Source organism: Notamacropus eugenii, chromosome 3, assembly GCF_028372415.1.
Source record: "Notamacropus eugenii isolate mMacEug1 chromosome 3, mMacEug1.pri_v2, whole genome shotgun sequence".
NCBI classification, from domain to species: Eukaryota; Metazoa; Chordata; class Mammalia; order Diprotodontia; family Macropodidae; genus Notamacropus; species Notamacropus eugenii.
The window spans coordinates 415,014,757-415,086,845 of NC_092874.1; the positions used below are offsets into that span (position 1 = coordinate 415,014,757).

A 72,089-nucleotide genomic window follows, 5' to 3' on the forward strand; every position below is an offset into this window, starting at 1 on the left:
TTTATAATGATTTGATCCATGTTAAAACAAACAAAAAACATCACTTGTGGAGTGTAAGAAACTTTGCTTTAAATGAAGTTGGATTAGTGGGAGAAAAAAATGCCTTGATTTTCTCAGTGACAATTTGGTATCAGTGACTGAAACTGAGAAGATCATGGAGATCAGAAAGAAGCAATGGTGCTTTGCTTATAACACTTTCCAGGACAAACTTGGGAATTTGAATCTTGCTTCTAGGCCATTTTTATTCTCTCTCTTATATTGCTTTTATAGTCATTGATGTATCTGTGTTATACTTGCTTTGGTAATCATTGATGTGTCTATTAATATTGACATTTCTGTTTGCAGTCTAGAGCAGTTCCCCTAAACAGTCCTCCCTGAGCCATTGCAGAAAACCCTGATCTTAAAGATCTTGAAATTATACAATTAGAGCTGGATGGAACCTCAGGTCATATAGCTCAACTTGCTCATGATTAAACTAAATTTACCAAAGAAGTTAAGTTATTTATTTGGTATTATACAAGTAATGAGTGTCAGAGCCAGGATTTGAATCCAGTTGTTAACAGTGTGAATATCCTCCTCTTTTTGTTATACCATTAATAGTCTGTGTCATTTATCTCTTCAATTATCTTCAATACCTGTCTGGTGTTGATCGCTATTTTTGTTGCGTTCCTAATTAGACTGTAAATTTTTGGTCAGTTAGGAGTTAATCCTGCATTTCTCTTGGACAATTCATTCAGAATCTATAGAAGAAGTATATGTTGTAATGGGTAGTGATGGGAAAAAGAAAGGACACTTTTCCTGTGCACTTTCTTAGACCAAGTTTCTTTTTTGTGTGTATACATAATTTCTATTATGTTTCTTTAAAGGAAATTTAAATATATATTAGTAAACACTACCCAAGAAACCATATTCAAAATGCATTTTACATGTTTGTGAGTCGATTCAGTGATTAGCATTGCTAGAGATATTCATCATGTCTGTTTTCGGAAGAAATGGCTAAAACTGGCTTATATCTTGCCATTCTGTAAAACACAGTGTATTCATTTTTTGAACACAAAATGTCTAACCATGGATGCTAAGTGTGTCCCCTGCTGTGTTCCAACCTCTTTCTTTTCTAACAGAATGCTCCTTTGGAGATATTATCATTATTTACCTACAGAATTGTACTTTGCTTTATGCACAGCTACATTTCCAGAAAAGTTGAATTGACTGGAAATCGGGTGCTGTATTGCAAGTCCCCCAACACCTTGACTTGGAAAGTGCTCTTCAGAAAGATGACAAAGCCAGTAGCTATGTATGGGTCAGTTTCAGTATTATTTGTCCTGAAGAAGGATTTCTGTTATGAATGTAAGTCTCAGAATTAATTCTCTGATTCTCTGCATGTTTTTAACAATTCTTTAACTTTTAAATCCCTTCTTTGTCATCTTTTTTCTCATTATTAAAGGCCTAGTAATTTGTAAATTTGTTATTTTTTTTCTACCATACTAAAATTATTCAGTGATAACTTACTTTTTCAGGAAGGTCTATACTTCTATCTGAGAATTCCTCAGCTTTGAGATCACAAATAATACAAAACAAACAAACCGGTTTTCCTTTATATGTAATTTTTTTCAGTTTGATGCTTGACGTTTTGAGTTTACTTTTTAAATGGAATACCTAAAGAAATTGTGATTTCCTAAGCATAGGGAATATTAGGATCTCTCTTTTGCAATATAGATCGAATCAAAAGGAATTTTGATAAATCCTGGGGAACTTCCTGAGGCATGTTGAGCTTAAGTGACTGGTCCAGAGTCATAAAGCTACCGAGAATCAGAAGCAGGATACCTTAATCCTGCTTCTATCTTTAAAAGGAGAATTCTTATTTTAAACAGCTTTCCATCTCCTGTCAGAGCTGCCAAAAGAACTCAGACTGAGCAACACTACTATGTGATCATCTGGACTGATCAATGTTATTTCCAATAAAATAACTTCTACTTTACAATGATAAAATATTTTTGAACAATTTTTGGCACATAGTAGGTTCACAACAAATACTGCTGTCCTGACAACTAATGATGATTTCCTGGTACCCCAGTATACCCTTATTTTGCTTCTGATTCATGCTCTTGTAGAGTGCTTATTTCATTAGGATAGCATACTCCTTTCTTTTGAAAATTATTTTGATGACTTGTGTTGTTATATTTTATTAATTTGCCAAAATATTAAATGGAAAGAAGTAATGCAAAACCAATAAAGTGTCCACGTCAGAGAGTATCTGCACCATTCCATCCCAATACATTTTGACACTGAGAGTAGAGAAATAGATTACATCATCCCACCATAAGTGTTTTTGATTATGCTTAAAAGGGAATGAGTATGAGAAAATATTCCTAACTCTTCCTTACATTATAGCAAAACATATTCTCAAGTATAAATAAACCAAAGGTCAGGGAGATTTTTTCATTATATAACATGAACATGACTGCTGAGAGGAACTTTGTGATAAAGACATTGTCCTTTTGTTTCATTTGCCTTTCAAATCTCTGGCAACTTTTATGAGCTAAAAGAGTGTAACTGAGCAGTTCCATATTATTCCTCACCAGAGTGATGCCAGGCACATCTCTCTTTCGGTTTGATTGTAATGTGATAGAACTTCTGTACTGAGATACTGCATTAATAGATGATAAGAACATAATGTAAAGCTCAGTTATTTTTAACTTTCTCTTGACAAGTCTTTCAGCAGGAGAGAATATATTAAGAAATCATGACTCCAAATGAAGTCCCTTGGGAAATTCATTAAAGTGCTTTCCTTTTCTTAGTGATATATACAATTTAGTATTATGACACCATGATAAAGTGGGTGTGCTGGCAGGAAATAGCAAATGAAAAGTGAATAAATGTGGAGGGAAAATGACTAATGGTAGACTAAGGAAATGCATCTGGCCTGAATTTAAAGAAAAAAATAAGAAATCCTAGTTAACTTTGTCAACATCTTTAGGATCAACCACATACAAACCTGACATTGCATTGTAATCATCTGAGATACAATGTGTGATAATATATTTGGATGTGTCCTTACTATACAAAGTTCTCATTGTTTTTCTCTTGTTTGCTGCTCTGTTGGTTGTTTGTTTATACGGTCATGTCTGACTCTTCATGACTCTGTGAACCATTGCACACCAATACTATCTATGGGGTTTTCTTGTCAAGGATATTGGAGTGGTAACCACCTACCACTCTACTCTCACCCATGGGTTCAAGGAGCTGTGGCATGCACAGTGGCCACATTCTGGTAAAACTGTCCCTGAAAATGGACCAAACCATGATGAGAATAATTAATAAGGCTCAAACCCTTTGGTGAGTCAGGAGGATATCTACCCTAAGCCTGTGAAGATTTCCCCTGACAGAATGGGTGGATGAGAACAGTTTGTTCAAATGGTCATGCAAGTGAGTGAGGCAGATGTTGTGGAGTGCTTAGAGCTTGGTGAGACACTGAAAACACCAAGATCATCCACTGTATCCCAGGCTATCATCAGTTATCTTGACTTCAGTCTTGCCACGGAACTTTGACTCTGGAAGAGAGAGTGAAGCTGAAGACTGAGCAACTCTGCCTCATTTAAATTCCATTAAAGAACAATTCAAGACAGGACCTCACGATGTGCTATTGACCTTGTGCTCCATTGGTCCTTTTTGAAAATGAAAGACATACAAAAGCAACTGCGGTGGTTTGCTATTTCCTTCTCTAGCAGATTAAGACAAACAGAGGATACATGACTTGCCTGGGGTCACACAGCAAGCATCTGAGGCTGGATCTGAACTCTGCTCTTCTTGATTCCAAGCCCAGAGCTCTAACCTGTAAGCCACCAACCTTTCCACTGCTGTGTTTCATAACATATAATCAAATCCAGGAGGTGGAGCATGGCAGAGAAGAGAGAGGATCGTCTTTCTGGCCAGAAAAGTCTGGGTTCAATTCCCTGTTACTGATACATACTGACTGTATGACCATGAGTAAAACCTCTCAGATTTTTTTTGAGATCTGTTTTGGAAGAGGAAGTTTGGAACTTTCCACAGCAGCATTCCCTTCACTGATGAAATCACACACAAGTAAAAATATTCTTTCTCAAGAAAAAAATAAATTAAACCACGTCATCTTCCATGGCAATCTCCCCTACTTCAAGTAAGGTAGTACCTTTATCAAGTTAGTATAAAATGTGATTTGACATGGGACAATGAAGGGCTCTTGGTCCTAAGATATTTACCAAACCATAAAGTCATACTTGAAATTCTACAATTCGTTTTCAATAAATATATTATTACCTTAATGAGTTCTCACTAAAAAATGAATATCAAGTTTATAATTTAAGGTCTTAATATCAAAACTCTTAAGAATTAGAGATTTATTGAACTTCAAGTACCTTAAATACCACCTTATCTGTACCACCATTCCTCAGTTGTTGGTCATGTTTTGAGGTCAATAAAATCAGTTTGTATTATTCTTGTTATTAGCCTGAATGTATATTTTATAGTCTCTAGGTTAAGAATCAGCAAACTTTTTAAATAAAAGACCAGATGCTAAAGATTTTAAGCTTTTGTGTCAAGAGTCAATTCAAGGCTATTATATAGATACGTGTAACGTTAGAGAGGGGGAAAATAAGGGGAAGGTAAAGCAAGACAAGGAACGGAAAGGAAAGGGGGAGAGAAGGGGAGTGAGGGGAGTAAAAAGGAAAAGAAGAGAAGGGAACAGAAAAATCATGGAGGAAGGCAGTGAGGGAGAGGGAAGGGAAGGAGGAAAGCAGGAACATAAGGAAGCCCCGCCCCCAACACACACACACCTTGTCCTGTATCTTATTTATTTCAAATTACTATTATTATTATTATAACTAATAATAATGAATCTCTTTTTCCAATATGACTGCTAATGTGAAGAGGAGTCTTGTTTTTCTTTTTTTTTAGATAAAATCTTCCTAATTGGAGATTAAAATTCTTGTTCATCATCAAAATCAACTGCAAATGTTCTTCTGTTAATCCCAACTTGAAATGAAATTTCACATATTTAATCTTTGAAATTATCTTTTCACACAGAGAGGTACTTTCAAATCCTGATATCAATCCAAGAGCATGATTTTAATTGAACTTATTTACCATTTGGAAAGCATTTATACAATTTTATTAGATTCTTCAGTTAATATTTGCCTTTTAGCATTTCATTATATTACAGAGGAATAATTTCCAATTGAAGGTTAAATAGAAACTATAAAATTATAGACAGTTCGATGGATTTTAAAATACTTACGTTTCTCTTGCATTTACATCAAGATCTAAAAAGTTTCTGCTGGAACTGTAGTTTGAGCTCAGAAAATATATCCACCAAAATTGTGTGTGTAAATGTAGATTGTGCTTCTTATTTTAACATTTGACAGCCTGAGAAGTATATAAAGCATTTTGACATATTAGCTATCATAGAACTGATGTTACTGCGGTGTCATTTTGCATGCCATCACTGCTTTGCTTTGTAATTTTAGCCTGAATTAATTATTAAGTCTGCATTGAAAACTCATTTTTGAAGTCATTTAGTCTTTGATATTAATGGCTGAGGGCAAATCTTTTCAGAAAAATTTCAACCTTGACTCACCCCCATTCCTCTTCTTGGTTTGAAATAATAGGCAAGCACTGACAATTTAGAAACAATTAAATAAAACATTAGGGTATAACATTATACATATAATATTACACATGAAAAATTGTCACTGTAGAGATAGAATTGCCTCTCTATATTCGCTAAGCAGCATTACAAAAAGCAGCTGCAGTCCCAACTACTCAAATCTGCTGCTATAGTACTAAAGGAATTGTAAATAACTTGTAGATGGATGGGCATGTGTGATTTCTAATAAAATTTTATTAATGGATAATAAAATTTGAATTTCACATAATTTTCAAGTGTCATGAAATACTTTTCTTCTTGTGGTACTTTTTCAACCATGTACAAAATTTCAAAACCATTTTTAACTCCCGAGCTATATACTCAGAACTCTAGCTAGATTTGACCTGTAGGCATTAGTTTGCCAACTGCTGCTCTAGGTTATCATCCCAACAGTCCCTCAAAAAGTTTTTATCAGGCATGTAGTAAGCACCTGCTCATACATGCTCAAACCTGTGTTGTGGCCTCTTTTTCACCCCATTCCATTATCATTCCATAACCCTTAGAAAATTCAAATACACACTTTGATAACCTAAACACTATTCTCATTCTCTCTGTCTCTGTCTCTATCTCTGTCTCTCTGTCTCTTTCTCTCTCTGCCTCTCATATTGTAACAAAGAAAAAGAAAATTGCAAATGAAACTACAGATCTCTGTTACATACAACTTAGTTTTCTTATAACTGATATAAATTTAACCTATCTATTTTAAAGCTATCTATCCTGCTTGTTTGTGATTCTTTCTAAGATGACTTCTCTGAATTAAGAAAATAGATACCAAAATGACCCTTTTTCTTTTATTTTTCTTCCCTCCCTCCCTTCCGTCTATCCTATATTGATCCATACTTGCCCTCCCAATCCTCCATGATGGGGGCTAAGCCCTTGTAATAAATGCATTGCAAAAAAATAAAATAAGCTTCCAGTGTCTGAAAATATGTGTCCAATTCTACATCTTGAGTCATCAATAATCAGTCAATAAATATTTATTAAGTGCCTACTGTATACCAGTCACTGTGTTAAGTATTGGGGTTGGAAGTAAGAAAAAGAAAGTCTCTGCTGTCAAGGAGCCAAGGATTTTGCAGTCCAATGAATGAGGAAAATACACAATAGGAAGCTGAAATGTGCATGTTTGGGAAAGAAACACAGAGGGTGACCGGGTGGAGTCACAGTGTGACTCTGGGCAAGTCATTTAACTCTGTTTTCCTGTTTCTTTATCTGCAAAATGAGCTGGCAAAGGCAACGGCAAAACACTCCAGTATCTTTGCTAAGAAAACCTTAAATGTAGCCATGAAGAGTCAGACATGACCACAGCTATTTCTGCATCCGATCCAAGAACCACTTTCTACATCTCATCCTTTGTCTCAATACCCCTTATTCTTGGTCTAATGTCTTAGATTATTGTTCAGCTCACTTGACACCTTTGGACTCTTTAAAAGCAGCAAACTTTGGATCAGACTTTCTTTACTCTCTACCAAGGATAATTCAACCTGTAATAGAAAGTCCCCTAATCATTAAAAGATCCTGTAATTTGTTGTAGGCTGAGAAAAAGCAGTGCAATATATGGTTTCCAATACTGACAAAAGGACCATGCCCTTAAACAGGTGTTAAATGTCTCCTTTCCCAGAGAGAATGCATTTCTAAATTACATTATTTGGAATTCATCTTTTTAAAAGCAGTGTGATGATAAAAGTTTACATAGAGATATGGTCTTGACCTTTCATAGGGAACTCCAAAATGAGGAAACTTCCTCTAATAATCCATAGCAGCATCTTTTCTGCCACTTAAATTCTCAAGAGAGAGTCCTAATGCACAGAGAGTTTAAATAATTTCCTAAGGGTCACATGGCCAGGATGTCAGAGACAAAACAAATCCCAATCTTCCTGGCTTCAAGGGCAGTTCTTTAACCATTATACTATATGGTCTCTCTAGGCTACTATAAAAATAAAATTAGAATAAGAATATCATATATATGCTAGTTTGTTCTGATGCTATTAATTTTGTGGGCTGGGTAAAGTCACTTTAGCTCTCTAGGTCTCAGATTGTTTAGCAGTCAAATGAGGGGTTTAGAGATTCAGTTCAATTCAACAATAATTTCTTAAATATATAGTACAGAGAAGGACCTATGGTAGGCCCTGGGGATGCAGAGATGAAAATGAAATATACCCTGCTGTCAAGGAACTTACTTGCTACTGGGGATGTGCTCCCTATGGTCTTAGTCATCTCTAAAAATCTTGTGTTCCTATGATTGCTAACATTGTTTTCAGATTGAAATTCTATGGTCCTATGAATTTCATATACAAAGCAGTTTAAAGAATGAATCACTACTGAAATTGAATTTCCCCATTCATTTCTAATCCATCCACCAAAAACATATCAGTTTTCATGGCTTGAAATTGTTCTGACTATATCACTTCATCATTGTGAGTTCCATTGAATAGCTATCAGAAAGAGCTCCTCTATTCATACAGAAACTTTGAGTAGGGGAACTCACAAACATCCTAAGAAGTACAGGAATCTTTCATATGTCCTTTGAGCCAAGATCACCTGTGGTCCATGACAAAGTCACAGACCCAAAGGATTTTTTGTTACATTACCCTCCCTTCATCCAAACTCTTCAATCCAGTGCCATTGGGGTCCTGGATGTTTCTCTAACATGACATACCATCTTGAGTCTGGATAATTTCATTGACTGTTCCCCATGCCAGAAACAAAGAAGGTCTCTCTCTATCTCTCTGTCTCTCTCTGTCTCTCTCTGTCTCTGTCTGTCTGTCTGTCTCTCTCTCTCTTCGTATCTGCCTCTAGTTTCCCTGGTTTCCTTCAAGTCCAACTAAAATCCCATCTTCTATAGGAAGGCTTTCCTAAATCCTTAATTTTAGTGTCTTCCTTAGGTTGATTATTTTCTTTTTATCCAGTATATAATGTACATACTTGTTTGCAAATTGTCTCCCTCATTATATTGTGAGTTCTTCTAGGACAACAGCTATATTTTGCTTTTCTTTGTATTCCCAGGGCTACCAAAGTGCCTTGTAGATAGTAGGTACTTAATAAACACTTAATGACTAACTGAAAGGGAGAAGAGACCTTGGAGACCTTTGAGATATGATGGAAGACTTATTTACCAATCTTGGTATGAAAATGTTTTCAGAACAGTCATTAAGACCATTCAATATCTTCTACAGGAGTACCAAAGGGACATTGACCATAGATGTTTTCAATTAAATGTAAGCAATTTACTTTTACATAGATGCTACTATCATGGCAATGGGGCAAAAAAAAACCAAAAAACAAAAAAAAAACAAAAAAAAAAAGAACAACTAGATGAGGACATGGGATGAGTGAGCTAAAAACACCCTTAAGTCCAAGAATACAAAGGCAATTAACATCTTAGGCCACTACCCTGGTAGCCTAAAGGAGATGCATTTTAAAAAAAATTTCTGCTAAAGATTAAAGTTTTGCTAGAATCCAGCAGGAAGTGGGCTGACTGCAAAATATACCGTAATAACCTAAAGATCACTGGGTATGTGATGAAGAGAACTTTGGGGAGGGATGGTGAAGGTAAAGATAGGATTTCATGATGTCTGTGAGCCTAAAAGTAAAAGAGAGTATAAGGAGTTCTGCATTATCTCTAGAGAGCTGAGTTTTGTTGTGAGCCTGCAGTACTCCCTGTTCCTATGACTCAACTAAATAATATAGGCCAACTTAAATTTTGTAGGTGTGTTTTGAAAGTCTCTCCTGTCCTCTCCTTTTCTTCTCCTCTACTCTTTTCTATCTCCCTGTATCTTTCTCTCTCTCTCTGTCTCTGTCTCTCTCTGTTTCTGTTTCTCTCTGTCTCTTTCTGCCTCAGTCTCTCTGTCTCTCTCTCTCTGTCTCTTTGTCTCTTTGTCTCTGTTTGTCTGTCTCTGTCTCTGTCTCTGTCTCTGTCTCTGTCTCTGTCTCTGTCTCTGTCTCTGTCTCTCTCTCTCTCTCTCTCTCTCTCTCTCTCTCTCTCTCTCTCTCTCTCTCTCTCTCTCTCTCTCTCTGTCTCCCTCCTCTTTCAACCCTAGGTCTCTAAAACACATTAAAGAGAAAGGCTATGAATGTAATAGCATTTTCTGAGCTACTCAGTTGAAAGAAATGACTGCAAGTTGGAAGTAGAGCCTGGACATTTCTCTCTTGGAGATACTGAGAGGATTTTTCTGCTTCAATTAAGGTGTGGACTCCCCAGACTGAGGTATGACTCAGTATTTTTATCTTTCTATTCCAATACAGATTTTAGGAATTAGATTATTTTACCTCAGAAACCAAGAGAAGCAGAAAGTCTAATAAGCAGACATTTGTTTTATGTCTTTAACCAAACATTGAAAAGTTAGTACCTAAATAATCCTGTACTGTGCTTGGATTTGAAGGTAGAATACCAAGTAGGATTTGAATATATAATCTTAATTTCATCTCTCTATCTCATTCTCTCATTTCTTCCATCCTCCTTATTTTCTTTTCTTTCTTCTCTCCTCTCTCCCTTAAAAGCAAAGTCCCCAATATTTTTTTTTGATAGTCCACGAACATCATTCACATTTGTTTATGTTTCAAAAAAGCAATACATAACCGTGTGACCCACATTGCTTACTTCTTCCCAGCCTTCTTTCTTCTTCCCTCTCGGCCTTCCTCCTTTCATTTCTTACTCCTCCCCTCCCCTTCTCTTTCCCTTCCCTTCCTACTTCTTTTTTTTTAAACACCGTGTGATTGAGAGAGAACTTCCAGCACATCTGTTCATGTTATCCAGCGTATGCTTCAAAAAGCAACATGAAATAATATGAGGGGCAACTGTAGCTATTCAGAGGAGGAAGCAACGTTAGACAAGTTGACAGATGGAAGTTGGCATCATTTGGGGGTGTTAGTGGCTTTGCATTTTGTCAGTCCACATCCTTGTTTTTATTCCTCATATCACAAAGATCCTGCAACCTCAGTAAATATATTTTAATATGTAAACTCTAATAAAGAGAAATGGCTTTAGAGAGATTTAATGATATTTAAACTAATTATTTAGAAGTGCAAATTTCCACATTTATCCAAGATCATCAAGCCTCCAGGAATGACTGATTGGGCTACTCCATGTGGAATATCATTTAAAGGTAATAACTTGCAAATATTCAATAAAGTATGGCCTTATTCCATTGCAATCTATGATTAAAATGCCAATTTTATCTCAGCAATCTATGTAAATTTACATTTAGAATGAACAAATTAAGTTTTTATTATTGCCCGGAGTATTTATTGTTCTCTTTTAAGTATGGGCATTTTTATGGGAACAAGGGAAAGAATGTTAAACTGGAAATGGGTAATAAACACCACTGGTGCAATTTGGCATTAATAGTCCATGTTTGGGGAGGGGACCTCAGGTGACCGGCAGATATTCATCAAACTCACTATAACCCAATCTTCAGGATAGTTGGTTTAACCAAATGAGTGCCAGTGGTATGATGCATACCTTTAAAATATATGGATCTGTCATTATGGTGTAATAAAATCGCAATCATAGAAATGATGTTTGTATGAAGTCCAGATCAGCAGGGAGAGGATAAAAAAAATCAGCTGAAAGACCCCCTGAGGACCTCTATCTTCTTACTTATGGATACTCTGCTAGTGGCACCAGCTGGGACAACTCATTAAGCTCCCATGATGGAGCATAGCTTCACTGTTATTATCAGGCTTGTGATAAAGCCCCCTTCATTACATAAAAGAGCTGCTAAAGAAAAGATTTCATGCCCCATTCTTTGTGTGTATTCTATTGCAATCATAAATCTGGCTGCAGAACACAAGATGAGTTTTTCAAACTCAAACCATTCATCCTTTTTATACTGTGCATGGTTTGAGAGCAGGCTTTCAATATTTAAATTGTCTTTCCCCCCTCTCATTCCTCTTCTCTTGAAAGAATAATAGTTCCAGATTATATACAACTTTACAGCTTGCAGAGCATTCTCCTCACACACTCAAGAGGTTGATAGTAGAAGGACAGTATTTTAATCTCCATTTTATAGATGAGGAAACTGAGGTTCAAAGACCTACAGCAATTTGCAAAGGATAACACTGCCACAAGGATTTAAACTTTTGACTCTAAGTACTATGAAACTTTCCCATTACCATGCTGCTTCTCATGCTAAGGTGAGGACTGGGTTCCTGATGTAACATAGTCTCTTCTATTTAAAAAATGGGTTTTTTTTTGTGGTTGCTAAAAAATAAAAACAGAAATTAAAAACAAAACAAAAACCAAGTAATAAAAATGCAAAATGAGGACTCCACTGATTAGGAACTGCTTGAAAAAATTGTGGAATATGAATGCAATAGAGTATTATAGCTTTGTAAGAAACAATATTATCTGAGAAACTGAGTAGGAACAGGAGAAAACTTCCTCTACCAGTGGAATTCATTACTTTCTCTGCAGTCTTCTGGGCTTGCATTAGAACACTGAGAGGTTAATAGAATTACCTAAAATGACACAGGGAAATTTAAAATAATGTTAATGGAAAGTATGTTAAAAGAAAACCGGTCTCAATTTACATATAATGACTAGTTCTAGTCCTAGAGAACACTTAAAATATTTAACCTCCTTATCATGGAAGGCTGGTGGGTTACCACTGTGAAATCATCCATATTTTGTCAGATACAGGTGTTTTGTTGCATTGTTTTGCTTAATAGGTTTTCTTTATTATAAGAAAGATTCATTGAGGAGTAAGGAGAGCTTTTGAGTGAGTTGACTATGGTTTAAAAACAAAGAGCATTAATAAAAAGCAACATAATAATAGTCATAGCTAGCATTTATATAGCACCCTAAGTTTTACAATGCAGTTTGTTTTATTAATATATTTTTACTTATTTCATTCCAATGACATGTAAAGATAACAATGACATGTAAAGATAACAATCAAAAAATGAATTTCCAAATTGTCATCCTTCCTCTTTTTCCTCTATTATTGATTATAAATGTGAAGTCATGAAAACTTATTTCTTTATTAGCCATGTTACAAAGGAAAACAGAGCAAAACACACACACAAGAAAAGGTGTGCTCCAATCTACATTCAGAGTTCATTGGTTGTCCTTTTGGAAGTAGATAGCACTTTTCATTGTGAGTCCTTTGGTATTGTTTTGGATCATTATCTGTTCACTGTCTTTCACTATTAATTGTGATTACAAAGCTACTATAATTGTATATAATATACACCTGGTTCTACTCACTATACTTTGCATGAAGTCATATGAGTCATCCCAGGTTTTTCTGAACCATCCTGCTTGAGAATTCTTATAGTACCATACTAATCCATCACAATCATCCATAATTGTTCATCCATTCCCCAACTGATGTGCTTCCCCTTGATTTCTTATTTTTTGTCATCACAAAAGGAGGTGCCATAAATGTTTTTTTTTTTTTATATAGATTGGTCCTTTTCCCTTTTTTTCTGATCTCTTTTGGCTACAGACCTAGTAGTATTATTGATGCAGTTTTATAGTCTTTTGGGCATACTTCAAATTGTTTTCCAAATTGTTTGAAATAGTTCACAACTCCACTAAAATTACATTAGTGAACTTATTTTTCCACTTCCCCTCCAGTACTTGTCATTTTCCTTTTCTGTCATGTTAGCCAATCTGATATGTTTAAGTGGCAGCTCAAAGTTGTTTTACTTTGCATCAGTAATGACTTACAGTATGTTTTCATGAAAATATTGATAGTTTTGACTTCCTCTTTTGACAACTACATGTTCATATTGTTTGGTCATTTGTCAACCAAGGAAAGGCTCTTAGTTTTATATATTTGGCTCAGTTCCATTTATATATATGCGATATGAGACCTTTATCAGAGAAACTTGAAATGAAAAATTACTACCAGTTTCCTGTTTTCAATCTAATTTTGTCTGCAGTAGGTTTGTTTAAATGTTTTTTGATTTCTTATAATCAAAATTATCTCTTTTACTTCCTGGGATCATCTCTATCCCTTGTTTGCTCATGAACTCTTACTTTATTCATAGATCTTATAGGTACATTTTTCCATTTTATCTTAATTTACTTATGGTACTACCATTTATGTCTAGATTATGTATCCATTTTTCCCTTATCTTGGTATATGGTGTGAGAAGTTGGTCTATGCCTACTTTGTGCTAAACTGCTTTCTGATTCTCCCAGCAATTATTGTCAGATGATGAGTTCTTGCCCCAATAGCTTGGATTTCTGGGTTTATCAAACACTAGATTATTATGGTCATTTATTAAAGTATACTATGTACTTAATTTATTCCACTGATCCGTCACTCTATTTCTCAGTCAGTGCCAGATTGTTTGGATGATTATTGCTTTTAAATATAATTTCAGGTCTGGTACAGCTTTGCTACCTTCCTTCACTTTTTTTTTTCCTTTAGATTTCCTTGATATTCTTGACCTTGTGGTTTGATTCAATAGGAATACTTAGTTCCTACTGACTTGTGTGCTTGTGTTTTGTTTGATTTTTGGTGCTTCTCTTAATAGTGTACACGTCCCTTGATTAATAGTGTTTACCTTGTGCACATAGGTACTTTTTCTTTTTCTTTGCTCTCTAGTAGAGAGTAGAAGTATTGTTGGGTCAAAAGGTATGCACAGGTTTATTCCCCTTTGGACATAGTTCCAAATTGTTCTCCAGAGTAGCTGTACCAGTTCACAACTCTACCAGTAGTGCATTAGTGTTTATATTTTCTAATCCCTTCTATCATTTGTCCTTTTTCTTTTTCAGATGGTAGCCATTCTGTTAGGTGAGGTCATATCTCAGAGTTGTTTTCATTTGCATTTTTTTAATTTCTTAATGAGTTGGAGCATTTTATATGATTTGTGAAAATTTTTTTCTGAAAATTTCTGTTTATATCCTTCCATTATCAATAGGTGAGTGGCTCTTACTTTCATAAATTCAACTCAGTTTTCTATGCACTTATAAAATGACCTTTATCAGAGAAATTTAATGTAATTTCTCTCCCACCTAGCCTTGTTTCCTCTTTTCCTTTTAATTTTGGCTGCAGGTGTTTTTGTTTTGGCAAAATATTTTTAATTTCATGTAATCAAAATGATTCATTTTCCCTTCTGTAATCCTTTCTATCTCTTGTTTGTTCCCTTATCCATAGATCTGACTGGCAAAATTTTCTATGTTCCACTGATTTGCTTATATCAGCCTTTATGTCTAAATCATCTGCCCATTTTAAATTTACTTTAGTATTCAGTGATATTGTCATCTGTGCCTCATTTCTGACAGATTGATTTCCAATTTTCCCAGCAATTTTTTTTAATGTTGAGTTCTTGTGCCAACACTTACACATTTGTGTTTATCAAGTTTAGATCTCTATGGTTATTTACTATTGTATGTTTTATACCTAACCTATTCCACTGATGAATTTTTCTATTAATATTCAGTACCAGATTATTTTGGTGATTACTATTTTGTAATATAGTTTGAAATCTGGTCCTGCTATACCATCTTCCTTCACTTTTCTTTTCATTGATTCCCATGATTTGTTAACCTTTTGTTTTTCAGATGAATTCTCTTTTTTTCTAGATGTATAAAATAACTTTCTGATAGTTTATTAGGATGACATTCCATGTTTTATTCTTAACTTCAGGTATTTATCATCATAGCCTCATTGTTTCCACATCTCCTTTTCCCTTCCCTGCTACATTTCTAAATCCTCTAAAGTATAGCTAAGGGAATACTTTGATTACTGATCATTGAGTTTCAAATGATCAACAAACTTTTATAAGTGCCTCCTTTGTGTCAGGAATTCCTCAGTACTGGGGATATGAATACAAAAAATGAAACAACTGCTCACAAGAAGCTGAAGTTCTAATGAAGCAGAAAAATACATTCAAACCTACCAAATAAATGCAAAGACAATAAATTCAAATATACAAAGTTTTGTTAAATACATAGCAGTTTTGAAGGGAGGGTACCACCAAATATGTGAAGTCTTTCCTGTTTTCCTTAGCTGCTAGTACCCTCTCTCCAAATATCTGATATAGCCAGTAAATTCTGTGAGAGTTCAGAGAATGTATATTACAATGGAAATTCATTGGTTTATATGCACCTTGAAATAAGTGTGATATTCTTAATCTCACCCTTCACAGATTCATGGAATTTTAGATTTAAAAGTGACCTTAGAAGTCATCCAGTCAAATCTATTCCTCCAAAGAATGTTCATTGTAATATACCTTCTTTGAACTCCCACAGAATTTATTAATTATCTCATTTACCTCTGGCATATCATCATATATTGCCATTTTTATTTAATTAGTTCACGTCTGTCCCTGGATTCAGTACCCTCCTAGATTTTTTGAAGGTTGCTATTAAATACCTATCCAATGATGTTGATTCTGAAATAACATATGTTATTTTATGCATTTTTCACCATTTGAAATAAGACCTAATCCATAAAGTTAAAACTTTAGTTCTCTGTTTTCTTAGGGAATTATTCCTTGGGTATTTCTATAACCCAGGTTATAGAAACCACAGGTGCTAGTGCTCCTTGAACACTCCATACATACCTGGCACATGGCTGGTAACTTCATAGTATTTGGAGTTTCCTTCATTTGCTTATGACAAATAAGCAAATAAATAAATTGATTTCCCTGAGTCAAGTTCTGAAATCCAGTGCCAGCAGAAGAACCTGTATGGTCCTGTGGATAGTAGACAATATATGTAGACAAAATATGGCTCTCTCATTCTGTGAAGTCCAGGCCTGTTCTAGTAAGGAAGGAAGGAGAGAAACAAGGAAGGAAGGGAGAGAAAGAAACAAAAATTGAGGGAAAATGAAAATTGGAGAAAGAAGGAATAGTCTAACTCATTTTTAATTTGTGGCCTGTGCTACATGCATTAAAATGGAATTTTAATTAGATAAAAATGGTCTTTCTTGTCTAACTCATTATATTTTATTCAATATGTACAATATATTTTGTCCTTTACCTTAAATCACAAGGGAGCCAGCTTTAAGAGAGAGCCTCCAGGATGCCTGAGGGTAAAGTTAAATAAACGTAAATGGCTTTTTTATTTGTCAAATAAGGTACTTAAAAACTACCACTTAAAATGTATCCATTGATAAACTTGACAAAAGACAAAATAAAACAAAGTGGATTCATCTTATGGTCCTCTGGGGAAAAAGGAGAGGCACCTAACATCCATGTGTTCCCTCTTTCCAAATTATAAGCCATAAAATACTCTCTTTTCATTGGTATTTGTAGACTAAGTGATTGCGGAGAGAGAGAGTAAAATATAAAAAGCTCTTTAGAGCAAATGGTCCATAAAAGTAGTTTCATATGTAAAAACAAAACAAAATAACTCATTACCAGTAATAATATTTTGCACTCATACAGATAGTTATGAAGTACTTAGTTTTATGTTACTTCTTTTTCCTGTGTAACTATAGATGATCTTGCCAATGCACAGATCTGATCAGGTCACCATTCCTTTTCCATAAACTCCAGTGGTTCCTGATTACCCCACAGATCAAATACAAAATCCAGTTTGGCCTTTAAGGCCTTTTATAACCTGGCTGTGTTCTATGATACAGTGACACTAACCTTGCTGTTCCTCAAAAAAGAAACTGCATCTCCCTTCTCTCAGTATTTTCACTGGCTATCCCCAGACCTAGAATTCTCTCCCTACTCACCTATGTATATACACCCACACACACACACACACCCATACACACACACCCACACCCACCCACCCACCCACACACACATACATATGTTAGTGCTCTATAGATATAATCTATATGTCTATAGATATAAACTCTAACTACTCCACAGCACCTACTTTAGCCACCTTCATGGCCATTGGAACAAGTTGTTCTCATCCCATTCCACCAGGAGAAATCTTCACAGGCTTGAGGTAGAAACTTCCTAACTCATTGACAGGTTTGAGGCTCATTGGTTACCCTCTAGCCCATCTGCAAAGATGGTAAACCAGAGTGTGACCACTGCCCAAGCTATAGCTTCTTGGAGTTGGGAGTGAGAGTTGAATGCCAGGTAGACATCAAAAGTCAATGAGCAGCTCTGGAAAGGGTTTAGCAATCCCTCACAGCACAGGTGCTAGTGCTCCTTGAACACTCCATACATACCTGGCACATGGCAGATACTTAATAAATACCTTCTGAATTTATTGTTCTTTAGTCAGTGGATATAAATATCTAAAAGGCTGATGAAAATTGCCATGGGTGGAAATGAATTAAGAAACAGATATATGCATAATTCATATCCTTCTTTAAAATAAAAAGTATACTTATATAAAGAAATATATCACCCCTCTCCCTTGACAACGAATTTTGGGTTCCATGTTTCTATGAATTGTATTGATATTTAGACATTTGGCAAAGTCCCTCAAATACATTTGAATTTAAAATGGTAGCGTATGGATAAGTGGGTTCAGAACTGATTAACCAATTATTGGATTAAAAGAAAATTGATTAAAGAGTTGATGTCAAACTACAGGTTGACAACAGGATGTCAGCCTAGAGGGGTGCTGCAGGACTTTATTTTGACTCTTCAAAATTTTGATAAATACATAGATGCCATGCACAATTTTCAGATGACACCAAAGTTTGGAGAGATAGAGAAATCATTAACTGGTACAGTGGAGATCCATAAAGCTCTCAACAGTCATCAATATTTGGCTGAGGATAACAAAATGAACTTTTAGGGTACATGTAAATTGCTGCTCCAAGATTTCAAAACTTGTATTGTTTCATTATGGGATAAAGGATACATGGCTAGAAAGTGGTACATATGTATAACATGCCTAGGTGCTATAGACATCTATAAACTCATCTGATTAGTCAAAAACATATGGTAAACAACAAAGCAAATATCTTAAATCCCATTAATAAAATTTGGTGTCTAGAATGAGGGAAAAGATAATAAGCCTCCTGTTCTTTACACTAATCAGAACACATCTAGATTATTATGTCTAGTTCTGAGTGATACATTTTAGAAAGGAGAATGAAAAATGAGCATATGTCCAGAGGAAGGTAAGCAAGATGGTGAATAGGCTGGAAAACCTGCCCTTCCAGGATTTGTTTTTGGGTTTTTTGTTTTTTTTTAAATCCAACATTGGTGTGAATTCTGGAGAAGAAAGCAACTGGAGGACAAAATAGCAGTTTTTCAGAACTGGAGAGCATTTCATATGGAAGAGGGATTGGATTTTTACTACTTGGCCCGGGAAGGCAAGATTATGACAAATAGATAAAAGTTAGTGTAAAGACATTTTCATTTCAAATTTTTTTAAAGCCTAAGGATTTGAGATGTTTCTAAAGTCGATGGAACTGATGATTTTGGGAAAAGTGAGTTCTCTTTCATTAGGATACTCATGGATTTAGATGACTAGTTGTTGGGAATACTGTCGATTAGACTTATGCTTTGGATAGGCATTAGACTAGATTGGACTAGACTGGCATAGGACCATTAAAATCACTTCCAACAAAAATCTGAGAGTTTATGAGTCTTGGCACAAACAAAAGATAATACATTTGGGATATTTGGGAAAGAAAAAATAGAAAATTCCTAATACTTCTTTTGATTGCTTTTAGACAAAACAATGGATCTCTTATCCAAGAACAGCAAGTAATTGTTACAACAACGGATATGATTATTTGCTTTGTCATGTTTTTTGCTAGACTGGAGCGCTTTCTAATATTTAGCCATTGGGTGATTAAGGGATTCCTACATTGTTAGTCCATCAAGATGTTGCAAAATGATTGTGGTTTCTATTTTCTCCCATACTAGGAAGAAACATTAGATTAAAGAATAAGAAGGATGATATCTGACAAGGGAAAAGGTCTTCCAAGTTTAAAGTTTCCATAGAAAACAGAGAGAGAAAGGAAAACAAACAAAAAACATCATATGGAGGTTTAACAACTTGCTTAAAATAGGATGAAATGTTGCATGAAACTTAATTTCATAACTGGTTTCTGCCTTTTCTCTCCAGTGCCTACCACAGTATCTTGCCATATTAGAATATGTGAAGAATTTGTGATTTCATCACTGTTGGGGATTTTCTACATCCAAGTAGAATGCAATCAAACTCTGGCACAGTAGATAAATCCTAGGGAGTTGCCTGAGATGCAGTGTTCGAGTAATTTACCAAGGGTCCTGTTGTCAGCTGGTAAGCGATAGAGACAAGATTTGAACCGAAGTCTTTTTTGACTTCAATGTTAATGCACTATTTACCTCATCTTGCTGTTGTTAAGGCTTGGACCCAATCTATGTTTAATAAATGATGCTGAATTGGTTTGAAGTAATTGCATTTTTAACAACTAATTAGTCTTCTTTCCATGACATATTTCCTGAACATTCTTTTGCTATTACCTTGTTTCTTACTCTTTCAGAAACCAACTTTTTGCTGAGTGAATAATGTGATATACAATATTCATAACTTATTTGGGAGTATGCTAATCCCCATAAGATTTACTATTTGTGTCTTATAATACAATAGATATTGATATGAGCTTTCTTTGAATTACATTTGAGCAAGTTAAGAACAATAAAACATCTATGAACTACCTGAGCAGGAAAGCACTGAAAATCATGTGAACATATTCCTTCCTTCAATCAGATCCCCACAGGGGTGGGGATGGGGGTGAATCATAAATCTGTAGCCCAAGTAGTCGTTTCTGTCCTGAACCAGAGATTAATACCTGTTGTGTTCTCTGGCCATTGTGCCTTATATTGTAAAACTTTCCTGTCTCTATGTTGTTAAATCGATTTTTCTTTCATGGACTCCTTTTTAGATGGAGTTTCCATAAGAAACCCTATGATAATGAAGTCATTCCATTTCACTAGTAGCAGAAAGGAGACTAAAACCAACAATTGAAGAGAGGCTAGGGATTCTGTTTTGTCATATTTTCTCCTGTGTTTTAAATTTTGTCTGCAAACTCCATTCCGCCTGCTTTAGAATCATCAACTGAAGTCTAACAGGAAGACCATTAATAACAGACAAAATAAATGAGTCTGCAGGAGGGAGATGTCTAATGAAATGCTAAAGAGGTCAGTATTATGCTTGATATTAGTAAACTTTAATTAATTATGTAATTGGGCAATAGACTTCATGTTATCTTAATCTTCTAATGCAATTAATGAATAATGTGGAAAACAGAAGTAAATATAGAGAAATAATAGAAGACATGGTCATACAGGTTTTATACAATAAAACTCAGCTAAGAAGAAATCAAAATTAAAAGTTCATGCCAGTAAGGAACTATAAGCTATGTATATAGATCTAGATATATTATATTATGATGATGAAAATTGATAATAAAATGAACTTCCTTTATAATTTTCATACATACATACACATTTACACAATGCATACATGTATGCATGTATGTATAGACATGCTTATGTGCATAAACATTGTGTTGGTATAAACATGTACATGCTAAACACATGTGTGTTTGTATACATACATCATTATAATGAAAACAATATGCAAAGGCACTTGAATTTCTTTATAACTTTTGTATTGGGTGGGGAGGTTATTGTGCTTTGGTGGATATTTGACATGTTAAACATAGATATCTGCTCAACGAGTCATTTTATAGCAAAATTCTACCTTTTTTGCTTCAGCCTTCATGATCTAGGGTTGATACTTCTATCAAATGTCACCACTACAATTTGAGCATTTAAAATATTAGTAATTTCATATTAAATAAATCTAGAAAGAGCATAGATAACAAATACTATAATGGATATGATATAGCAGAAGTATTATTAGACTTGTAGATAAGATCAACCAATAAATGTGCATTTATTAAGTACCTACAATGTGCCAGGCAGTGTTCTGAGTACAGAGGATACAAGCAAAATCTGATTTATAAATCCTGGCTTCCCTAGCATGTAACTTTGGTCAGCACATAATATTTCAAGCCTGTCTCTCCTCACACCCCTTTGAAAGTCACAAAAATAAGAACCGCATGTTAAGTAAGTCACAAAATCTCTAATCATAATGGTTTGGGACTGGTTAGTCCAATACCTTTTATTTTACAAATGATGAAACTGAGACCCAGACAGCTGAAGTGACATTTATTTTAACAGTTTTTTTTAAAAAATCAGTTCCTAATTATCTCCCTCCCCTACCCACTGAGAAGTAAACAATATGATACCCTTTATACATGTGAAGTCATGGAAGGCATATTTCCATTTTATCCATGTTACCAACAAAACAAGAAAAACAGAGAAAGAGAAAATTATACTTCAACTTAAAATCAGAGTTCATCATTCTTTCTCTCTGGAGGATAGCAATTATTATCATTGGTCCTTCTAAATTCTTTTGGATCATTTTAGTTATCTGAATAGTTAAATCTTTCACACTCTATCATCATTACAATATTGCTGTTACTCTGTACAATGTTCTCTTGGTTTTGCTCATTTAACTTTGTATCAGTTCATATAAGCTTTTCTAGATTTTTTTCGAAGCCATCCTCCTTCTTCATTTCTTACAACCTAATAGTATTCCATCACCATCATATACCACAACTTGTTCTGCCCTTGCTCAGTTGATTTGTTTCCTCTCAATTCCCAATTCCTTGCCACAACAAAAAAAGTGCTGCTATAAATATTTTTGTACATCTAGGTTCTTTTCATTTTTCCTTGATCTCTTTGAGATACAGACCTGATAGTGGTATTTCTGGGTCAAAGAATATGTGCAGTTTTGTTGAATCATTTTATAATTCCAGAATGGTTTGATTGGTTCACCACTCCATTGTCATTTTATCAGTGTTCCTATTTTCCAACATTGTCTCTAGCACTCATCAATTCTGATAGGATTTCTTTTCTTCAGTGAATTCTGGTACTTCTATTTGTCCTCTTTTGCTTTTCAAAGAGTGATTTTCATCAGTGAATTTTTGTGCATCTTTTGCCATTATTTCAATTCTGTATTTTAGGGTGTGTGTATGTGTGTCTTACCAAGCTATTAATTCTCTTTTTTTTATAATTTTCTTGCATCATTTGCATTTCTTTCCTGGATTTTTCCTCTACCATTTTTCTCTTTCTTTAACTTTTCCCATAATTCTTGTTGGTCTTGTGTCAAATTAAAATTTTTCTTGCTGTTGATTTCATGGCATTGTCTTCTTCTGAGACAATGTCTTAATCTTCCCTATTACCATTGTAGATTTAAGTGGATAAGTTTTTTTTTTATTTACTCATTTCTTCCAACCTCTTTTTTTGACTTTGAATTTTATGTTAAAGTTGACCTCTACTCACCTGAGGATAACAAGGCACTGCCTAAAAACTTTAGACATTTTCATGCTGCTGTTTCAGTTTTGGAGGTCTGCAAGTATTTTGGTGCTTCCAAGGTGGCGTGATATGGAAAGAGCTGTGGTCACTGGTCAAGAAGTGTCCCTGCTTATTTCCAGCTGCAAGTAATTTTGTTCTCCTTGGCCTTTTGACTACAGCTGAAAATGCTAGTCCTTCCCTCTTCTCTGGAACTGTGAATAAGGCCTCTGCTCTCCTGCACCTGCAAATGCTAGCTCAGCCCTTTAACTGGGCCCCTACTCCATTGTGACCAACCACAAATTCTCTTCTCAGACCCCAAACTATGATCCAGAACCATATATGCACAATAAAGTTGCCAAACAATGCCAAGTACTGCACCCAATACCAGCAAAAGGTCCTCTATAATCTTGCTGTTATGAGTTGTCCAACCCCCATATCATTTCCTGGACTGAGATCTCCCAAAGCTGCTCCTACCACTGTCAGGCTAACATCCAAGGTCCCAGGCCAGCTTAAGAACCAACTTGAAAAATGTAAATCAATACCAAATAATAATATATGTTAATTTTATCTCTAATGAGGATATGTTTTGTAATTAAATAGTTGGAGAGATTGGAAGTTTGAAGCAACTTAGAAAAATGGACTTGAAAAATATGATCATGAGTTTTATAAGTACAATACAACAAAAATACAACGAACATTTATCAAGAACTTACTATGTACAAAGCTCTATGCCAGTCTTTGGAAAAGATATGAAATTTAGATCACAGAATATCCCTACTTTTATGGAGTTTTTGACCTTGTGGAGTAATAAGATAACACAGATAACTAATATACATTAGAATATTAAGGTATTAGACAAGGTCATAAATAAAGTGCTTTCTGAGATTTCAGAAACAAAAGCATTACCACCTCTTTGAGGTGAGAATATTACAGGTAAAGGACATGGAAACTCAAAGATGAGAAGTACAAGTTGGGTTGCAAAAGTTTTTGAGACTCTAGTTCCAGATGCAGTATATAGATATTTGCTTTTGAGTGGGGAAGGTCAACATTGAAGGCTGTGTTCCTAGTTCTAAAAAAAGCTTACAAATTCACTGTTATAAAATGGGGATGATGTCTGTGGGGTTCTCAGTATTTTACCCTTAATATACTAAGAACTGTGATAAGATTTTTAAAATTGATTTATTTTCAACATTCACTTTTATCAGATTGTGAGTTCTAAATTTCCCGCCCACCCACCTTCTCTATTTCCTTCCCCAAGAAACCATATATAGGTCTGACATAGGTCATACATGTATAATCATACTAAATATATTTCCACATTAGTCATACTCTTGTCCCATTTGAGGGAATTCTGCTTTAATTACAGGCAAAGATAAAAAGACCTTTATGAAACCCAAACCTATAAAGTGAAGACAGACCTCATAATAAACAAGGCAAAATGACACTGTCTTTAACAACTGCAACATATATTCTGATTCGTAAGTTGGATTGAATACGTTTGCAAAGTTCCTTTGTACAAAAATTCTGTCACCAATGTGGCCTATTTTTTCTGGAGCCAGCAGTGCCATTTAGAAGTGCTGTGTTAAGATATTTCAGGTGCAGTCAGTCCCAAACCCTGTGCTGAGTCCACATTAAGTCAGTACTTCAAAGGGAAAAGGCATGATTTATTCATTGTGTTCTCATTTGTGGTTGAAGAAAGACGAGACTGAGTGACTGTCATTGTGATAGATAATAAAGGGAAATCTGGAAACAGTGAAACAGCAAATAAATTAGTGTAACGCCATTGCAAACTGACAAAGCAGAGGACTGAATTTACCTGGGGGCATTATCCTTCTAATTTTACTTATGCTTCATTTTTTTTCTCATCCTTTCTTTTGAACTCCTTTTCTTTTTTTCTGGATGGTAGAATAAAATAAAATAAAAAGACAAGAGAGGATGAACAAAAGAAATGCTTGTTTCCCTACTTTGTAGGATCCTACTTTATAGGGACAGATCCATTCATATGGGTTTGGTTGGGTATAAGTATAACCTGATGATCCTATTTGCTTAGCAGTTTTACCTTAACTTTCTGCTAAAATTCAGTTCAACAAACATTGGCCTACTATGTGCAGGATAGGCACTAAATAAGAGGTTTTTTTTTTTTTTTTTTTTACAAAAGTCTGTGGTATTACATTTTTATAAGTATCAGTTCAATATAATTAATCTTTTGTAATACTATGTATTTTGTTTTATATATTTAAAAACATTCTGAGAAGGGATCCATAGACTTCCACAGACTGCCAAAAGGGTTAACATCAACTACAAAATCCCATTATATATCCCTGCCCTAAAACAACTGAGCATGAGAGATGGCATAAACAACTACTGAATTCAGCTGTATTAGAGGAATTAGACAACAGGAAAAAAATATCGGAATTAGGTGAAAGTGACTTCAGGAGAGGAGATCTTTGTTCCACGTCTGCACAACTTATCTTGCATAGGACATTGACAAGATCGAGCATTTCATGATAAAGGCAAGCAGTATGTAGCTTTCAAATATTTGAAGGGTTTTTATGAAAAGGCTCAATTAAATTTATTATTTTGGATCTCAGAGGTAAAACCCAAAACTGGTCTATTAGAAGATGGAGAAAATATGTTGGCTAATTGTAAAGAAAACATATTAATAATGTAAGTGATCTAAAAATAGGACTTCCTCAAGAGACTTTTTTTTCCTGATCTTAACATCAAACAAAATGGACACGTCTAATATGCAGCATAACAGAAGAGGTTTGTGTACAAACTCTCCCTCTCTGTGTCTGTCTCTCTCCCTCTCCCTCTCTCTCTATATTTCCATTATCAGTATTATCTCTCTCTTTAACTATATTTATATATATAGATATATATGTATATCCATACACACATATCTATATACAAATATAATGTACAGCTTCCTTTTATATATATAATACATTCAATATTTTACTTCCAAGACTCTCCTCTTGATTTCTTTCTGTTTTCTCCTGTGTATTACCAAATGAAGCTTCACTGGCCATCTTTTCCTTTCTTTTTCTTTTATATATACATTTTTTTTTTTTACCGAGGTAATTGTAGTTTATTCCTGAACCAGGATGGGGTTGTGGCAGGTAGAATCCTCTCCTCAATGACTGGGATGGGTATGCTTTCTCCCTAAACTCTTTCTGCTGACCCAGACCCAGGAGTCTTGAGGCAGGCAGGAAAAGTTGTATGATCAGTTGGCTTCTTAGTGCTTGGAGATCCCTGGGTTCACTTGGTGCGTGGAGATTTCTTGCTCAGCAAGAGGCTGGTCCAGAACATTTCGAATAGTTAGGGAGATGTGTGTGCCCCGGGGCAGCAGGGCTCCAGGCTCAGCTGAGGGGCAGGCAGAAGCATTGGCCACGGGGGTCTTGGTCAGAGAGTCCATCAATGTTGGGCGGATCCCATGGAGGAGGTGAGTGTAGGCTTCACCTCGGAGGACCAGGAGGCTTTGGGGCTCCAGCAGCAGCGAGAACTTGGGCTGAAGCTGAGGCTGCTCCTCTTGTGGATTCTTCTCCAGCTCAGGCCTTTGGGGCAGGTACATGTCCAGGATGGTATGGGAGCCAAGGCTGATAGTGCTGACCGTTGGGTAGTACGGGGGGCCATTCTCATGGGACATGATGCTCTCTCCTGGCTGGTACTCATTTACCAGCACCTGATTAGCTTGGGCACCGCCAAAGAGGCCAAGACTAGAGACAGAGCCCACCCAGTGCTGGAGCCACTGAGGCAGCTGCTCAAGGACCATCCCCTTTGGGTGGGGGAGCCCACCCCAGTTCTGTAAGTTCCTCCAAGAAAGCTGTGTCCATTTGGGCTTTGGAGCCTCATACACCTGTCTGAGCAGCTGGGTCTCTCTCAGAGATGAAATTTGGATCAGAGTAGATGATGGGTGGTACCTGCTCTACCCTGAAGGGCTCCAGGGAAGGTATCACTGCATCACACTGGTCCATTGCCTCAGCTCGCCAGCGGCCTGGCCTAGTTTGACCTTCAACCTTGATTCTCTATATATACATTTTCTTACCCTATCTTGATCATCTCTCTCTCAAACCTCCTTCCCTCCCCAATGGGGGAAAAATCTCTTGTAACAAATATGTGTAGTCAAGCAAAATAAAGTTCTACATTGGCCATGTCTGAAAATGTCTTGTTCTTCATCTTTGGGCCATCACTTCCTTGTCAGTACATAGGAAGGTAGCATACTTCATCATCACTCAAGATATATCAATTTTCCTAACACTGAAAGTCTTTTAGCAAAGGTATAGGACAATGTAGGCTCATAGAATCCTGGATTTGGAAATGAAATTGATGTTAGAGGTCATATACAACAACTCCTTAATTCTGCACATGAAGATTGAGACACAGAAAGATAAAATAATTTAAGGATATCCACATATGTCATTTACATTATAGTCATTTCCAAGGCCAGGCATGCAGCCTTGGTCCTGTACTTCAAGTCCATTACTCTTATTATTCATACTATATTGTTGGGATTGGAAGCTCAATTCCGTGTGGACGGTCTCGGGCGGGTAAAAGTGGGACTTCTAAATCTTAGAGTCTTACGAGGCCCTCCATGAACAGCGGGGATTCGAGAAGGTCAGACTGAGCTAGCTCGGCTAGCTCGGGTATTTCCGCCTCTCCCCGGGAGATACGTGATGGGTGGAGTCTCCCTGCCCTCGAGGTTGTCCCGGATTGGAGCATACCTAGTTACCTAACAGCACGGTATTGAGATGCAAACTGTGTGGCTGAAGATTAAGTAGGATTGAGGAAGCCGGAAAGCTCTCTTAGCACGTGTGGAGCCTAAGAGGACAGTAGGGCTCCGCTTCTTTTCTGTTCTCTCTCCCCTCCCCCTCTCTCCCCGCTTGTACTTCTACTTCCAATCCCTTAAGCTTAGCCTCCTTAGGAAATCTCCCCCTCTTCCTCCTAAGGAAGACTCCCCTGCATTTGTAACCTGGACCCTGAAATAAAGCTCAACCCCTGTTCAACTCTGGAACGTCCTTTCTCTCATACGTTTATCCGGTTTGGCCAACCGAAGACCTGGGACAGGTAAGAAAGACTCGGGTAGCCCAATACAGGCCTCTAGGCTTGGCACTATATCACTTCTGAGGTACCTTCACCAACATGCCAAGTCTAGATTTGATTGTTAAAACATCTGATTCCAGCTTTCATTTTAAGAACAGAGAAATATCGTACCTGTTCCTCCTTTTCAACCTCTGTGTCATGCTTCCTTTTTGGTCTCTCTGATCTTTGTACCTAACCTTTCTTTCTAGTAGAAAGTTCTAAGTAAAGAAAATGTACAAGTTCAGTCAAAAAAATTCACAAGTCTCCCTGAAGAAGGAATATAAAGAGTGAAGAAGTTGGAAATAACGAAAGTTCCTTGAGAGAAGTGACAATTTCATTTTTGTCTCAGTATCCTCAGTGCCCAGGGATGTGACTTGAAAATAGGAATAATAGCTAGCATTTATATAGCATTTTAAGATTTGCGAAGCACTTCACAAATATTTTTTTTCACAAATTTTGTCCTCACAGCAACTCTAGGGGGTTGATGCCGTTATTATCTCCATTTTGGAGATGAGCAAATTGAGGCAGACAGTGGTTAAATTACTTGCTCAGCATCACTCAGTTAATAAGTATCTGAGATTCTATTTGAACTGAAGTTTTCCTCACTCTAGGTCCTTAGCTTTATCTAGTGGAGCACCTACCTGCCCCTACATGTACATAGTAGGGCCTAATAGATATCTTATGAATTGTATAAATTGAATTAGATACTGTGTTTAGAATCAGGAGTCTTAGGAACAGTTCTGAAAGTTATTCCACCACAGATATCAGGCGTTCTGAATTCTAAGACTAGCTTTTCAGCCCAATTTTTCTTTACATTAATCTGAAATGTGTTTCCCCTTAATACCATGGTGGTCATGGGTGCCACTATATTTTAAAATCCCCTCTTTCTTTGTAAATGATTCCCAGAAGAGGCAGAAGTTTCTTTAAAACCGAATCATTTAATAATATTCTAGTCTTGAATGATACTTCATTATGATATGGATGAGGGACAAACTTTTATTGGCATCAGTGCTTAAATTTAGTTTGTTTAAGAAGTTAATTAAGTAGTTGGTGGACTCTTCTCTTCTCCCATCCCTTAATTGCAGTCTGTCAATCTGCTGCTAGGGAGAAGTTAAAACTGATGGAATTTACAGATGTGGATTAAAATGATTCACTAACATACATATTTTTCTCATAAAAATCTGACTCTAAGACGCCGATAAATTATTTCATATGCATTAGGAATAGCACTGTTTGTGTTGTTATCCTTGTGGTTACTTAGTAATGACCTCAAACACAGCACCATATTTAATGATTTTGGATGGTTTCCTTGGAAATGTTCCATGAATTCTATCTAGGAAACCTGTCACACATTGTTAAAATAATACTGCATTTTCTCCACTGAAAGTGATGCCAGAGGGTAAGAAAGCAGCAACTTTCATTCATACAGTAAAAGTGACAAGCTAACAGAAGGCCATCACTGTAATATGCCAAGATTCATGATATCAAATTAACATTGTAATAAATGAAGGGGGTGAGACACTGTAGAAGCTCAAAAGGAACAACAGGGAGGGATATTCAGATTATATGATTTATCGTCTGTTGACTTGCCAATGGCTACTCTTCACCTTTCCCAGACTGCATAAAGACTTAAGCTAGGTCATTGGGAAACTGATTTCAATTATTTATCTTACCTTCCTCCTGAAGATGAGGACTTGGTAACATACATTGACAAAACCTGTTCATTTTTTTAGTTATTTTCAAGAGCAGTGGTTCTTTCAGATTATCTGTCATCTCTTTAACAATGGAGCTATGCGACGATGTGTTATGATAGACAATGAACATTTATTTTCTTTAGTCATAACCCACAGTCTTGTCCTATCTAAGTATATTGTAATTAGTAAAATACAGTTGGGTAAAATGGAATAAAATCTTTAAATTTAATGTACTTTTGAAGAGTCAAGGGAATGGAGACACATATGTGAGGTTTTCAAGGCATATATATTTTCCATAGATATGTGTGTACTTGTTTATCATGCATAATAATATTATTTTTCACACCCAGATCTCATCCTAAATGGAGCGCAGTAGCTGAAATGCCATATAATGGCAATATAATCACTGACATCCCTGCTTTCATCTACCCTATTAGAATTGCCCACATTGTTGAAATGCAGTAATATAGTATTTGGTGTACCCTGAGAAAAAGATTGTCTTTCCGTCACTGGCTTGGACACTGTCCCTATTCAAACTTCTCCCATCCTGCTTTGTCTCTATCCCTGTCTCTGAATCTTTTTGTCTCTGTCTCTCTGTCTCTGTTTCTGTCTCTCTGTCTCTGTGTCTCTCTGTCTCTACCTCTGTCTCTCTCTTTCTCTTTCTCTCTGTCCCTTCTGTCTTTGTTTCTCTTGGTCTCTGTCTCTTTCTATGTGTTTCTGTCTCACTTGCTCTCTTTCCCTTCTCCTGCTGATCTACCTCCTCCTTTTACTGTCTCCTTCTCTGTTATTTTCCTTGTGAATATTTTTGGTAAGGAAGATGAGTCAAAAAACTACAAGCCACAAAGTGCTCTTTGACATCACACTAACCTAAGGTTCTAACAACAAACCTAATATATTCTCAATAATTATCTCTTGAATATTTTTATTATGGTTTTTAATATCAAGCAGTATAAGTATTGTGAGATACAAAGAACAGAAAAGATATTCCACATCTGCGTTTGTATAGTTTTAATTACATATGTAATTTTGTCTATTTTGTAAAATAGAAAACAATACGAAACAAAATTGCCACTGCTTGTTTATTTCCCTTTGTGAAATTTTTTTCAGTTATCTTGACCATATTTTTATTGTTTCATTGACACTTTTATTACTTTTTTCCACCTCCGGAATCCTTAATAATTATTTCTCCCTTCCAAAGCCCTCCTAATTAATAATAAATAAGTATAGACAAGGAAAACATCATATTTTGATCCTTACAACAAACTTGTGCAGTAAATAGTGCAGTTATTAATCCTATTTTGCAGGGAAAAAAAAACATGGGTGACCAAGTGATTTATCCAAGATTAGACAGACACCAAAGGTCAGAAGTCATAAATCAAAGAAACTGGAATAAGAGTTATAATTGACATTACAGTTAATCTATTCTATGTTCAGTTCACATATGAACAATTGATTCGCAGAGAGGTTTAATGACTTTCCTAGGTAGTAAGCAGTAGAACCAGGATTTTAATCCAGGTATTCTGACTTCAAATATTAATTTTTTGTACTTTGCCACTGTATTACACTATGTAAAAGAGCACAGATCATCTTTATTTGTTAAATCATTTTATCATGTCAATTTCTATAGTAAGATTGGTGTAGTGATCTTGGAAGCAGTTTTAGTCATCTGATAATAGAAATATGGGTGAAATGAATTTTTTGTGTCTGTGTTTAGCAATCAGTGGATGGATTGGCAGTTTGGTTTCCCAAACTTAATAGGAACTACATGTTTACCTCTTCTAGAAAGAATGCTAGATCTCCACCCTAGATACTCTAGGCTTAGAATGTTTGGTCAGCTAGGATCTAATGTAATATCAGTGAGTGGCATTGTAGAGAGTACAGGATCCTTTCTAATCACTCTGACTCTCAGGATGAACCAAAGCTGATTTTTACTTAGGCTTTTTCAGTGTTCTCACTAAGAAGTGGTTCAGAGTATGGTAATTTCTTAAGTAACTACCCCCTCACCCCATCCCACACACCTTTCTCTGGAGAGATTTAATAAGCCATATCCAGTTATGAAAAATTATCTTGCCCTTTAGCTTAAGAGGCAATACATAGATCTCAGGTTAACATAGTTTCTTTCTGTTATTTTGTGGGGATTTTTAATTTATTTTCATTTTTAACTTTAATTTTTTTATTTTATTTATTTGTTGCAAAATTATTAACGCAATTATAAAAGTTTAGAGCCCCAGTTAGAAAAATTCTTAATATTCTTGCAGAAGTTTAGTACTCTACCTTAATTCAAATTATATATCTCTATCTATGTATCTATCTGTCTATCTATCTATCTATCTATCTATCTATCTATCTATCTATCTATCTATCTATCTCTGTATATATATTATATGCACACACATTATACCTACACACACAAATCAGCTTTGGAAACCAAACTGCCGATCCATCCACTGATTGCTAAACACAGAGACAAAAAATTCATTTCACCCATATTTCTATTATCAGATGACTAAAACTGTTTCCAAGATCACTACCCCCATCTTAATGTAGAAATTGACATAATAAAATGATAAATAAAGATGATCTGTGCTCTTTTACACAGTGTGATACAGTGGCAAAGTACACAAAATAATATATAAATATATATGTATATATATACATACATTATACACACACACATCCACACGCATATGTGCATGTGTGTGTGTGTATCTCCAGATAATTCCTGGTGTATGTCTGAACAAAAATCCGTATGTAGGAAATTCTTAGGAGAATCAAGCAGAACATATTAAAATGCTTTTAATTGAACAGACAAAAGAAGGGAAAATAATAGATTTTGAAAGAACTTTTCTCAGTTTGTGAAGAGGTTATTATAACTGGCAGCCTCAGTCTGAATTCTTTGCTTCAAGAAGCCTATAGGATCCTGATGACTCACCTCAATCTCTTGCTTGTCTGCTCCAATTCACTTCTGCTTTAAGTTTCTTGTTCTGCCTGCTGCTCCTGTGTTGCTGATTCTTTAATGCTCAGTTGATTAAGGATACATGGAGCAGGCAATCTCATAGCAAAGCAATAATAGAAGTGTTCAGCTTTGTACTTCTAGTTCCTTCCTTTCAGCCTACTTTAGAGAAGCTTGTATTTTCATTTTAAATATTCCTTTTGTAAGACAGATAAACACGGCACACAGGAGGGCTGCTAGCACAGGTTCATTCTTGATATTGTCAGACAGGAAAGACACCAAGAAGGGGTTCACAATCTTCATTTATTCCAGTCGCGTTTTCTCAGAAGAGGATTGCTGATAATGCGAGGATAGACTCCTACAGCACTTTCTAATCACCCTAATTGCAGGGGCCAGTGAGAAGAGGGAAGCAACTACCCTATGTCAAGACAGGCACAACTTGTGCATTCCCCTAAATTCCCTCAAGCGTCAGTGGGGGTCAGTTGAGGCAAACCCAGGTTCCCCCAAGCCTTGATGGGGACCAATCAAGACACACACACATTGTATATTCAACACTAAGGCTCCCCATTCACTGACCAGTACCCACCTGCTTTATAGGGGAACAGACAAAGAAGTAATATTGCCAGCAATAGCCTTACAAGTTTATGTCACCTCGTTCCTGTATCTCACTGCACAGTTGCAGAGGATATTTACAATTTAAGCACATGTGTTGATATTGTTTATTCCTATATAATACTTTGCAAGTATGGTGGAAATGGTTTGAACCATGAGCCTGGGAAACTGAGATTGTTATGTCCGTGCATCCTGGAAAACTGAAGTCAAAGAAATAATAATGAAAATTCACTTTATCCACCCTAAAATCCACCTTACTTACATTAAATGCACCTTATTTACACCCATGTACGGCTAAAGTTCACCACCACGCTCAAGGATCAGAATAGTCCAAAACTTCCTTCACAGCTGAGAGGGAAGCTTTGTCCCTTTAAGTTTCAAATACCTGGATAAAAATTACTTCCCAGGAGCCAAGATGGCGGAGTGAAAGCAACGACTCACCTAAGCTCCTGGACAAACTCCTCTGGATATCACTGAAGGGAGAATCTGACCAGACTTTGGAGGTGTAGAATCCAGTGGGTGACAGACTTTGACAGATTCGGAGCCCAGGCTGGACCGGAGGGTCCACGGGAAGGATCTGTTCCGCGGGGGTAAGCCCCCAGCGCACAGCACAGCGCGGTCTGTGCAGCAGGGCAGAAGGGACCTGAGAAGCCCGAGAGTGGCGGGCGAAACCAGCGGAGCAGGAGACAGGCCAAACTGAACCTGTGAGAGCTGCTGAGCGCCAGATATCAGCGCAGCAGCCCTTGAAACCTTAAGCCTGAGGACTAAACTTCGGTAAGTCACCTACTTGAACTTCCAGGAGCTAGGATGGCGGAGTCATCAGTAAATGCTCTCTCCTCCCCGCTGATGACCGTGAAAGAACCATAAAATTCTTCCCCAGATAAATCCTGGATCAGCGGGAACAGCAGAAGGGGGCAAATAGTCTCATAACACCAGAGGCTGGAAAAATAGCAAGGGGGGATTCTTCCTGCTGTGGCAGAGGTGATCTGGAAGGACAGATGACCCAGGGCAGAGAAAATTCGCACTGAGACCCAGGCAAGCCTCAGAGCCAGGAGACAAGCCCCAGGAGGGGCGGGAACACGCATTAGCTTCTAGGCGTGCCCCAGCCCTCCAGGGGAAAAGGGAAGACAATAGGGAAGCTGGGATCACCATCCCCTGACCTTGCCTTTGCCTCAGGTCAGCTGAGGAGATCTCCTGAGACCAGACCACCCCTCCCATACACCTAACAAGCTAACCCCAGGGTTGATCTGGGAAACAAAAAAAAAAGCCTGCTTTTAGCCTAGACACACATCAGCTCAACTTAAAGATCTGTACTTTCTGACTGAAAGAACCAGAAGCTACAACACTCAGCCAACATCATGAATCAGAAAAAGCAGACGAAGAGTGAAAAAACCATAGAATCTTTCTATGAGGATAAGGACCAAAACACAAACACCAAAGAGGTCAGAGCTGAGACTGTACTTCCATCTGAAACCTCAGATGGGACTATGAATTTCTCGCAAGCACAACTAGATTACCTGGAACATCTGAAGAAGGATATAAAAGAAAAACTGGCCAATGATTTTAAAATTATAAAAAAACAATTCACTGATGAGAACATCACTCTGAAAAGGAAAATTGAACAAATGGAAAAGGAAGTTCAAAAATTAACTGGAGAGAATAATTCCCTAAAAGGAAGAGTTAATCAAACGGAAAAGGAAACCCAAAATATAATTGGGAAAATTGATCAGATGGAAAAGAAAACTCAAAACCTAACTAGGAAAATTGATCGAATGGAAAAAGAAGTACAAAAATTAAATGGAGAAAATAGCTCCTTAAAGAGAAAAATTGGTCAGATGGAAAAGGAGATGCAAAAGCTAACTGAAGAAAACAATACGATGAAGATTAGAATTGGGCAAGTAGAAACTAAAGATTCAATGAGGCAACAAGAATCAGTCAAACAAAATCTAAAGAATGAAAAGATAGAAGAAAATGTAAAATATTTAATTGGAAAAACAACTGACCTGGAAAATAGATCCAGGAGAGAAAATTTAAGAATTATTGGCCTGCCAGAAACCCATGATGAAGAAAAGAGTCTGGAAAATATCTTCCAGGAAATCATCAAGGAAAGCTGCCCAGAAGTACTAGACTCAGAGGGCAAAATAGTCATTGAAAGAATCCACCATTCCCCTCCCAAAAGGGATCCCAAACTCAAAACCCCAAGAAATATAGTTGCCAAATTCCAGAGCTATCAAGTGAAGGAGAAAATACTACAAGCAGCTAGAAAGAAACAATTCAAATATCAAGGACACACAGTCAGGATCACACAGGACCTTGCAGCTTCTACATTAAAAGATCGAAAGAATTGGAACCCAATATTCCGTAAGGCAAAGGAGTTGGGACTTCAACCAAGGATCAACTACCCAGCAAAGTTCAGCATAACATTTCAGGCAAGGAGAAAGTCATTCAACGAAATAAGGGATTTCCAGAGCTTCCTGACCAAAACACCAGAACTCAATAGGCAATTTGATCTTCAAATGCAGGTCTCCAGAGAATCATAAAAAGGTAAACAGAGGGGAAAAAACAAAAACAAAAACTTGCTACTCAATTAGGGCAAACTGTTTACCTCCCTATAAGGGAAGATGATACCTGTTAATCTTGAGAACTGTGCAGCTATTATGATAAAAGGGATATATGTAGAGGGAACAGGCATAAAGTAAATGATGTCATGTCAAAAATATGATTTAAGTATGAGAAGGGATTGTAATAGGAGGTGTGGAAAGGGGGAAGCAGAAAATGGCAAATTATATCACAGGAAGAAGTACAAAACTATAGTAGAGGGAAGGAGGGGAGGGAGATGAGCATTGTTTGAGAGGTACTCTCATCTGATTTGTTCAAAGGAGGGAACAATAATCTTAAGTAGATAATCCTAACTAGCTCTATAGGTAGTAGGAGGGGAAGGGGGAAGAAAGGGGAGGGTGGCTAAAAGGGAGGAAAGAAGCAATAAGAGTAAAGGGGAGTAAAAGGGAGGGGGGCTAAAAGAAGGAGGGTAAGGCTGCAGGAGGAGGGGGAGAAAATTGAATACTATTGAGGAGGGGAAGGGAGATGGGAGAGCTAAAAGCACAAATGGTGGGAAAAAGGTTGGAGGGAAATACACAGATTGTAATCATAACTGTGAATGTGAATGGAATGAACTCTCCCATAAAACGGAGACGGATAGCAGAATGGATTAAAAGCCATAATCCAACAATATGCTGCTTACAAGAAACACATTTGAAACGGGGGGATACACATAGGATAAAGGTCAAAGGATGGAGCAGAATATATTGTGCTTCAGCTCATGTAAGAAAGGCAGGAGTAGCAATCCTAATCTCAGACAAAGCGAAAGCAGAAATAGATCTAATCAAAAGGGATAAGGATGGAAACTATATCCTGCTAAAAGGCACCATAGACAATGAAGCAATATCATTACTAAACATGTATGCTCCAAGTGGTATAGCATCCAGATTCTTAGAGGAGAGGTTGGGGGAGTTGAAGGAAGAAATTGATAGCAAAACTATACTAGTGGCGCACCTCAACCTCCCCCTCTCTGAACTCGATAAATCCAACCTCAAAATAAACAACAAAGAGGTTAAGGAGGTAAATAAAACTCTGGATAAGGTAGATATGATAGATCTTTGGAGAAAATTAAATGGGAATAGAAAGGAATATACCTTTTTCTCAGCGGTACATGGAACATTTACAAAAATTGACCATGTACTAGGACATAAAAATCTCACAATCCAGTGCAGAAAGGTAGAGATAATCAATGCATCCTTTTCAGATCATAATGCATTAAAAATTATGTGTAATAAAAGGCCATGGAAAGCGAAACCAAAAATCAATTGGAAACTAAATAATCTAATTCTAAAGAAGGGTTGTGTTAAAGAAGAAATCATAGAAACAATCAACAATTTCATTCAAGAGAATGACAATAGTGAGACAACATACCAAAACCTATGGGATACTGCAAAAGCAGTTATTAGAGGATGTTTTATATCTTTGAATGCTTACATAAATAAAATAGAGAAAGAGGAGATCAATGACTTAGGCTTGCAGTTGAAAAAGCTAGAAAAAGAACAAATTGAAAATCCCCAAGTAAATACCAAATTAGAAATACTGAAAACCAAAGGAGGATTAATAAAATTGAAATTAAGAAAACTATTGAATTAATAAATAAAACCAATAGTTGGTTTTATGAAAAAACTAATAAAATTGATAAACGTTTGGTCAATCTGATTAAAAAAAGAAGGAAGAAAATCAAATTACTAATATTAAAAATGAAAGGGGTGAACTCACCTCCAATGAGGAGGAAATTAAAACAATAATTAGAAACTACTTTGCCCAACTTTATGCCCACAAATTCGATAATCTAAACGAGATGGATGAATATTTAAAAAAATACAAACTTCCCAGATTAACAGAAGAGGAAGCTGAATACTTAAACAACCCCATCTCAGAAAAAGAAATTGAACAAGCCATCAATGAACTCCCTAGGAAAAAATCTCCAGGGCCAGATGGATTCACAAGTGAATTCTATCAAACATTTAAAGAACAGTTAATTCCAATTCTACATACACTATTTTTGAAAATTGGGGAAGAAGGAGTCCTCCCAAATTCTTTCTATGATACAAATATGGTTTTGATACCCAAACCAGGAAGAGACAAAACAGAGAAAGAAAATTATAGACCAATTTCCCTAATGAATATAGATGCAAAAATTTTAAATAAGATTTTAGCAAAACGAATACAGCATCTTATCACGACATTAATACATTATGATCAGGTAAGATTCATACCAGGACTACAGGGCTGGTTCAATATTAGGAAAACTATTAGCATTATCCATCACATCAACAACAAAGGTAACAAGAACCACATGATTATCTCAATAGATGCAGAAAAAGCTTTTGACAAAATACAACACCCATTCCTACTAAAAACACTGGAGAATGTAGGAATAAAGGGAACTTTCCATAAAATAATAAGTAGTATCTATCTAAAACCTTCAGCAGGCATTATATGCAATGGGGATAAGCTAGAAGCATTCCCAATAAGATCAGGGGTGAAACAAGGTTGTCCATTATCACCACTATTATTCAATGTGGTACTAGAAATATTAGCTGTAGCAATTAGACAAGATAAAGATATTCAAGGAATAAGAATAGCCAAAGAAGAAACTAAGTTATCACTCTTTGCAGATGATATGATGATTTACCTAGAGAATCCCAGGGATTCAAATAAAAAATTACTTGAATTAATAAACAACTTTGGCAAAGTTGCAGGGTACAAAATAAACCCACACAAATCTTCTCCATTCCTATATATTAGCAACAAAGTCCAACAGCAAGAGATAGAAAGAGAAATCCCATTTAAAGCTAGGGTAGACAGTATAAAATACTTAGGAGTCTACCTGCCAAAACAAACCCAGGGATTATATGAACACAATTACAAGACACTTTTTGCACAAATAAAGTCAGATTTAAGTAGGTGGAAAAACATTAGTTGCTCATGGGTAGGCCGTGCTAACATAATAAAAATGATAATTCTACCTAAATTAATATACTTAATTAGTGCCATACCAATTAAACTATCAGACAATTACTTTCTAGAGCTGGACAAAATAATATCAAAATTCATTTGGAAAAACAAAAGGTCCAGAATATCAAAGGGACTAATGAAAAGAAATGCTTGGGAAGGTGGCCTAGCACTACCAGACCTCAAACTGTACTATAAAGCAGCAATTATCAAAACCACTTGGTATTGGCTAAGAAACAGAGAGGTAGACAAGTGGAATAGACTTGGCACTCAAGTTGCAGTAGGCAAGGAATATAGCAACCTTCTGTTTGATAAACCCAAGGACCCCAGCTTCTGGGATAAGAACCCATTGTTTGACAAAAATTGCTGGGAAAACTGGATAACAGTGTGGCAGAAATTAGGCATAGACCCATACCTGACACCGTACACAAGAATAAAGTCCAAATGGGTACATGATTTAGGTATAAAGATTGATACCATGAATAAACTGGAGAAGCAAGGAATAGTGTATTTATCAGATCTGTGGAGAAGGGAAGAATTCTTTACTAAAGGAGAGATAGAAAGAATTATGAAATGCAAAATGATAACTTTGATTACATTAAACTGAGAAGCTTTTGCACAACCAATCCCAATGCAACCAAAATCCAGAGGGATGTAGTAAATTGGGAAAGAATTTTTACAGCTAAGCTCGGGGATAAAGGCCTCATTTCTAGAATATATAGAGAACTGACCCAAATGTATAATCATACAAGTCATTCCCCAATTGATAAATGGTCAAAGGATATGAGCAGGCAATTTTCAGAGGAAGAAATTAAAGCTATCTATAATCATATGAAAAAATGCTCTAAATCACTATTGATTAGAGAGATGCAAATCAAAACAACTCTGAGGTACCACATCACACCTATAAGATTGGCAAACATGACAGAACAAGAAAATGATAAATGCTGGAGAGGATGTGGGAGAGTTGGAACACTAATTCGTTGTTGGTGGAGCTGCGAGCGCATCCAACCATTCTGGAGAGCAATTTGGAACTATGCCCAAAGTGCTACAAAAATGTGCATACCCTTCGACCCAGAAATATCGCTACTAGGACTATATCCCCAAGAGATCATAAAAATGGGAAAGGGTCCCACATGTACAAAAATATTTATAGCAGCACTCTATGTAGTTGCCAAAAACTGGAAGTAAAGAGGATGTCTATCAATTGGGGAATGGCTGAATAAATTATGGTATATGAATGTAATGGAATACTATTGTGCCATAAGAAATGATGAACAAGAAGACTTCAGAGAGGCCTGGAAGGACTTATATGGCCTGATGCTGAGTGAAAGGAGCAGAACCAGGAGAACTTTGTGCACAGCAACGACCACAGTGTGTGAGAGTTTTTTCTGGTAGACCTGGATTTTTGTAATAACGCAAAAACTTCTTATAAAAAAAAAAAAATCCCAAAGGTGGTTCTCGAGGCAAAATGCCTTCCACACTCAGAGAAAGAAATATGGAAGTCACTCACAAAATGTAGCAGATCATGTTTGTGTATGTGTATGTGTTTGTGTATCATGTTTTGATTTGTTATATGATTTCTTTCATTTATTTTAGTCTGACTACATAGCATGCCTATAGTGAAAATATACTCAATAGGAAAGTATATGTAGAATCTATACAGAATTGTATGCAGTCGTGGGGAGGGAGGGGAGTAGTGGGGGGCGATAAAATCTCAATTGTATGGCAGTGATTGTTAAACATTAAAAAATAAAAAAAAATAAACAAAACAATTACTTCCCAAACTGCTATTACACTACTAAAAATTATACCTAGCAAAATTATCTTTATTCCCTACTTTATTACTATCAGCTGGTATTTATTGAGGGCATAATGCTTGTTCAATTAGTGACCCATAGACATTGCTTAATAAAAAATACTTCAAGATAGATTTAATTAATGTACACATTACTTCCACAGAGATTTGTTAGATTGCTTCATGTCTTCTGGAACCCTCCATTCAAGATAGATGCAAACATGAAAATCATTAGAAATAACATATCCATGTATAGATTTTTCAAAACACCCCTATATTGTATAGAAGGGACCCTCCACCAGGATCAAGGAATAGTAGGGACTGATTAAATGTAATTTATGACCTTTTAGTTGAAAAATTACCTATTTTATTTTTTCTGCATGTTACCTGCAAGTAGTCTGATTTGGGAGGCCATGACATAACTGGGAAGATTAAAGTATTTACTAAAATAATGATTTTGGTACATAAGGTTTTTTTCTTCCTTGACACTGGCACAAACTTATTATCACCTAAAATCAGTTCCTTTCCTAAGGCATTCACAAACCTTTTACTGACTCATTATAGGTACAAGGGAACAAGAGAATGATGTAGTGTTCCATGAGACAAATTTCCTTTTGTTTACATTATTCCCTAACAAGAAACTTTTAGCCTTCAAGGATTAAGGCTCCTAACTCTCTCTACTGTGCAACTTAACTTCAAGTTATAACAACATTAATTTATTTTTTTAATTTTAATTTTTATCCAGTCATATATTTTTATCTTTAACATTCATATTGTTTTAAATGAGGTCCACATTGTCTCCCTTTCTGCCCCTGACCCAACCACTGAGGTGTAAAGCAATATGATATTTACCAGACAAGTAAGATCATGGAAAGCATTTTCATATTAGCTATATCAGAAAAAAAAAAAAAACAAACCATAAAAAAAAAAAACTCAAGAAAAATTAAGAAAGTGAAAAAAGTATGTTTCGATCTCCACTCATCAATTCTCTCTCTGGAGGTGGATATCATTTCTCATCATGAATCCTTTGAAATTCTCTTGGATAATCTGAGTGGGTAAAATAAGTAATGAGAAGGTGGTGACTGTTGTCCTTTGTCTTCGAAGAGGACATCACAATGATAAAGTGAAATTTCTGTGTGTCCGACTGTGGCTGATCAGATCAATATGAGCTCAGAATGCTCTACTACAGGTTGGGCATGGATAGTCTGTGTGAATATTTGGGATGGATATCCCAAATTTGTACATCCTGTATTTACTTTGTGTTGTCTCAATTCTGCTTTACTCGAAGAGCACAGCACCCTTTCTGATGTGGACACACCATGCATGCTGAGTGATCCTGGGCCAGTGTCTCCCGCGTTGCACAGTCAAATCCAAAGTGCTTGAGAGAGACCTTGAGAGTGTCCTTGTATCATTTCTTCTGGCCACCATGTGATTGCCTGCCCCATGCAAGTTCTCCATAAAATAGTCTTTTTGGCAAGTGTACATTTTTCGTTTGAACAATATGGCCAGCCCATCAGAGTTATGGAGTTCTGCTAGGTAACAGGGAGTAGAGTGAAAAGAGAGGCTGAGAAGGAAAATAATGAGTAAACATAACACAATCTCCTTAACCTCTTTCTCCTTTCTTTTATGTTTAGATTTATCTAGTGCTGAGAAGAGTAAGTTAAGAGCAAATTAAAATTTCCCACTAATATAATTTTGGTGCCTGCTTCTGTAATTCACTTAACTATCCCTTCAACAACTTGTATGCCACGTCATTTGTTGTGTACATGTATAGAATTGATAATAATTCATTATCTAGGCCTCTTTTATTTTGCAAAATATAGTTTCCCTGATTATCTATTAATTATCTCTATCTTTTTGTTTTTCCTTTTTCTGAGATCATGATTTGTAGCCCTGCCTTTTTTACTTCATCTGAACCAGATTCTTCTCTAGTTCCTTAGTTTAACTCCTCTATATTTCTGTTTATAGTGTGTCTCTTGTAAACAACCCACTGTTGGATTCTGATCCCTAGTTCCCCACCCCAGTGTCCATGGACCTCTCTATCTTTATGAGCCGTCTTGTACTACATAAAATCACTCTGTATGACTATGCTTGGCTTTCTGACATAAAATTTGGTTTGACAATATTTTTCCATTATTGTGACAAAGGATTTGGGGTGACTATGGCAAAGTTAATACCTCTCACTCCACCATCTCGAGTCTGCTTTAACCCCATTACTTTGTATAATTGTCTTACAACTTTTGTTAACCTTATGTTCATCTTACCTAAAATGCACAGCCAAATTATCATAGAAAACTTTAGGGGTCAAATTTTGAAGCAAATATTTAGTTTTTAATCAATAAATATATGCTATTAGGCTCCATATACACACACGTGTGTTTATATACACACATATACATATGTGTACATACACACATATATATGTATATATACATATATTTGTGTATATACATATATATATGTATACACACATATGTTTGTGCATCCTTAACACTAGCCATACAAACAACTTACCTCTCAATAGATACTATTCTTAAGAATCTGTAAGTACCCAGTAATTCACATAATTCTTAATTTCATTGGAACACATTATAATTTGATCTTTTTTGATATATTTTTTTAAGTTGCAGCAATATATAATAAATAGAGAGGTGATCTCAGAGATGGAAGATAGGTTCAAATGTTGACTTTGACACACCCTTTTACACCACGTGATCCAAAGTCACTTAACCCTCTCCCCACCTTTACTTGAAGTAACTTTCAAAGATGATAAATGGTAAGAGTTGCAGATCTTCATTTGTGAAGTTCCTTACAGTGATATAGTAATACATTAATATAGAAAACTCTATATTAATAAAATGATGTCTGAAGTAGTCCATTTCTTTATCTTTCCAATATTCTTTGCCCCAAAATGATAAACATTCAGATCTGAACAGATATTTGCTTTTGACACTGAATTGATCCTTTTGGTAACTTAAAAAGGATATCTTGCAATAATTTCAGAGATTTAGAAACTGAAAAAGAAAAGAAATAAAAAATGGAATAAAATACAAATATGACCTTTTAAGATGTTTCTAACTTTTCTATTCTGTATCTCTAGCAATAAGTAGCAACCATCATAGTGTTTTTTGTATGTGTTCCACATAGGAGTTTCATTTAAGAGCTTGGTGTGATTTCTTTTTTTGCAGCAATTAAAATAAAGTATAGTGTTGCTTATTCCAAACACAGTGGTTCACCATTAAGTGAAACTGGAATGCTGACAACACTTATATTGAAAGATACTAAAGTCCCATTACTTAATCAGTCCTGGTTTTCATGTTTCTCACACATCTTGTGCCAGAGACCCCAATTTATTGAATACAAGTCGTGCTCTGGACCAAGCTAGTAGTGTGTAGATAGGTTCTTAATTTAAGTATGAATGGAAAGCATTAACTTAGAAGCTGGACAAATCTCATAGTTGTATTAGTAGCAGTAGGCTTTCAGAACAAGACAGCAATAGTTTTGATTTTAATGCATTATTGAGTAATATGATCTTAGGATTTGCGCTGAATGGAATGTTGGGACTCAGTTCAAGCCCTCTCGCTTTAGATATGGGAAAACTAGGGTGAAAATAGTGGATAAAAGCAGCACAGGCAGTAAGTAACAAAAATAAGGATTTGAAATCAAGTCTTTTGTGTAACATTTATACATGATATCATAAATGAAGAATTGTGCAGAACCTCAAGATCTGTCCCATTCCAACCCTTCATTTCACAAATGAGAAAAAGAAATCATTGAATAAAAAAGCACTTATTAAGCGCTTACAAAGTACAAAGCACTGTATTAAGTACTGGGGATACCAGTGGAAAAGTTTGACAGTCTTTATTCTCAAGGAGTTCATATTCTAATTAGGGAGATGACATATATAAGAAGTTTCAGCTGTGAGTTAGATGGAAACGTTTCATGGTCTTAGGGTGTAGCAGCAAAGTCCATGATAATGCCTCTAATATAATTTCTTCTGGTAAAAATGTATCAATTTCTGATGTCAAAATATTTGACTATACCAACAACTTTGCTAGGAACAATTTCTTTACTAGATCTTCAATAGCAGTGGCTGTAGCACCCAGAGAAACCCACATCTTAATTGAAATTGTTTCCTTAACAGGTAAGTGTGGGGTTGGGGTGGAAGTACTGATATTCCCATATATTTTGGATGTAGGGCTATATCTATTTGAAAGGAAGTGGTAGTTGAGGTGGTGGTAAGTGGTGGGCTAAGTGACTTGCCTAGCACATAGTGCATAGCAACGACCACAGTGTGTGAGAGTTTTTTTTCTGGTAGACTTGGAACTTCGTAATAACGCAAGGACTTAAAAAAAAAATTCCCAGTGGTTTTCTAAGGTAAAATGCCTTCCACACTCAGAGAAAGAACTATGGAATTCATTTGCAGAATGTAGCAGATCATGTGTGTGTGTGTGTGTGTGTGTGTGTGTGTGTGTGTGTGTGTATTATATTTTGATTTGTTATATGATTTCTTCCATTTATTTTAGTTTGTTTACATAGCATGACTATAGTGAAAATGTATTCAATAGGAAAGTATATGTAGGTCCTATATAGAATTGTATGCCATCTTGGGGAGGGAGCGGGGTGGTGGTGGGGTAGGTGTGGGGGGATAAAAATCTAAGTTTTATGGTAATGATTGTAGAACATTAAAAATAAAATATTTTTTTAAATTTTATTTAAATTGTATGTTATAAATTATATTATTATAAATTATAAAATATATTATAATTTAAATATTATAAAAATTTAAAAATAAGATTAAAAAAAGAATATATGTAGAACCCATCTCCAGGATGGAGGAGGGAGTGAGGGAGAGAAAAATCTAAGACTAATGGAAGTGATTGTAGAAAACTGGAAACAAATAAAGTAATAATAATAAAAAAATTATTAGGTTGACCATCATCTTAATGCTAAAACTTCACAGGCTTAGGCAAATAGATTTGACTTTCTACTATGACTTTCAGACAATTATCCCAGCACTGTAATTGAATGATAAAAAAATTGAACTTCTATAACACTTCTAAGGCTTACGACTTTCTTTATTCATAATTGTCCTGGCAGTTAGGTGCCTATTTTATAGGAGGAAAAATAAAACAGCCTGAAACTGAAGGAATAAATTATTTATCCATAGTCACACAGATAGTGAATACTAGAGGAAGAATTTGAATTCAGGTCTTCTGACTGTTTCCAATGATTACTTTCTTATCCCACAATTTAAAATTTTCTGCTTTATCTTTTACATCCTGTGCCTATCTTCTCCCTATATTTATTACTTTTATCTTTTGCTGATTAGGGTAGTATACCATTTTCTTCAATTACCTAGTGGTCTAGTATTCTCCTATTCATTTCATCCCCTGCTCTAATTCTTGGTTATTTCCTTAGTCCCCTTCAATGTGTAAAATTCCAGTGACATTACTTTAACTCAGATTTTAGTGACCCAAACAAAAATGATAGCCATGTGTTAGAACTCATCATCACCAAGAGAATCTCAAACTGCAAAATACCCTTATCTGACCATAGCAAAATGCTATCTCATCCATTCTGCTATTTCTGCCAAATTAACTCCACTCTTCTTGACATCACTAGGTACTCAATATTCCCCTTCCAAATCGAGTAACACTCTCTTATTTTCACTTTTGTTTGCCTTACTATGTTGCTTACATGAGTCACTTGATTAGTTTTCTCACCAGAATGATATAATTCAATTCAGTTCAATTTAATAAGTACATATGTGTGTATGTGTGTGCATGTGTATGTACACGATTATTTGAAGCACTTGATATATAAAGAAAAAAAGATGTCACTATCCTCAAAGAGCTTACATTCTCCTAGGAAGAGGGACAAAATATACGTTGATGATATGCTAGTAAATTTGATGAAGTGGGGGGGGGGAGAGTCAAAATGGCGAATTGAGAGCACATACTCACCTAAGCTCTACCAAAATTCTTTCAGATACCTCTAAAAATGGAATCTGAGCAAATTTTGGAGTGGCAGAATTCACTAGGAGACAGAATATGATAGATTTGCAGCCCAGGACACCCCAGAAGGTCGACAGGAAGAATCTGTTACACGGTGATAGGAGAGCACATGGCACACAGGCTGCAACAGCACAGACCCTGTAGAGTGTGGATTCTCAAACATATCAGTCCAGAATGGGAGTCCAGTGGAAGTGAGTGAGAGAGAAATGCAGAACTCCAGGTAAGAGCAGCAGCTGTCCCTGAGACTATCAGTCTGCAGATTAAATGCTTATAAGCCAACTACTTGAACTTCCAGGAGCCAAGATGTCAATGATCAGTAAGTGCTCTCCCCCTCCCCTTGTTGACCTTGAAAAACCCAGAAAATATTTCCCCAGGAAAAATTCTGGAATAGTAAGATCAGAGGAAGGGGTAAACAGTCTCTTAGCTCAAGAAGCTAGGAAAATCATTAAGGCAAGACCCTGTTGCTGTGGCTGAAGGAGATCAGTGCAGGTCCAGAGCTGTCCTAGACAGCCATACCTCAGTGAACCAGGAGGAGATCCTGAGCCCCAGCGGGGTGGAGCCCACAATCATCAATACCAGGACCCCTGGCCTCAGCACAACCAGGGCAACAGGAAAGACACTAGTGCAAACAGGGTTCACTAACCACTGAGCCTGCCTGTGCTCAGCAAAGGAGACCTGTGGCCAGACCATCCCTCCTCTACACTTAACACAGTTATCTTCAGAGTAACTCTGGGGAAACTCAGAAAGATTTCATGTGGTCTCTGCTTTGGCACATCAGCCAACTCAGCACCAGGTAAGCTACAGCATTTTAGCTTCTAATTGAAAAAACCAGAGGGGGCAATACAGAAAGTCTCAAGTTTTAAGCAAAATAATGGTGGGACAGAGCCCCATGTGTCCCAGAAGCAGAGATTCACTGTAAAATCCAGGAAATTGGCAATCATCATGAGCAAAAAGAAAACCAGAAAAGATAAGACCATAAAATCTTTCTATGGGGACAAAGACCAAAACATGGATACCAAAGAAGGCAGCACTGAGACCATACTCCCATCTGAAACTTCAGAAGGGAATATGAACTGATCTCAAGCCCAAAGAGCATTCTTGGAAGAGCTCAAGAAAGATTTTAAAAGCCAAAATAGGGAAGTAGAAGAAAAATTGTCTAATGATTTAAAAAAAAAAAATCACAGAGAAATTTAAAAGGAAATTTGGACAAGTGGAAAAGGAAATACAAAAACTAACTGGAGAAAATAACTCCTTAAAAGGAACAATTAGATAGATGCAAAAAGAAATGCAAAAGTTAACTGAAAAAGAAACACTTTGATAAAAATTAGAATTGGACAAGTAGAAGCTAATAAGTCTGAGACATCAAGGATCAGTCAATCAGAATCTAAAGAATGAAAAGAGAGAAGAAAAAGTAAAATATCTAATTAGAAAAACAATTGAAATAAAAAATGGATCTAGGAGAGAAAATCTAAGAATTATTGATCTGCTGGAAATCTAGACAATATCTTTCAAGAAATCATCAAGAAAAACTGCCCTGAGGTCCTAGATCCAGAGGGCAAAATAACCATCTAAAGAATCCACCCATCACATCCTGAAAGCAATTCCAAACTAATAAAACCAAAGAATATTGTTGCCGAATTCTAGCACTACCAAGTAAAGGACAAAATACTGCAAGCAGCCTGAAAGAAACAAATGAAATATTGTGAAGCTACTGTCAGGATCACACAGGACCATGAAGCTTCTACATCAAAATACTGGAAGGGATTGGAATATGTTATTCTGTAAGACAAAGGAGCCTGGATGACAAGCAAAGATCATCTACCCAGCAAAATTGAGCATAATATTTCAAGCATGGAGATGGACATTCAATGAAATAAGAGATTTGCAGACATTTCTGATGAAAAAGCCAGAGCTAAATAGAAAATTTGATCTTCAAATACAAGTCTCAAGAGAGGCATAAAAAGGTACATAGGGGAAAAGAAAAACTTGTTTTTCAACATGGACAAATTGTTTACATACATATAAGAGAAGATGATACTAGTTATTCTCTAGAATTGTATATTTATTATGATATTTAAAAGGGATGTACATAGATAGAGGGAGTGGGTTTAAATTAATTGATGTGATGATAAAATGTGATTAAAATGTGTGAAAGGATTTTAATGGGAGATGTGGAAAGGAAGAGGCAGAAAAATGTAAATTACATCACAGAAAGAGGTACAAAAATCATATTATACTAGAAGGAAAGAGGGGGGTGAGATTTATTCTCATCTGATTTGGTTCAAGGAGGGAAAAACAAACTCAGTATAGAAATTCAACGACCTATAGGCAGTGGGGGGGGGGAAGGAAGGGGAAAGAAAAGGGAGGAGAAGTTAAGAGGGAGGGAAGAAGTGGTAAGAAATAAGGGGAATAAAATGGAGGGAGATTGAAAGAAGGGATGGAAGATTGAGGGAGGAGGTGATTAAAAATTAAAATTCTGTTGTGGAGGGGAAGGGAGAGGGAGAACTAAAAAAATGGGAGTGAAGGGGATGGAGAGAAAGACACAGATTGCAATAGTGAATGTGAATGGAATGAACTCTCCCATTAAACAGAGGTAAATAGCACAATGGATTATAAACCATTATCCAACAATTTGCTGTTTACAAGCAACACATTTGAAATAGGGGGATACACAGAAAGTAAAGGTGAAAGGTTGGAGCAGCATAGCTGATCTAAAAAAAGCAAGGGTAGCAATCCTAATCTCTGAGGAAGCAAAAGCAGAAAAAAATCTAATCAAAAGAGATAAGGAAGGGAACTAGATCCTGCTAAAAAGGCACTATAGACAATGAAGCGATGTCATTACTAAGCATATATGCTCCAAGTGGCATAGTATCCAAATTCTTTCCGTACATGTCTGTCTTTTTTTTTTTTTTTGGCTTCAGGAGTTTTTTTAAAAATTATATTATTTGCTTTCAGTGTTCTACAATCACTTCCATACATCTTAGATTTTGTTCCCCTCCCTCCCCCTCATTCCCTCTTCCTTTCCACATCTCCCATTAAAATCCTTTCACACATTTTAATCACATTTTATCATCACATCAATTAATTTAAACCCACTCCCTCTATCTATGTATATCCCTTTTAAATATCATAATAAATATACAATTCTAGAGAATAACTAGTATCATCTTCTCTTATAGGTATGTAAACAATTTGTCCATGTTGAAAAACAAGTTTTTCTTTTCCCCTATGTACCTTTTTATGCCTCTCTTGAGACTTGTATTTGAAGATCAAATTTTCTATTTAGCTCTGGCCTTTTTATCAGGAATGTCTGCAAATCCCTTATTTCATTGAATGTCCATCTCCATGCCTGAAATATTATGCTTAATTTTGCTAGGTAGATGATCTTTGCTTGTCGTCCAAGCTCCTTTCCTTAAAATAATAAGCAATATCTACCTAAAACCATCAGCAAGTATTATATAAAATGGGTGTAAGCTAGATGTATTTCCAATAAGATCAGTGGTGAAATAAGGATGTCCATTATCACCACTATTAGTCAATATGGTACTAGAAATGTTAGCTGTAGCAATAAGAGAAGAAAAAGAAATTGAAAGAATTAGAATAGGAAAGAAGAAATTAAGTTATTACTCTTTTGCAAATGATATGATGATATACTTAGATCATCCCAGAGAACCAAGTAAAAACCTACTTGAAATAATAAACAAGTTTAGCAAAGTTGCAGGTTACAAAATAAACCCACACAAATGTTCTACATTTCTCTATTACTACCAACAAAGCACAACAGCAAGAGAAAGAAAGAGTAATCTCACTTAAAGCTGCAGTAGACAGTATAAAATATCTGGGAATCTACCAGGAAAAACAAACTCTGGGACTATATTAACACAATTACAAAACACTTCTTGCACAAATAAAGTCAGATCTAAGTAAATGGGAAAATAACAGTTGGTCATGGGTAGACTGAGATAATATAATAAAAATGACAATTCTGCCTAAATTATTTTATTTTTTCATACCAATCAAACTGCCAGAAAATTATTTTCTAGAGCTAGTAAAAATAATTTTAAAGTTCATCTGGAAGAATAAAAAGTCCAGAACATTAAGGGAACTAATGAAAAGAAATGCTAGGGAAGGTGGCCTAGCCCTACCAGATCTCAAATTGTATTATAAATCAGCAATCATCAAAACCATTTGGTAATGAACTAAGAAACACAGGGGTAGACCAGTGGTATGGATTAGGTACTCAAGACACAGTAGCCAATGAATATAGCAGTCTACTCTTTGATAAACCGAAGGACCCCAGCTTCTAGGTAGAAACTCGGCATAGACCAATGCTTGACATGCACAAGAATAAAGTTCAAATGCATACATGATCTAGGTATAAAGACTGATACTATAAACAAACTGGTGAGCAAGGAATAGTGTATTTGTCAGATTTATGAAAAATGGAGAGATTTATGACAAAACAAGAGACAGAGAACATTATGAAGTGCAAAATGAATAATTTTGTTTACATTAAATTGAAAAGTTTTTGCACAAACAAACCCAATGCAACCAAGATTAGGAGGGAAGCAGAAAACTGGGAAAGAATTTTTGCAACTGTCTGTGATAAAGGCCTCATTTCTAAAATATATGGAGAACTGACTCAAATTTACAAGAATTCAAATCATTCCCTAATAGATAAATGATCAAAGGATATGGACAGTTTTCAGAGGATAAAATTAAAGCTATCTACAGTTATATGAAAAAATGCTCTAAATTACTATTGATTAGACAAATGCAAATCAAAATACCTCTGAGGTACCCATCAGATTGGCTAACATGACAAAAGAGGAAGATGATAAATGTTGGAGAAGATGTAAAAGATTTGGAACACTAATTGATTGTTGGTAGAGCTGTGAGCTGATTCAACCATTCTGGAGAGCAATTTGGCACCATGCCCAAAGGGCTACAAAAATGTACATTCCCTTTGACCCAGCAGTATCTCTTATAGAACTGTATCCCAAAGAGATTATAAAAATGGAAAAGGGTCCCACATGTACACAGATATTTATAGCAGCTCTTTTTGTGGTGGCCAAGAACTGGCAATTGGGGGGATGCCCATCAATTGGGAAATGACTGAACAATTTGTGATATATGAATGCAACGAAATACTATTGTGCTATAAGAAATGAGGAACAGGAAGACTTCAAAAGACCTGGAAGGATTTATATGAACTGGTGCTGAGTGAAAGGAGCAGGACCAAGAGAACTTTGTACACAGAAACACCCACAGTGTGCCAGGAATTTTTCTGGTAGACTTAGCCCAGTATAGCAATGCAAGGACCTAAAACACTCCCAAAGGATTCTTGAGGCAAAATGCCATTCAAATTCAGAGAAAGACTCATGGAATTGCACCCAGAATGAAGCACAATATTTTATCTTGTGTTATGTTTTGTTTTGATTTGTTTTTCTCATGGTTTTTCCCATTCATTTTAATTCCTGTATACAACATGACTAATGTAAAAATGTGCTTGATAATAGAAATCATATAAGATTGAATGATGTCTGGGGAGGGAGGTGGAAAGGAAAGGGAGAAAATCTAAGACTAATGGAAGTGATTGTAGAAAACTGGAAGCAAATAAATAAATTAAAATTGATAAAGAGGAGGACACTAATAGGAGACATTGGAGGCTTCAAATGGGAAGAAGAAATAAAGCTGAATCATGAAGCTAGCTCCAAATTCTAAGAGAAATGTGAAATTACAGTAAATTCTTGTCATAGGGAACAACTTGTATAAAGATACAAAAGTGGGAGCTGGAATGTTGGGTTTGACAAATAAGAAATTGGATGATTTTTTTGGAATATGGAGTGTATGAAAGTAAGATCAGTGAAGTAATTCAAGAAAGAAGACAATTTGTAAATGATGTTAAATGCTAAGTTAAATAATTTACATTTTATCCAAAATGTTATAGATAGCCACAAAATATTCTGAGGGGATGGGGAGATAAGATGAACAGAATTTTATTTTAGAAATGTTAATTGTGCATCTAGATAGAGAGTGAATTAGAGAGGAGGGAAACTAGATACAGGGAAACCAGTTAAGAAACTATAGTAATTGTTCATTTTAGAGGTCATATGAGTCTAAACTAGAGTGATAACCATTTATATGGAGAACAAGGGATAGATATAAACTTGGCAAGTTGTTGTAATTGGGAGATAAGAAAGAAGGAAAAATTGAGGATGATTTTTATCTTGCAAACTTGAATGGCAGGAAGAATTGTGTTTCATTAGAAACAGAGAATTTTGGAGGGTAGGCTCTTGTGAGGCTAAATTATGTTTTGGACATCTTTGGTTAAGGATGATAATGGAAAATATAAGTAAAAATACCTACCAGGCAACTGATAATGTGGAATTAGTTTTCAAAAACAGAGGATTGGGGCTAGGTATTTACATTTGTAAATTGTCAACATAAAGATGAAATATGAAAGCTGCATGCATAGATCCTAATGAGATTATCTAGAGACACAGTGGGGAAGGGAAAGAGAAAGGGAAGTTCAGGAAAAAGCCAAGTGGTACACTTATGATTTCTAGGCAGAAGATGAATAATGTTATATCAGATGAGACTGAGGAACAATCAAACAGGCAAGGAGAGGAATAAAAAAATATTCTAAGGCAAAACTGGAGAAAATATTCAGTAAGAAGAAGCAAAGTCAACAGTTTTGAAAGATCAAGTGTTGTTTGGATTTCATTCTTGAAAAGTACTAATGACATCAGGAGGAAGATGTCTTGACTTGAAAGTGAGGGAGAACTGTGCTAAGTCATCAGAGTCCAGTAGAAGGACACAGGTCAGAATGATGCAAAAAGTCAAGTAACACCCCCCCCCAATGGCAATATCATCAGATTTAGCTATTTAAAAATCTTTGATGATCTTCGGGCATTTTCATAATTGCAGGTATCCCAAAGGTCAATGGAAAAACCCATGGTATTAATATACGGTAAGTGATATCTTGAGGGACCTGTATAACCAGAAGAGGATGTAGCAATCATGATCACATAGTGAGAATGAGGGATAATAGGTGACTAGCTGGAGACTTCACTCATATCCACATATCTTTACAGAACCAGAGAAAATCCATCAGTGTACCATTTGCTTGGTTGGTTGTTGTTCTCCATCCTCAAAGATGATCAAAATTACATTGCTATTATAAAGTGAGGTTTCAGTGTGTCTGGCTATGGCTGATCAGACCAACATGAGCTCAGAAAGCTCTGCTACAGATTGGGGACTGATTGGCCATGTGGATATTTGGAGTGGTTACTCTAAATTTGTGCATCCTATGTTTCCTTTGTGCTGTCTCAATTCTACTTTGCTCATGGAGGACAGCACCTTTTCTGATGTGGCATGCCATGCTGAGCAGTCCTATGCCAATATCTCCCATGTTGCACAGTCAAATTCAAAGTTCTTGAGAGAGACCTTGAGAAGTGTCTTTGTATTGCTCCTTCTGACTACCATGTGATCACCTGCCCCATGTGAATTCTCCATAAAATTGTCTTTTTGGCAAGCATAGATTTTGCATTTGAACAGCATAGCCAGCCCCTTGAAGTTATGCTCTCTGAAGCATAGTTTGAATGCTTGGCAGCTCAGTTTGAGCAAGGACTTCAGTGTCTCATACCTCATCCTGCCAGGTGATCCTCAGAATCTTCCTAAGACAGTTGAAATAGAAGCAATTCAGTTTCCTTGCATGGCTCTGGTAGACTGTCCAGGCATACGACAATGAGGTCAATACAACAGCTCTGTAGTCCTTAAGTTTGGTAGTGAGTCTAATACGTCTTCTCTCCCAAGCTTTTCTTTGGAGCCTCCCAAACACTGAGTTAGCTCTGTCAATGTGTGCATCAACATCATCCCTCACTATGGTAAATGAACTTATCCAGAGCATTCAAAACTTCTCTATTTGTTGTAACCAATGGTTCCATGTATGGATGGTGTGGTGGTGGTTGATGGAACACCTGTGTTTTCTTGGTGCTAATTCTTACGTCAAAATTATCACGGGCAGTAGAGAATAGATCCACGCTTTGTTTCATCTCAGCTTCAGAGGCTACATTGAGTGCACAATCATCTGCAAACAGAAAATCATGCACCAACACTCCCTCCACTTTGGTCTTGGCTTGTAGCCTTTTCAAATCGAAGAATTTGCCATCAGTATGGTAGTTGACCTTGGTGTCATATTCATCCTCATTGAAAACATGGCTGAAATCATCACACTAAAAGGCATGGGAGCAAGCAAACAGCCTGTGTCAATCCATGGGCGACTGAGAAGGCAGAAGAGCATTGTCTAATTGACTAATCTAGTCAGCAATTTGATATGCCTACCAAAAGGAGTGAATTACAGGCTCATGACTATGTGATTGCCACTTGCAGGAAAACGCCATGCCACCATCATCAGTGTCTATGTTCCCACAATGAAGAACCCCTGATGAGGTCAAAGAAAAATGTTATGAAGACCTAGAGATCCTTATCATCAATGTGCCACTTATAATTCTGGGTAACTTTAATACTAGGCTCAGACTACCAGACTTGGCAGGGAGTCCTAGGGAGGAAAGGAGTTGAAAACAACAGCAGCAATGGTCATTTACTGCTGAAGACTTGTGCATCGCATGATCTTCTCATCACCAACACTGTTTTCCATTTACCTAAATGCAATAAAATTTCATGGATGCACCCTCTCAGCAAACATTGGGATCAAATAGACTATGTGATTGTAAGGAGAAGAGACAGACAAGATGCTGAAAGTGACAAAGGCAATGTGTGGTGCAGAGTGCTGTACTGATCATAGATTTATCCTTTTCAAGCTAAATATTCACATTCATCAAAATCACCACCCCCAAGGCACAATAACTACCAGAAATGTCAATAAATTAGAGCTGTTCTCTGAGCATGAACATTTTGTTGCTGACTTGGAGGGAAAGTTGAGCCAACCCACAGTTGGCAACAGTGGAGCAGAAAAGGAGTGAACAGTTTGCAGAGATTTGGTGCACAGCACTGTATTTGCTCATCTGGGTCAGAACACTTGCAAACACCAAGACTGGTTTGATGAAAATGATAGGGAAATTCAGAAACTGCTAAATGAAAAACAAGAACTCCATAGTATTTACCAGCGGGATAGTTCATACACCTCTAAGAAGGCAGCATTTAATTCCATCAAAAGCAAAGTACAAGCAAAGCTTAGAGAGATGCAGGATTCCTGGCTCAGTAAGACAGTAGATGAAATTCAGTTTTATGCTGATGATAACAATCCAAAGCTCTTTTATGATTCCCTGAAAGCTATTTATGGAGCAAAATTCTATGATGCATTACAATTACTCAGTACTGATGGAGCCACATTGATTAGTGATAAGGGCATGATCCTAGAGAGATGGACTGAACACTTGCTTAGTATTCTCAACAGACCATCATCAATCAATCTTGAGGCCACTGATCATTTACCACAGGTTGAATTCAATCCCTCCTTAGCCAAACTTCCAACTGAAGAAGAAGTTTTGACGACCATTAGGCTCCTTTCATGTGGTAAAGTGCCTGGTGCTGCTTCTAATCCAGTTGAGATTTAGAGGGTAGGGGGACCATTGCTCATACAAAAGCTGACTGAAATTTTCCAGGTTATATGGCAAAAGGAGATTAACCCCCAGGAGTTCAAGGATGCCTCCATTGTCCATATCTATAAAGGTAAAGGGAATAGATTTTCTTGAGACAATCACAGGGGTGGGGAGGTCTCTCTCTGAGTCATTGCTGGCAAAATTCTTGCTAGAGTCCTCCTTAACAAGCTGATCCTTCACCTAGAAGATGATTATATACCTGAGAGCCAGTGTGAATTCAGAAAGGGCTGAGGAACAGTCGATATGGTGTTGGCTGCCCAACAACTCCAGAAGAAATGCCAGGAGCAGAACAGAGGTCTGTACTCAATGTTTGTAAATCTGACCAAAGTCTTTGACACTGTTAGTCGTGAGGGCTTGTGGAAAATGATGTCAAAATTTGATTGCCCAAAAACGTTCATCAGTATTGTACATCAATTTCATGATGGCATGGTTTGCCCAGGTTCTGGATAGTGGACAATGCTCTTGAGTGTAGCATTTAAATCCTCTATAAAATATTAATGGAAAGACAAGGATATTGGTAAAGGCAGTACTCTTGCCAAGATCACATTCCTTTGAAATGTAACTCAAATGAATATTGTTTTGAAACTATTTTGAAATTTTGCACATTTTAGAAAATTGATACTAAAATTTTCCCAAATAAGGATTTTGTGTTTGTCTTTCAGTGCTGAAGAAGACCATGCCATCAGAGAAATGATGACATGACTTGCTCTTGACTTTGTTTTGAGTGAGGGAGGGCTATGCAGGTCACCAGTCTCACTTCTCCTCTAGAGCCATCTGGATCCAGTGACCAGATATTCATCAGGATGACTGAAGATGACCCAGGATGAGGCATTTGGGATTAAGTGACTTGCCCAAGGTCACAGTTAGTGAGGGTCAAGTATCTGAGGTGAGATTTGAACTCGGGTCCTCCCGAGTCCTGCACTGGTGCTCTATCCACTGCACCACCTAACTGCCCAGCAGTAGGTTTAAGGTTCTGGGAAAGGACAGGGCAGGATAGGGGAAAGGAGAGGAGAGGAGAGAAGAGAAGAGGAGAGGAGAGGGAGAGGAGAGGAGAGGACAGGAGAGGAGAGGAGAGAAGTCAGTAAAACCCAAGTCAACTGGACATCTTTTGACTATCCAAATTTACCTACCTTTGGAGAGGAGAAGGAAGGGGAGGGGGGAGGCCATCCCTTTATTTGTGCCCAAATAAGGAAGTTTAATAGAAAATAGAAACTGATAGAAAATAAAACATTTTGTGGCCATAGACCTTATATAATATTTTGGTAGTCTATGTCAATGAGTGGAATAAAATATGAAATTGAGCCTTTTCTGTATAGTAAATGTCATGTATCTAGCTATTAACACAGTACCTAGCACATTGTAGACATTATAAATGTTTGTTGATTGATTGATTGATTTGTATAGTATTCTCTTGAGGTCAGGGGCTATCTCACATTTTTTACATTTGCATCCACAGGATCTAGAACAATGCCTGGCCCATAGGAGCTACTAAATGAATACTTGTTGATTGATAGGCAAGACAAGCCTAATGCAAAGTTTCTCACCTAGAAATATCTACTAGGCATATAATCTCTTGCCAAAAAAGTATTTCAGATGTACATTATCTAGGACATCTTTCCCTTTGAATAAGTGCAGTCTTTTTAGTCAATTCATTCTCAATGCTTCAATGACTCCACGCAAGATAGTTACCATATGAACAGAAAAAAGCAAAAAATATTCCAACACTAAAAATTGGAAGCTAAAAAGCCCTGACATCTAATATAAAATATGTGTTCCTGAAGAATTAAAGTTAAGATGTAGAAGGCAAAAGAGTGATGGCATGCCCAAGTGATTGCTGGTAATAGCATCTTGTACTCTTTTGGAGAGAGGGGAAAAGGACCTTGACACCCAGTGAATTATGTTTGCTTTTCATTTACTTTCTAAACAGGGCTGACTAGTCTTCCAAGGAAAAAGACTTTCAGGCTCAAGTATGCTTCAGGTTTGCCCTCAGTTTTTCTCTTCCTCTTGCACTACATACACAGGTATTTTTAGAGCATGAGAAATATGCTCTGTTGATGATATTGTCTCCAACCTTGAAACCTTTAGATAGATGGATTTGATTTGGAAGCTTAAATATCATGTGGTGCTTTCCATCCTAAAGTAGTAAGTTATATCTGTAGAATCAAGTATTTTTTCATTAGAATAGATTTATAATTTAGCAATACTATCCATTATGGATGGAAAGTGACCAAACGAATGGGATTATCTACCTGTTTGATCATGGTCTAAAAACTAACAGTTGCTTTTGGAGCTAACAAAAATTGAAATCTACCAGTCTACATGAGACTCTTCCTGAGTGGACGTCAAATAAATTATTTCCTTGACTTGGGCATTATTAAACCATTCCAGATTTCAGGGATGTTTGGATTTTGACTTTGAAGGAATCTCAAGATTTTTGAGTACAAACCCATCACTATGTAGATGAGGAAACTGAGGTGCAGAAAGATTAAGCAATTTGCTTAAGGTTCCATAAATGAAAAGTTGAGAGATGATATTTACATCCAATATTTCCATCTATTACATCTACATTTACAACAAATTAGTGCTTTACCTACCCACTCACTAAAAAATGCTGTCTCCTTTAGGAAAACATTCTTATAAAATTCCTCTCAATGAGAGATTTTTTTAAAATAATTATGCAAAATACTAACATCATCATGAATAATGCCCTTCAAACACAACACTCCATTTCCTTTCCTGATTCCATACCTTTTTCCTTGTCTGACCCTTTGCCAGGAATTTTCTTCCTTTTCATCTCCAATTCCTGGCTTTCCTAATTTCCTTATCTTAGTTAAAGTCCCAACTTCTGTAAAATGTCTTTTTCAGTCCTGCTTAAACATACTGACATCCTTTTAAATCATCTTCAATTTATCCTTTACATATCTTTTTTTAATATAGTTGTTTATATGTTGTTTCTTCCATTAGACTATGATTTCCTTGAGATCAGGAATTTTTTTAAAAAATTCTTTGTATCTCTAATAGTAGCACAGTTCCTGGATATCTGGCAAACACTAGTGATTAATAAACGCTTGCTAATTTTCAAACTTTACTTTCACTAAAGTTGCAGAATTCCCCTCATGATCTGAGTATAAAACTCTATTTTTGTTTATTGTGCCCTCACGCATACAAGACAGAATTTCTAAATTTGGCAGGTTAATAGAAACCCAAGTAAAGAGCATTGGAATCAAAGCAAATAATACAGATTTGAATCCTAACTCTTTCTAGGTCTGTGACTTTGGGACTCTTAGAAGTTCAAATTTCCTAGTAGATCCCCTAGTCTCAGTCTATTTAATAATTCTATGACTTTTGGGCAAGTCATTCTCTCGTTGTCACTTTCCTCATCTGTATTCTGTAGAGACTGAACTAAATGACATCTAAGCTCCTTCTTGCCTTTATATCTGTGATCTGTGAAGTATATAGATCAATAAAACCATTTAGTAGGAATGCAAAATAAAAGAAACTTTAAGCACTTTTCATCATATGACTACTAACTTACTTTCCTCACTATCAACTTAGTATGAGATGGAAGGTTTCCTCTGGCATTTTCAGAATTCTATCTAAAAACTGGAGGGCGGGGGAAGGAAAAACTTTTGTAACTTAAGGAACCTCTGCAGACAGTCTTGACACTTATCTCATAAATTAGTATGTAGATGATGGATTGCTTCCACTTGATCCCAGCCACTTATTCTTATAGTTATCATTAGTCTTTCTGACCCCAGCTGCAACTATCCCCAGTCTATGGAGAATACTGGTAGACTTTGGAAGCTTCTACATCTCTGCTGGTTCAGATTTTCTTTATAGTTCTACTGAGACTCACTTGGTTCATCTGAAGCTTCATCCCTGGTCTACTTCATGACAACTCAAGTACATGGCTTAGCTTCCACTTTCTCCTCTCTCTGTCTCCTTGCAATGACAAGTTCCCCTATTAATGGCACAATATCTCATGAGAAACTGAAATCTCAGGCTGCCTGCTCTCAAGCCCAACTCTTCTTGGAGCCTAAGGTATCATGTCACTCCTAACTGGGAATACTTTTCCTCACTGCACAAGATACTAACAAGTATGCATTTAATTAGCTCTTGCCCCTGTTGTGCTATAATATAAGGTCACTGAAGTATTCACTAAATGGTAGAGAAAGGAAGTTCAATATATTTGTCAAAATCATAATTGATATAAAATATTTGAATTGTTGATAAGGACTATCCATCTAAAACAAAAGCAAGTATTATTTGTATTGGAGAAAAACTTGAAGCCTTCCCAGTAAAATCAGGAATGAAACAAGGATTATCATTATCACTAGTATTATTCAATATTGTACTAGAATTTCTGGCTCTAGCAATAAGACAAGACAAAACAAATTTAAGGAATTAGAATAGGCAATGAGGAAATAGAACTATTCCTCTTTATAGGTGATATGATGGTATACTTAGAGAATCAACAAAAAACTAGTTGAAATAATTAACAACTTTAGTGGTTATAAAATATAAACTAAAACCATATAAATCATAAGCACTTCTATATATTATTAGTGAAGTCCAGCAGCAAAAGAAGAAAAAGAGAAATTCTATGCAAAATAGCTATAGAAAATGTAATGTACTTGGAATTCTACATGCCAAGACAGACCCAAGGACTATATGAACACAGTTACAAAACACTTTTAACATAAATAAAGACATATTTAAACAACTGGAAAAATACTAATTGTTCATGAGCAGCTGAATCTATATAATAAAATGACAATTCTACCTAAATTAATTTACTTTAGCATGATATCAATGAAATTACCAAATCATTATTATATAGAGGTAAGAAAAATAATAAAATTCATCTGGAAAACAAAAGTTCAAGAACATCAATGAAGTCAATGGGGAAAAATGTTAAGGAAGGTAGCATAACAGTTGAAGATTTCAAACCATACTACAAAGTGGTAATCATGAGAACAATCTGGTACTGGCTAAGAAATAGAGTGGTAGATCAATAAAATTGACTAAGTCTATAAAACACAGTAGGAAATGATCATACTAATCTACTTTTTGTAAAAGCAGTCATCCAAGCTTTTCAAGTAAGATCTCAACATTTGACAAAAATTGGTGGAAAAACTGATAAGCAATTTGGTAGAAAATGCATAGACCAACATATACCATAAGATATACTGAGTTAAGGTTAAAAATGGATAGATTATTTAGACATGTAGGTTTATATGGTAAGGAAATTAGCAAAGCATCAGAAAATACACCTGTCAGATTTATGATTAAAGAAAGAGTTTATAACCAAATAAGAATATGAATTAAGGGAAGTAAAATAGATAATTTTGATTAAATGAAATTTAAAAAGCTTTTGCAAAAACAAAACTAATGCAGCCAACATTAGAAGAAAAATGGAACTGGAGAAATTTTGTATCAAGTGTCTCTGATAAAGGCCTCTTTTCTCCAACATATGGAAAACTGAGCCAAATTTATAAAAAGCAAGAACCATTTCTCACTTGGTAAGTGGTCAAAGGGTCTAAACAGGCAGGTTTCAGAAAAAAAAAAATTAAAGCTATCAGTAGTCATGTGAAAAAATGTTCTTAATCACTCCTGATTTGAGAAATGCAAATTGAAAGAACTCTGAGAAACCATCTCATACCTCTCAGTTTGTCTAACACAGAGAAGGAAAATGACAAATGCTGGTGGGCATGTGGGATGCTAATGCACTGTTAGACTACTCCAAACATTCTAGAAAAAAATTTGGAACTATACCCAAAAGCTAAAAATACTTTGCATATACTTTGACTCAGAATTACCACTTTTAACTCAATATCCCAAAGAGATCAAAGCAAAGGATAAAACAATCCATTTCTACAAAACATTTTTTTGTGTGTGTGTATGTGTTGAGGTACGATTATAAATCCTGGACATGCCAATCAATTGGAAAATGACTAAACAAGCTGTGGTACACATTTGTGACAAAATATTACTGTGGGACAAGAAATGATAAGCAGGACAGTTTCAGAAAAACCTGCAAAAACTTATGTGAACTCATGCAAAGTGAGCTAAACCAGGTAATGTTGTACTCAGTGACAACAATATTGGAAGGATGATCAACTGTGAAAGACTTAGCTCTTCTGATCAAGACCATGATCCAAGAAAATTCCAAAGGATGCATGATGAAAAATGTTGTCTACCTGCAGAGAGAGAACTAATGAACTCTGAATGCACATAGAAGCATATTTTTAAACTTCCTTTATTTTTATTGTTTTATTATTAACGTTATTTTAAATTTTAAAACATGATTAATATAGAAATATGTTTTGCATAATCTCACATGTATAATCAAAATCAAGTTGCTTGCCTTCTCAAGGAATGGGGAAAGGGGTGAAGAAGGGAGAGAACTTTGACCTCAAAAATTTAAAACAAAATGATTTTTACATATAATTGGTAAATATTCAATGAACTAAGTAAAATAATTATTTTAATATGACAAAGGTTGTACATTGCATAGGCAGAAATGGAATTATATAATCTTTTGACTCCAAATCCAGGTGGCACCTGAAATGAATATTGAAGGAAATAAGGTATTTCACAGAGGAAGAAGTCAGAAGTTAATACTTTCCAGGAATGCGGGATGGCCATGGCAAAGCTAGGCAAATAAACAGTGACATGTAGTGTGACAAGAATTTAGTCCAGTTTGATTGGTCCACAGAGTGTATGCAGTGGGATGATGCATGATTTGTGTGTCAGATAGGTTGGAGTAGGGAAAGATTCAAACTAGGAATTGGAAAGGAAAGAAACAAGCATCTATTAAGCAACTGATATATGCCAAGCACTCTGCTAAGTGCTTTGCAAATGTCATCTCATTTGATTCTCACAACAGCCCTGGGGGGGTAGGTGCCATTTATTATGTTCAATTTGCAGTTGAGGAAGCTGAGTCAGACAGATATTTATTGACTTGCCCTGGGCTATACAGCTAGAATATATCTGAGGCTGGATTTAATCTTTGTTCTTCTTGACTTTTGTCCCTGAAATCTGTGCCAACTAGCTGCCTCAATGGTGAGACCGAAAAGAAATATGCTATTTCCACAGTTTCAATAGAAGGTTAATGAGGCCATGACGTAGGGCAGTGGTTATAGGAATTTACTGAAGAAGATTATGCATGCAAATTATGCTGTGGTTTAGGTATAAGCAACAAGATATGGCCTCCAGTTATTTATGTACAGTGTGAAAAAGAGGAACCAAGCATGAAATTCAGATTGTGAACTTAGGTGGCTGGAAAGATCGTACTAATGTAGGCAGTACTAGGGAAGTTCAGAAGAAGAGTAGGTTTGAGGAAAAGGTAATGAATTGGGCATGTTGTCTGTATTAGATATGTTAAGGTTGAAAAACCTATGTAGGCAATTGTATCCAATAGACAGGGGGTGATCTGGGACCTGAGCTCAGGGGATGGACTGGGGCTAGAGAAATGCATCTGAAAGTTTCAGCATGCATATGGTAATTACACTGTTGAGGGGGTGACAAGACATCACCAAGTGAGAGAATGTACAGAGAATAAGTCCCAGGAAAGAGTCTTTGAGGTAAATCTGCAATTAGGGGAAATCAGGTGGGTGATAATCCAGCAAAGAAGATTAGTCATAAATGTAGGAGAAAAATCAAGAAAGAGAAATGCAAAGAAAACTCAGTAAGGGAAAAATGTCCAGGAGAATATGGTCAGTTTTGTGGAATGGTACAGAAGGATCAAGAAGTAAAAGGACTCATCCTAGCCCATCAGATCTGACTGTTGGGACTGGAAGCTCAATTCCGTGTGGACGGTCTCGGGCGGGTAAAAGTGGGACTTCTAAATCTTAGAGTCTTACGAGGCCCTCCATGAACAGCGGGGATTCGAGAAGGTCAGACTGAGCTAGCTCGGCTAGCTCGGGTATTTCCGCCTCTCCCCGGGAGATACATGATGGGTGGAGTCTCCCTGCCCTCGAGGTCGTCCCGGATTGGAGCACACCTAGTTACCTAACAGCACGGTATTGAGATGCAAACTGTGTGGCTGAAGATTAAGTAGGATTGAGGAAGCCAGAAAGCTCTCTCTTAGCACGTGTGGAGCCAAAGAGAAAAGTAGGGCTCCGCTTCTTTTCTTTCCTCTCTCCCCTCCCCCTCTCTCCCCGCTTGTACTTCTACTTCCAATCCCTTAAGCTTAGCCTCCTTAGGAAATCTCCCCCTCTTCCTCCTAAGGAAGAGCCCCCTGCATTTGTAACCCGGACCCTGAAATAAAGCTCAACCCCTGTTTGACTCTGGAACGACCTTTCTCTCATACGTTTATCCGGTTTGGCCAACCGAAGACCTGGGACAGGTAAGAAAGACTCGGGTAGCCCAATACAGGCCTCTAGGCTTGGCATCTGACAATTAGAATATAACTGGTAACAAGGAAAAGTTCAATTTCAAATGAACAATGATGTCAGAAGCCAGACTGCAGAGAGTAGACCATGGGTAGCTAATTTCTCCCTTTCCCGCATCATCCTCTTTTTTGTCTTTAAATTTATAAATTATTCTTCACATTAGTATTATAAGGGTTCTAGATGCAGTTTATTTTAATTTGATGTAATATCTCTGTAGAACCATATACTTTTCCATTCTTGCCAGCTTGTTCCACTATTTTTGCTTCTTACATATTCTCTCCCCTCCAAAGCAGGAGCAATTTGATGAAGTTTAATTGGACTGGCAGCATTTTACATGTCTTCTCAAAGGGTTGACAAAGACTAAAAATAAAGTCATTAATTGAATTACATATAATATATACTTGATTTTCTGGTTCCTGAGTTGTCCAAACTCAGAAAATAAAATGCAGTTTAAAAGTGGGGAAATTGTTGAGTCTTGTCTCCCTTCATGAGAGTGAGGAATGAACTCCTGGGACATTAACTGAGTGAAATGAGTGGCTATGAAAGGGAAGATTCCATTTGCTCCTGGTTTCTAGCTGTGCTATTTTCCCATATTAGTAGTTTTGGTAAGGATACTATTAAGTAAGTAGACATATGCTGCTGGATGATATGCTGTTTCAATTTGATTTTTCTTAAAAGAAAATACCTACTGTGTTCATTAGGAGAGAAGAGATAGCAGAGGAGAATGACTGAGCTTGCTCTCACAAGAGATGTCTAGTACTCAGGAGCTATTTCTTTGCTCAGCAACCAAACATATATATATAAAGACCACACAGCCTAATAGCAATTAGGTATTTATTGCTTATAATTGAAGAACAAAGAAATACTATTATGGAAGTCAATTTAAAATGAATTTATCATCAGTAACTAGAAATAGAAAAAAAGGACATATGTCCATGTAAAAGAGATTGAAACTGGCTAAAAAGCTCTAAGAAACCATCAAAACAATATCTGAGAATTGCATGTAATAAACACAGTAAATGTATTTATTCTTATGAGGAGACCTTGTATAAAGAATTCTAATTTCTATGATGAACATATAATAACAAAGAAACATTGGTACTTTCTTGCAATATTTTCTATGAAGATATAGCAATACCATTAATCTATAAACATTTTAATAATAGAATTGTAATAGATGTCACCATAACAATTATTCATAATCTCCAAAATCTGTGCAGCAAGCTGAGTACAAAATAATGAAACACAGTAGACAAAATCAAAATCACATGGCAATATGATACTGCCTATCATTCCTGTCATCCTGTGTGCTAGGAGAGCTGTATTAATGATGTTTTTGGTGGGTTAGTCATGAAAAAAAAAGTCCTTAACTACCAATCACTATGCTAAGCAACAGGGAAATGAGGAAACACAAATACATGGTACATGTCCTCAAGGAGCTCACATCCTTCTGGGGAAGATAATATGCAAATACCATATAACATGTACATAGAATAGATGGGAGGTAAACTCAAGGTAAGTCACTAGCAGTTTATTGAGTAGGGAAATGACATGGTCAGGTTTGTGCTTTAGGAAAATCATAATGGCAGTTAAGTACAGATTACTTTAGAAGTCACTCTTACTCTTTCTCTATTAATTTTATAACATCTATGGTAAGCCTCCTTTTCTCCTCTGACACTGCCACAATCTTGGTTGTAGGCCTTCATTATGTCATGCCTAGATTATTAGAAAAGGTTGCTGGTTGCTTACCCTGCCACAAGCCTCTCTCCACTTTAGTCCATCCACCACTCAGCTGTCATGTTTAGGAAGTCATCTTCTTAAAGTGAAAGTCTCACCATGGAACCCTCCTACTCACCAAACTCCAAAGGCTCCCTATCACCTGCAGGATCAAATATAAAATCCTCTGCTATCCAAAGACCTCCAAATCCTGACCCCTACCACCTTTTTAGTCTCTTTTTGCACCTTATTTCCCTCCAGCACCCACATACTGCACATTCAGTGTACAATCAACTTTTCTGTTTTTCCTCAAATAAGACACTCCATCTCCAGGGCATTTTCTATTGTTGTCCCATATACCTAGAATACCCTTCCTCCTGATCTTCACCTCTTGACTTTCCTAACTTCCTTTGAGTGCAAATTAAAAATCCCACTTTCTATGAGAAATCTTTCTAAATCCCTGAAGTTCTAATGTCTTACTTCTACTGATTATCTTCAATTTACACCGGACATACCTTGTTTATACATAATTATTTGCATGTTGTCTCCCCCTTAGATTGTGAGCTCCTTGAATGCCAGGACTTGTTTTGCCTTTGTATCCTTAGCATTTAGCACCATGCCTATCATGTTGTAGTAGGTACTTAGTAACTGCCTATTGACTGACTACATGATGAATTGGTTTTGATGAAACTTAAGAGAGACTAAGTAGGCATGAACTGATAAGAGTTAGTTCTGTACTGCACCTTGGGTGAAGTTACTCCCTGCACCAATAAAAAGATAATATCAAAGTTAACCCCATTACATTTTAGTAGTTGAGTCCTAGGGAGTTTCCAGAGACATATAGCGATTGAATGATCTGCCTACCAGAATTCCTCTAGTAAGCACCAGAGGAATTAGCTCTTAATTCTTGACTCTCAGCCCAGCGTTCTATTCACTATGCCACAGTTCACTTCTAGTACATAATGTAATAATTAAAATAAAGAAATCAGCAGGGATGAAGATTGATTAAGACACTAGATAAGAAAAAAATCTTAGAAGCCTAAAATTAACAGTAACAAAAACAACATAGCCAATGGTTTGATAAATGATTGACCAACAGATGACTTAAGTTAAACTTTTTAATGACCTTTGGGACACATAGCTGCTGCTGCAATAGCAAAACATTGGTTTTAAAGACAAAAAAATAAGGAAACAAGAAAGGATTTCATGCAGTTCTCCAGTGAGGGAGTGCATAGATATAGGATGGGCTTACATATTTTAAAGAAATATTTACATGGAAAAATATTTTTTTAGATTTAGAAGAAGACTAAAAACTACGTCTTCCTAGATGTTGATTATACTGCCAAAGACATGGGGTGGAAGGGTTATTTCAGAGTCACAGGAACACATATGACATGCGCACATGTGTATATATACATACATATACACACGCATATATACATACATATACACACATACAGCCTATACACATATATGCATATATACATATGTATGTATGAATAATACATATTTTTCTAGGTATACTCGTCATGCTTTTTGTTCAGAATATCAGTATTTACAATGCTATCTTGTTTTCCATTTCATTATAAAATATTAATATTCACTGATTGCCAGAAATGCACAAATTATAGGTGACACAAAACTGGTAGATAGTCATTTTCAAATATAACCAGATTTGGAGAACATATAAAATTAAACCCTTAGTGATAATATATTGGTCAGGACATGTTCACCTGGGATTGATGTAATGGGTCTACCCTTCTATGGACTTCGTAAGTTCATGTAGGGAACAAGACTGCCTCACCCACAGAATGTAACGTTAACTTCAGCCAAACATCTTGCAAATTCATGCTAATAATCACATAAGGAGGAGGTAGAAGATGTGTTTGTTATACATGATTTCTAAACTGTTACTGGAAAAGCAACTTATCATGCATAGCAGTCATGAGCCAGCAATGCTATTTTTATATAAAAAAAATGTACCGTCCTCCTATCACTAGGTTCCTTTCTTGAGAGAAATACTATAATGTTGACTTAGTCTGATAGGGATTTTCTGGCATGTCTTAAAGTGATGTAGGATTTAAATAGAATTTATGGTCTAAGTTATTTATCTGAAATGAACTGCACTGAAGATGGATATCATTTTTCTATTAGAAAGCCATAAATCTCAAATCTTCTGCTTTAACTTAAAAAAAATCAAGACTAAAACTAAATCCTGACACAGAAATAGCATATTAGAAAAAGGACAAATATAAAATCATTGCTTTAAAAAATCTAGTGACTGACTACTTTGTGGTCTGCCTTTACCATCCCTAAATTTTCTTTGTACTGGCACCATCCTTGTATCCTTAAACTCTACTCCTGTGCTTTAATAAATCTTTTGTACTCCAGAGCTCTACTTCTCTCTATGATGCAGAACTTGAATTGCTATATTTTCTGACTATTATTAGTAGTGATTTTTTATTTCATCTGAAAAACATAAGTTGAGAAAGCACACTTATTTCAAGAGAAACACCCATTCTCGGATTCAAGTCAACTGAGGAGAATGTATCATCTCTCAGGGCAAAGAGAACTATGTCCCAAACAATAGTCATGGAACTACAAACCAGTACTGAGTATGGGGTCTTATCTTACGTGCCGGTTCTGACATTTCTTTACCTATATCTTGCTTCCACATGGTAAAATAATACTAGGTCAAGATAGATGTTCAATTACCAAGAATCATATAAAACCTTCCAGGAATTACTGAAGGTGGGAAGTTATTATCATTACAGACAATGACTTCCTTTCTGGATAGGCTTACAATAGCATGGTATCCTATAAATTGGTAAGAAACTTTAAATAAATGTGGATTTTATTTTTGACATGACTCGAATGCTTTATTATAAACCAGTTTAAAACACTTCAATATTCTAAAATATCTATGATTTGCGGTTTGACGGTAAAGAAAGTTTCTTCACTGAAACATACAGAAACTTCTCTATAGCTTAATAGATTAGTCTTCTAAGGTTACCTGAGGCACCAATAGGATAGGTGAACAATTCTGGGTCACATTGCTAATAAGGATCAGAAGAGGAATTTGAATTAGCGTTTTCTACCTCCAAAACCAGAATTCTGTCATTGTGAATAATATTTCTAATATTGTTATATGTCAGTTTAGGCATTTTTCCCAAATCCTTAAGTGTGGGATATCTTCATTAAAGGATTAATAAATAAATGAATGAGATCACTGAAGGAAATACATTGCAAACAACTTCAATGATTCTGCTAAATTCAGAAAAAAATGAACCAGAAATCATATGGTCTATGAGATTATTGATTTGCCAAAGAAGATATGACCATTAGAATGCTGGAAATATGTTAGCAATGCCAGATTCCCATGCAATTTATTTTCATTATTGTAAAACGTATGCAGACTTTCAAAATACGCTTCAAGCCATTTACTAGGTATCATAAAATAGAAAAGTAGAAAAGATGTTCATTATCCTATAATCCTTAAGTCTTTCAACTTAATGTAGTCAATAGTGGGAGATATGACTTAGACCATTGGTTTTAAACTGTGAATCTGATTTGCTTGCTTATAGTAATGCAAATTTCTCCAAGTGACTTAAAAGAATAATAAGGAGCAAAACAATATGTGTACAATAATAGAATGATGTAGTGGAATTGGGAAAATGATTGGTGTTAGAAGCATGTGATGGATTTGTCTCTCTTTTCTGATACTCGCTAAGTGCCAAGGACTGAGTTCCTTTACCTCTGAGCCTCAGTTTCTTCATATATACAATGAAGGTAATAATAGTTGTGTTAGCAGTTCAAAAAGGGGGTTGTCAGGAAAGGGATCCATATGTTCTATGCACGTGAGACACTATTATCCTTCTGGAAGCCTTACAACCTGAATAAATGATAATGACCAATTCTCTGCATGGTTTCAGCCATGCATCCACTTTGCTTAGGTTATGTAGACACAGTTAAACTATGCCAGAACTTTAACAGAGGGAATCATCAATGTATTGGGTCAGAATCTTCCTGTTGGCTACTTTTGGGTAAGAATAATAAATGCAGAATGATGTATCATATATAAAGTCCAGTAAAAATATGACATTTTAATACCAGAGTGTACTGCCTGACTGGAAGGTATGATTAAATCTTGATGTATTGCTTCAGCCACTGCTGCTTTCCTTCCTGTATGTAATGTGTATACCAAAAAATCAATAATGGTCTCTAAACGTATTAAAACACTTCATAGAAATAGGATTCATTTTTCCTATTTTCCATTTTTGAGACATTAATGCATTAGTTCATGCATATGCCAATGCTGGTTCCTGAAGTTTCATAAACTCTGGCCCCCAAAGGTACAAGTATTCCTGATCTTTCCCCTTCCCATCTTTCCCCTTCCCATCCTCTTTCTTTTCTTTTTTCTTTTCTTTCCTTTCCTCCCACTTTCACCTTCCTACTTTCCTTTTTCCTTCTTTCTTTCCTCCCTCCCTCCCTTTTTTCTTTTCTTTCCTTCCTAAAAGCAAAATCCTTTTTGTTCAGTAAAGGCAATTTTATTTTGTTTAAATGTCTCTAGCGAAAGCAGCAATATCTACCTGTGTCGTAACCAAAAGCTTATCTCTAGCTCTGGCTACAAAATGAAAGATGAGCAGTCTATGAGCTTATGTCCCATACTTGTGTTTCATCTTCTACTCCTAAGATTAATTGAGTAAGTTCTCTTCCCTTGATTAAGACTTAAAACATAGGTTGTTTCCTAATTCCGGTAAGTCATACACTTTGTACCAGAGAATCAGACTCAGGAAATAAACTTTTATAGGATAAAGAATCTAATAATGACCATTACTTTAAAAAACAAGGATAAAGCAAAGGATAATATCTACCCTGATTATCATTCATTTTATATATATATATATGTATATATATATATATATATATATATATATATATATATATATATAGAGAGAGAGAGAGAGAGAGAGAGAGAGACAGACAGACAGACAGACAGACAGACAGACAGAGACAGACAGAGACAGAGAGAGAGAGACACAGGGAGAGAGACAGAGAGAGAGAGAGATTGAGATCTGTGTATCGATGTTGTCTGCCTTTTAGGAAGAAATCCAAGGGTCAAACCTATGTTTTAATCAGTACAAGGAACTTCCTACATGAAAACTTCATTTATCATTGCAGTTCAGCACAAATTTTCTGTAATTGATCATCTTAGAGATTTTCTCAAGGACTGAGAGGTTAAATAGACTGTCTAAGGACACGCAATTAATAACACATCAGAGATAGGAATTAACGTGTTTCCTTTTCTCTAAAACCTGTACTTTATGCAATATAAAATATTAAAAGTCATCAGTATATATAATAAATATGTTTTTGCACATACAAATATGTATACATGTTTATACATTTATATAAATAAGTAGTTCCAATTTAATATTTAGTTTTTCAAACAATGAACATGTTTAATATGAATCTCTATAATTTTATATTTCTACTTAAAAATCTATATGATATAGAATAGTGATAAAGGCACTGAACTAGACTGAGTAAGAATTAGATTCTAGCCCTGATTGTTCCATTAACTCACTATATGAACTTGGGAAAGTCAACAGATATTTTTGGACTTCTGTCTCTTTAAATACCAAATGTAGGCTTAAGAATTAACAAGGTGACCTTATAATCAATAAAAGGTAATGCTGACTCGATGCTATTAAGTGAAGT

General features: G+C 36.1%; 1 pseudogene; it reads right to left on the minus strand.

The window, feature by feature from the left end:
- Positions 1-26,089: 26,089 nt before the first annotated feature.
- Positions 26,090-26,907, minus strand: LOC140531729 (alpha-ketoglutarate-dependent dioxygenase alkB homolog 6 pseudogene; annotated as a pseudogene).
- Between the last annotated feature and the right edge of the window lie 45,182 nt (positions 26,908-72,089).